This window comes from Ranitomeya imitator, chromosome 10 (genome assembly GCF_032444005.1).
Source record: "Ranitomeya imitator isolate aRanImi1 chromosome 10, aRanImi1.pri, whole genome shotgun sequence".
In the NCBI taxonomy this organism is placed as follows: Eukaryota; Metazoa; Chordata; class Amphibia; order Anura; family Dendrobatidae; genus Ranitomeya; species Ranitomeya imitator.
In genome coordinates, this window is record NC_091291.1 from 136,931,240 (window position 1) to 137,003,328 (window position 72,089).

General features: G+C 43.6%; 1 protein-coding gene across 1 annotated transcript; it reads right to left on the reverse strand.

Annotated features, from left to right (window-relative positions):
* Positions 1 to 5,906: 5,906 nt before the first annotated feature.
* MASP2 (MBL associated serine protease 2) lies at positions 5,907 to 59,873 on the reverse strand. Its single transcript, XM_069741024.1, has 11 exons — positions 59,824 to 59,873; positions 58,043 to 58,268; positions 49,550 to 49,727; positions 48,798 to 48,929; positions 45,930 to 46,123; positions 34,132 to 34,279; positions 24,877 to 24,995; positions 15,815 to 15,893; positions 15,381 to 15,515; positions 11,216 to 11,293; positions 5,907 to 6,791 (listed from the first exon to the last, which is right to left on the reverse strand). Exons 1-11 carry the CDS (start codon positions 59,826 to 59,828, stop codon positions 6,019 to 6,021), a joined length of 2,067 nt encoding a protein of 688 aa, XP_069597125.1. The 5' UTR covers positions 59,829 to 59,873; the 3' UTR covers positions 5,907 to 6,018.
* Between the last annotated feature and the right edge of the window lie 12,216 nt (positions 59,874 to 72,089).

The following is a 72,089-nucleotide window of genomic DNA, read 5'->3' on the forward strand; positions in this document are numbered from 1 at the left end:
ATCGCACTGCATGTGAAAGGGAAGGGCTCAGTGTCTCCTCAGAGGTCAGATCTGCATTTGACAGCCTGGATTTTGAGAGTGCACTAATACAAAGTCTTCTCCCCAGCCTCAGTCGCTACCCTGCTGCAGAGTAGGAAGCCAGGAACGACTAGAATATACGGCAAGATATGGGCTAAATTCTTAGCTTGTTTAGGGGGACAAGGTCCTGATTAAGGCTATATTGAAATTTCTTCAGAAGGGTATGGAGATGAGCCTAGCCTTTAGCACCCTTAAGGTGCAGGTGTCTGCTTTGGCAGTCCTATATAATCACAACCTCATGGATGATAGATGGATAGTTAGGTTCATTTAAGCATTCATTTAAGCATGCCATGGGTCGAGACTAATGCCAGGCCCAAAGATGTCTCCTTTGGACTTAAATCCGGTTCTTGAGGCATCGACATGATCTCCCTCTGAGCACTTGAATTAATTGCCGGCTAAAGTACTAACACTAAAAACTGATATTAGTGGCCCTAACATCAGCTCACAGGGTCAGTGATTTACAGGCTCTGTCATTCACCCATTCGTGCAGTTGTCAGATGATGGGGTTATTCTGAGGCCATATCCAGCATATCTTCTGAACGTAGCCTCAAAGTTTCATAGAAGCCAGGAGATAGTACTGCCCCTTCTTTTAGGGACCCGGAAAATGTGGAGGAATGCAGGCTTCACACATTAGATGTTAGGAGAGCCCTGGTACAATACTCTGACATAGACGTGTCAAGACGGTGGAGGAAAAGTGAGTCCTTATTCGTATCGTTTCAGGGAATTAGGAAAGGTCTTAAAGGGACTCTGTCACCTGAATTTGGCGGGACTGGTTTTGGGTCATATGGGCGGAGTTTTCAGGTGTTTGATTCACCCTTTCCTTACCCGCTGGCTGCATGCCGGCTGCAATACTGGATTGAAGTTAATTCCTGTCCTCCAGAGTACACGCCTGCGCAAAGCAATCTTGCCTTGTGCAGGCGTGTACTATGGAGGACAGAGAATGAACTTCAAATCAATATTGCAGCCAGCGGGTAAGGAAAGGGTGAATCAAACACCTGAAAACTCCGCCCATATGACCCAAAACCAGTCCCGCCAAATTCAGGTGACAGGTTCCCTTTAAGGTTATGAGGGGTACTATAGCTAGATGGGTTAGGGATGCCATTAGCCTGGCGTACAACCATTCCACCAGGGCCATGGCGACATCCTGGGCTGAGAAGGCGGAGATGTCGATCGACAGAATATGTAAGGCGGCAGCATGGTCTTCTCCTTCAACCTTCTATAAACACTACCATCTTAAGCTGTCTTCCTCTGATGATCCTTTGGAAGAAAGGTGATACAAGCGGTGATACCCTCCCTACAGTGCTTTTGTTCTATATAAATCTCAGGTGGTGCTGTCATGGGAGAAGGGAAAAGTTTTAGTTGCCATTAATGGGATTTTACAGAGCACACAACGGCACACTTACTATGTTCCCTCCCTCTTTTATAACTAATAGTGTGCACTTTTAAGGGTGTTTTTAAGAAAATAATTTGTTTGACGGTTCTGTTACTCTGAAACCCAAACTGATGCGGAGGAGAGGTACCGCCCTTTTATTCAGTAGGTTTCCTGTCCTTGATGGGCGGATACCCTCTCTCAGGTGGTGCTGTCATGGGCTCTGTAAAATCCTGTTACCAGTAAGTAACTTAAGATTTTTTTTTTCCCATTTTCGGCCCACTATATGAGGCCTTATTTTTTGTGGGACCAGCTAGCGGTTTTATTTGTACCATTTTTGGGCACATGACATTTTTGATCATTTTCTATTCTGATTTTTGGGAGTCAGAATGAACAAAAACCAGCAATTGCTTCTTTTTTTTTTTGTTTTAATGCCGTATCGCGTGTGGTAAAATTGATAAGACTGCTTTATTCTTCGGGTCAGTACGATTACAGCGATACCACATTTATATTTTTTATGTTTAGGCGCTTTTACACAAAGTTATAAATGATAATTTTTGCAACTCTTTATTCTGAGAGCTATAACATTATTCTTTTACTTACGGATCTGCATGGCAGCATTTTTTTGCGAGAGAAGATGAACTTTTCAGACATACTATTTTTTATATTTGGTCATTATTGCATTTTAGTCCTCCTGTTCGGCGGTATGCTGATAAAGCGTAGTTTTTCGATCACCCGTGACAGCACCATGAGAGAGTACTACCAAAAATATAGCGTGCACCTCCAGCCATCAACAATTAAACACTATGTAGAAAAGTAGGTTGCAAAACCTTGTATGGAAAACAACCATAAATCAAGGAGAAAACAGACCAAACAAACGATGGTATGCACACCTGATACAATGTAAATGTGAAATGTACAAATAATTTTTATTAGGACCTGAGACATACACAGTGTATATTAAAAACACTTAAAAACATATACAACACATGACAAATACTGTATATCACACCTCTTAGCTCATCAGCCATTTGATATGATTTTGGCTCAAACTCCAATACTTAATGAGTTCCAACCAGGTTAATTAAAGGGTTAAATAGCCCATGATAACACAGTAAACTGAAATGGTCGGAGGACCACATGTGCAAAAGGATGTAGATTGCAGATGACATAATATGAAAAGCGCAGCCTGAAAGACCAAATGTAAAAGACAATATGGATATATAAGCATGTGTAGTGACCCGCAAAAAAAAATGTGCAGGCTTTAAGAAATGTCCCTAGGCATGGCTACCTGACCGGCTCTGGAGCATTCATGAGATGACCTAAAGGACAAATATGTCCACATGGGACCGGGGTGTGAGGGGAACCCCACTCGTATCGCTACTAGAAGCAGCTTCTTCGGGGAAATATCTTCATATAAGAGGAAGAGAAAACATCAAAGCAGACTTTTTAAGCTGCAATCAACTCTGGCAAGGAGAGTGGGAGTTAAATCAAGCCATCTTCAGCCAAATAGTACAGATGTGGGGCCGACCGGACATGGACGTCTTTGCCACCAGTTTGAACAGGAAGGTGAAGATTTTGTTCTCTGAGCCCCAGAGTAGGTCACCAGGGGTAGATGCCTTCTTAGTTCCATGGAAGTTCAGCCTGCATATGCTATTCCTCCAATATCCCTGATCTGATGCCGCTGGTGGTAAGAATGATCAGAGAAGACAAAGCAAGACTTACCTTAATTGCCCCAGAAGGCCATGGTTTTCAGGGTTAAGGACTACGTCGATCACCGGCCCATGGGTCCTCCAGGAGGTTCCGAATTTCCTCTCAGGGACCAATCTATCCACGAGTAACCAATCTCCTTTTGATGGCTTGGAATTTGAGAGGGTGCTGTTAATAGAAAAGGGTTTCTTTCCCAATCTTGTCACTACTCTGCTTTTAAAGTAGAAAAGTTTCCATGGCTAGAATTTATACCAAAATTTGGAGAACGTTTCTGACTACCTCGGGATTAAGAATTGAGGATGGGGCTCCAGTAGGTCTGGTTCTGGAGTTTTTACAAAAGGGCCTTGAGCTAGGCCTATCCAGCAGCACCCTCAAGGTCCACGTTTCAGCTCTGGGGGCCCTGTATAACTGTGATCTGGCATGGAATTATTGGGTATCTAGATCCAGGCTCCTCCTTAAAGGGTAGTGCCATGGGATGTAAACCTAGTTTTAACAGCCAAGATGGTCTCCTTTTGAGGCCATTGATTTATGATCAGTAAAATTTATTTCTCTAAAGATGGCCCTTCTGGTGACTTCAACATCTGCCCGAAGGGTCATTGACATTCGGACCCTTTCCAGAGTCCCACCATTCACTCAGTTTCTGGACGACAGAGTCATTTTGAAGTCGGATCCATCCTACCTACCAAAGGTGGCATTCCGGTTTCATAGGTTACAAGAAATAATTATTAATTCCTTTTGCGCTAGCCCAAACAATCGGAGGGAAGAGCAGCTTCCTACGCTGGACATTACAAAATGTCTACTACCTGACTGTTACTGATCTCTGGAAAAGATAATTCTTTGTTCATGTCCTTTTAGGGATCCAGATAAGGGTTTAATGCTTCAAAACACACAATAGCTAGGTGGAGTAGGAAACTATTTCTTTTGCTTATTCTGCAAGTGGCAAAGTAGTTCCAGTAGGTCTGAGGGCTCACTCTACACGGGCTGTGGCAATCTCCTAGGTGGAGAGATCGGACGTCTCGATTGAGCAGATCTGTAAGGCAACAACCTGGTCATCTCCCATTTTCTATAAGCATTATAGACTGGATATGGGTTCTTCTTCTGACCTCACCTTTTGGAAGAAGGGTGCTCCAGGCTGTAATCCCTTCCTGAACTCTTACTTTCTCTGTAATTCTCTTGTGGTGCTGTCATGGGTGATCAATAGTTTTAGTTACTTACCGGTAACCGGATTTTCCGGAACCCAGGACAGTGCCCTTATATTACCTCCTGTCACGTGTGGGTGAGCACTTTCATTAGTGTATAAAGTCACATTTAGGATTGTGATTGGTGATACGGGTAAAATTTGTATTTATTTGCAATAACCATTGGAGGTCCTCTCAAGCTCTGTAATCCAATTGATGAATGGGAGAGGCGCCGCCCTTTTATGCCAGAAGTTGTCCTGTCCTGTCCTTGAAGGATGGATCCCCTCATGGTGCTGTCATGGGTTCTGAAAAATCCCATTACTGGTGAGTAACTAAGACTTTTGTGCCTCGTGTTTTTATATATATATATATATATATATATATAATATAATACTCTTCCCTGGAGGGGTTACCTAGTGACCGTTTTCTACATCTGGTCGTTATGAATGCGGTGATACCAACTGTGTACATATATTTATTACATACATATATTTATTGGATACATTTTTTTTTCTAACCCCTTTACCACCTTAGACGTATAGTTATGTCTAAGGTTGGCTCCCCCTGTTTGCTGCGGGCTCCGGCGCTGAGTACGTAACTTTTCTAGCACATGTCAGCTGATTTCATTGCAATAACATATTAAATGCCGCTCTCAATCTCTGACAGTGGCATTTAACACTCTCGCGCCGGAAGCGCTTCACTAATGCCGCCCATTGTCGCCCACATCACATGACTGCGGATTACTGATGGGTTGGCATAACATCCCAGGATCTGCAGTAGACCCCTGGTTGTCTTCTACACCAAAATGGTAAAAATAAAAGCATCAGCTTGGCACACAAAAAACAGCTTTCACCCAGCCCCAGATCAGAAAAAAATAGAGATGCTATGGGCTTCGGAAAATGGCAACTTTTTTTTTTTTTTTTTAATAGAAACTTTGTTTTTTTTTTTCCCAACACTTAAAGGAAACCTGTCACCTGAATTTGGCGGGACTGGTTTTGGGTCATATGGGCGGAGTTTTCAGGTGTTTGATTCACCCTTTGCTTACCCGCTGGCTGCATGCTGGCCAAAATATTGGATTGAAGTTCATTCTCTGTCCTCCGTAGCACACGCCTGCGCAAGGCAAGATTGCTTTGTGCAGGCATGTACTACGGAGGACAGAGAATGAACTTCAATCCAATATTGCAGCCAGCGGGTAAGCAAAGGGTGAATCAAACACTCGAAAACTCCGCCCATATGACCCAAAACCAGTCCTGCCAAATTCAGGTGACAGGTTCCCTTTAAATAAAAAAAGAACCTATACATGTTTTGTATCTGCAAACTCGTAATGACCCGGAGAATCATAATATCAGGTCTGTTTTTAGCATTCAGAGAACATATTTAAAAAAGGGCAATTCCACAATTGCCGTTTTAATATTACTAAATGCACAAAACCAAATGTTGCCTTGTTTAAAAACAAAACTATATGGACCTTTGCATGATGAAAATGTGGCCACCGAGTCATTTGGCTTTGGTAGTCACTTGTGCTGCTAGGGAGCAATTGCTACTGCCAAGTAAAAGACAATGGAGTGGTGGGAAAAGGGTCTTATATTATTTTATTACATTCTCTCCCCACAACACTGCAAGTTTCGGAAACCTTACATTTATGGAGCTTGTCTATCAATCTTTTATAGTTTCTCTTGGTTATCAGTCGGCATTTGTCATGATTGTCTCTTGTATCCAGTCGAGATAGTTTCTTACATTCGTATACACCCCAAATAGTGTTTGAGAACCGCACTCATTGCTCCCCCAGGATACTATCCCCCCTATAAACCATTTATTGGAGACTATATCTTTAAAAACGAGTGCACCGCCACTGTCCCCTTGACAAGAATCCTTTATCTCCCCGTCTTCTTTACCGGCACAGAACATGTTGTCAGTGATTACCCCATTTTTTTTCAAGTAGGCGTCTTTACATTTAGCTTGATCAACTATGTCCACATCAACATAACGCAGCAGTCTGGATGCCCGTGAAGACTCTGTTTTACCCCATCCGGCCACGTCTCCGGTCTTGTGACCTTCCCCTGAGTGGCTGACCCGGAATCGTTCATCTTTGCTTGGAAGACAGATTGCAAAGATATTTTCACTCAGTGGGACCTTGTCTTGCACTTTAATCAGCGCAATATCATTGTTGAAAGAGTCATCGTCCTTGTAGTGTGGGTGTATAAAAACAGAGTTAGGGGTGGCAATATAGGCATTAGGGTCCGTCCTGTTGATTATTCCCATTTTTACGATAATTTCGTGCGGCTTTTTGTCATAGACGACATGAGCGGCGGTTATAATCCATTTGTCGTTAATTAGCGCTCCTCCTCCTTTACTGTCCTCATTCTTTATGAAGACTTGCCATGGAAAATCGCCCAGCTTGGCTACCTTACCTCCCATTATTCTTCCTCTTAGCTCTGTTTTTTTCTTACCGCAATCTGAGGGGAGATAGAAATGGAGCATGAGTGTACAAGGAGTCAAGATGTAACACAACCTGCGTCTCTGCACACTTTATACTACAAGCTTAAAGGGTTACACCCAACTGATTAAAGAAACTTGCTCAAATAGTGCAAGTAAGTATTATCCACCTCCTTCCATGACCCAACCATTAGGGCGGCAATATATAGGATAGGTGATAACTTGCTGATTGCCGAGGATTTAGTCTCTGAGACCGCCAGTGATCTTGAGAACTGGTATCTATAATGCCCTGTTGAAATCAAGCTGTGGCCATACTTGCTGTACTAGACTATATACAGTTGTGGGCAAAAGTATTGACACCCTGCAATTCTGTCAGATAATACTCAGTTTCTTTCTGAAAATGATTGCAATCACAAATTATTTGGTATCATTATCTTCATTTAATTTGTCTTAAATATAAAAGATAAAAGAGAATGAAGCAAAAAGCAAAACATTAATCATTTCACACAAAACTCCAAAAATGGGCCAGACAAAAGTATTGGCGCCCTCAGACTAATACTTGGTTGCACAACCTTTAGCCAAAATAACTGTGATCAACCGCTTCCGGTAACCATCAATGAGTTTCTTACAATGCTCTGCTGGAATTTTAGACCATTCTTCTTTGGCAAACTGCTCCAGGTCCCTGATATTTGAAGGTGCCTTCTCCAAACTGCCATTGTTAGATCTCTCCACACGTGTTCTATGGGATTCAGGTCTGGACTCATTGCTGGCCACCTTAGAAGTCTCCAGTGCTTTCTCTCAAACCATTTTCTAGTGCTTTTTGAAGTGTGTTTTGGGTCATTGTCCTGCTGGAAGACCCATGACCTCTGAGGGAGACCCAGCTTTCTCACACTGGGCCCTGCATTATGCTGCAAAATTTGTTGGTAGTCTTCAGACTTCATAATGCCATGCACATGGTCAAGCAGTCCAGTGCCAGAGTCAGCAAAGCAACCCCAAAACATCAGGGAACCTCCGCCATGTTTGACTGTAGGGACCGTGTTCTTTTCTTTGAATGCCTCTTTTTTTCTCCTGTAAACTCTATGTTGATGCCTTTGCCCAAAAAGCTCTACTTTTGTCTCATCTGACCAGAGAACATTCTTCCAAAACGTTTTAGGCTTTTTCAGGTAAGTTTTGGCAAACTCCAGCCTGGCTTTTTTATGTGTCGGGGTAAGAAGTGGGGTCTTCCTGGGTCTCCTACCATACAGTCCCTTTTCATTCAGACGCCGACGGATAGTACGGGTTGACACTGTTGTACCCTCGGACTGCAGGGCAGCTTGAACTTGTTTGGATGTTAGTCGAGGTTCTTTGTTCGGATGGTGGATAATCTTGCGTTGAAATTTGTTGTAAATTTTTCTTTTCCGTCCACATCTAGGGAGGTTAGCCACAGTGCCATGGGCTTTAAACTTCTTGATGACACTGCGCACGGTAGACACAGGAACATTCTGGTCTTTGGAGATGGACTTGTAGCCTTGAGATTGCTCATGCTTCCTCACAATTTGGTTTCTTAAGTCCTCAGACAGTTCTTTGGTCTTCTTTCTTTTCTCCATGCTCAATGTGGTACACACAAGGACACAGGACAGAGGTTGAGTCAACTTTATTCCATGTCAACTGGCTGCAAGTGTGATTTAGTTATTGCCAACACCTGTTAGGTGCCACAGGTAAGTTACAGGTGCTGTTAATTACACAAATTAGAGAAGCATCACATGATTTTTCGAACAGTGCCCATACTTTTGTCCACCCCCTTTTTTATGTTTGTATTCAATTTGGCTTTAGGACAATTCTTTTTGTGTTTTTTTCATTGAAGACAAATTAAATGAAGATGATAATACCAAATAATTTGTGTTTGCAATCATTTCCAGGAAGAAACTGAGTATTATCTGACAGAATTGCAGGGGTGTCAATACTTTTGGCCACAACTGTATGGGTGCCACCTGTAGGACGTAGTAATCCTAAAAGTCACTATTGACCCTTTTTTAAAGGGTCTTTTGACAAGACCTGTCGTAAGAACCCAAACCAGAAATTACAATTGCAGATGTGTTTTGGGGGGTTTACTCCTCATCTGTACAAAGCAGTTTAATCAAGGTGTAGCCATGCTTGCTTTGCCAGACTATTAACTGGGTGCCATATGTTTGAGGTAGCAATCCTGAAGGTCACTTTTGACCCTTTGTAAAGGTACCTTCACACAACGATATCGTTAATGATATCGTTGCAACGTCACGCTTTTTGTGACGTAGCAACGATCCCGCTAACGATCTCTTTATGTGTGACAGCGACCAACGATCAGGCCCCTGCTGGGAGATCGTTGGTCGTTGGGGAATGATCAGGACCATTTTTTGGTCGCTGATCACCCGCTGTCATCGCTGGATCGGCGTGTGTGACGCCGATCCAGCGATGTGTTCACTTGTAACCAGGGTAAATATCTGGTTACTAAGTGTAGGGCCGCGCTTAGTAACCCGATATTTACCCTGGTTACCACAGTAAAAGTTAAAAAAAACAAAACAAAAACAGTACATACTCACATTCCGATGTCTGTCACGTCCCCCGCCGTCAGCTTCCCTGCACTGACTGTCAGCGCCGGCCGTAAAGCAGAGCACAGCGGTGACGTCACCGCTGTGCTCTGCTTTACGGCCGGCGCTGACACAGTCAGTGCGGGAAGCTGACGGTGGGGGACGTGACAGACATCGGAATGTGAGTATGTACTGTTTTTGTTTTGTTTTTTTTAACTTTTACAGTGGTAACCAGGGTAAATATCGGGTTACTAAGCGCGGCCCTACACTTAGTAACCCGATGTTTACCCTGGTAACCCAGGGACTTCGGCATCGTTGAAGACCGTTTCAACGATGCCGAAGTCGTTCCCCTGATCGTTGGTCCCTGGAGAGAGCTGTCTGTGTGACAGCTCTCCAGCGACCACACAATGACTTACCAACGATCACGGCCAGGTTGTATCGCTGGTCGTGATCGTTGGCAAGTCGTTTAGTGTAACGGTACCTTAAGATGTCTTTAGACCAGACCTGTGACAAGAAGCCAAACCAGAAACTATTTGCAGATGTGATTTTGTTCCTCCACAGTTTCAAGCAGGAGAACTGTTGGTTGGGTCAAAGACCTTTCACATGATGTCTGCAGGGTAGTACCGGAATTCACATAGACAATGAATGGGTTTACTTAAAACAGTAAACCAAGTAAAAGGGGGGAAAAACTCTGCACATTCTAAAGCAATGCATTGAAAAGCCACCAAAACATCATATGTAGCCCAAAATTGTATTGTTTGAACGTGCCGATCTCAACGCGCAAAAGAAACAAACCTTTTTTACAACTCTATTAGCTAATAAAATAACAATAGTTTTATATCCATTGGAAGAAGGGAAGGAAAACAAAACACCCAAGGACAAAAAATGTCCCTGAAGGGGTAACTGGAATGTGTCATCGGGAAACTATCTATTGTTACATCAGGTTTTTTTTTTTTTGTTAAATGCATTTTTAAAAGTTGTTGATTATTTTATATTTTTCATACGACTAAATTAAGAGGATAAAACTGTGAAAACCACAATTTTTATTTTTGAGTCATTGTACAGGAGGAGGAGGTGAGCTGGTACATCACCTATTGTGAATGGTGGATCCTGTGTTATCTACTGTATATAGAGGTGTTATCAGTCATTGTACAGGAGGAGGAGGTGAGCTGTGACATCACATTGTGAATGGTGGATCCTGTGTTATCTACTGTATATAGAGGTGTTATCAGTCATTGTACAGGAGGAGGTGAGCTGTGATATCACCTATTGTGAATGGTGGATCATGTGTTATCTACTGTATGGTGTTATCAGTCATTATACAGGAGGAGGAGGAGGTGAGCTGTGACATCACCTATTGTAAACAATGGATCTGGTGTCATCTACTGTATATAGAAGTGTTATCAGTCATCGTACAGGAGGAGGAGGTGAGCTGTGACATCACCTGTTGTGAATGGTGGATCCTGTGTTATCTACTGCATATAGAGGTGTTATCAGTCATTGTACAGGAGGAGGTGAGCTGTGACATCAGCTATTGTGAATGGTGGATCCTGTGTTATCTACTGTATATAGAGGTGTTATTAGTCATTGTACAGGAGGAGGAGGTGAGCTGTGACATCACCTATTGTGAATGGTGGATCCTGTGTTATCTACTGTATGGTGTTATCAGTCATTGTACAGGAGGAGGAGGTGAGCTGTGACATCACCTATTGTGAATGGTGGATGGGGCGTTAATGGCTGTTTTTTTTTTTTCCTTTTTGGGGACCGTATACTGGCTATACTTTCCCTGGTATATACACTATTGATCATTCTCCCAACTTTTAGGTACTTAAAAAAATTACATTTCTGAATATCCGAAGGGTAATCATATATTTAGTTGCTGGTTTCCCTTCACATACCAGGCGCACAGGTTGGGAGCTTTTTATTCCCAGTAATGATTTCTTCCCATTGTCCTCCTTCTCCACACCGATATCGTGCTGTAAAAAAGCAGAAAAATATATATTTTTTTTAATTTCTTTTTATGCCTAGCAACCAAAAAGTGAGCACATGAAGTGATGGGAATAGTTACAGGAAGTTCTAACTGCAATACAACAGACTGCGTCTCCTTGCCACACACACTTATTTTCGTCTCTTCCTCTGCAGTTTTGTTTCTAAAACAAGTCAGAATTTCTGTATTGTAGATGTCTGGTTAAAGAAGTGTGTGCATTCAAATTTAAAGTGTTCCTGTAGTTTCAGGTGATTTTTCAGGCTCAGCAGTCATGTGTGTATTTGATAAGTACTTCTTTTGGCCAATTTATGATGTGTCCTGCTTTTATAACCAGATTTCCCCTATGTGTGCTCAATATCCATTTTACAGTGTCTGAGCTAGTGAGCGCCCATTAGATACTACGAAGTCTTTCCATACACAGCATACACAGACATGAGTTATTCCTGCTCTCCTGTCTCTATGTAGCGCATGTTCAGGAGCAGCAGCAGCATGGAGGACATTGTACAGCAGTACTGAGCGGTGTATCTGTGAATCTAGCTCCAGGTTCAGATAAGTGTTGGAGAATAGCAATTCTAAGAAGCAACAGCACCAGATAGTGATGTAAAGCATTACTGAGCATTGTGGATGTGAACCAGCATTGAGGTGATAGAAAACACTAGAAAGATGCCACATGGTCTGTTTGTCCCTGCAACCCCCCTCCCCCCATTTTCCTTTCCAGAGACTTCAGTAGGCAGCAGTGTCTGATTCCTCACTGAGCTGAGAGTCCATCCTGTTTAGGTCCGCAGAGATTAGAGCTGTGTTGACCTGGATGATGAGTTCAATGGGAGGTTAATGAGTGGCTTATAAGTGGAGGAAGAAGTATATTTCAACACCTGCCTCTGCTCCCTTCCCCTATGTCTGCTGGTCTTTGCTGTGCTCCTTCTGTTTTCAAGAGTTGCCCATGGAACCCCAGTGAATTTATCGCCCTAGGCCTTTTAAGGCAGACTCTGACACCCCTGGGTATCTGAATATTAAGTTTGCTTTGTATTGTGTTAGGGTACCGTCACACTAAGCGACGCTGCAGCGATACCGACAACGATCCGGATCGCTGCAGCGTCGCTGTTTGGTCGCTGGAGAGCTGTCAGATAGACCGCTCTCCAGCGACCAACGATGCCGGTAACCAGGGTAAACATCGGGTTACTAAGCGCAGGGCCGCGCTTAGTAACCCGATGTTTACCCTGGTTACCATCGTTAAAGTAAAAAAGAACCACTACATACTTACCTACCGCTGTCTGTCCTCGGCGCTCTGCTTCTCTGCTCTGGCTGTGAGCACAGCGGCCGGAAAGCAGAGCGGTGACGTCACCGCTCTGCTTTCCGGCTGCCCGGCGCTCACAGCCAGAGCAGAGAAGCAGAGCGCCGAGGACAGACAGCGGTAGGTAAGTATGTAGTGGTTCTTTTTTACTTTAACGATGGTAACCAGGGTAAACATCGGGTTACTAAGTGCGGCCCTGCGCTTAGTAACCCGATGTTTACCCTGGTTACCAGCGAAGACATCGCTGAATCGGTGTCACACACGCCGATTCAGCGATGTCAGCGGGAGTCCAGCGACGAAATAAAGTTCTGGTCTTTCTTCCCCGACCAGCGATATCACAGCAGGGGCCTGATCACTGCTGCCTGTCACACTGGACGATATCGCTAGCGAGGACGCTGCAACGTCACGGATCGCTAGCGATATCGTCTAGTGTGACGGTACCTTAGGGGTTTGTTTCAACAATCTGCATTTACTTCCTGGCTCAGACCAGCAGTTAATTCTTCATCTGCTAGAAGCACAACAAACTTATTTCACATATATACAGTTGGGCTCAAAAGTTTACATACCCCAGCAGAATTTGGTGAGGATGTTACCTTTAGTAGCCATTCAAACCCGTTTGTGCCAACTTCTGTGCATGTTATCAGGCCAAAATCATCAGGGTATGTGAACTTTTGATCATGGTCATTTGGTTGTTTTGGGCTGTAATTATGAATTAAAAGGAGAAAACACTGTAGTTTGACAATAAATTGCTTCACCCAACCACTAACCATGAGTGGAGGAAAGGTTTTGGCGTTATCTATATACATAATTGTCTAAGGGTCACTTCCGTCTGTCTGTCCTTCTGTCACTGTTATTCGTTCGCTGATTGGTCTCGGCAGCTGCCTGTCATGGCTGCCGCAACCAATCAGCGACGGCCACAGTCCGATTAGTCCCTCCCCTACTCCCCTGCACTCACTGCTCGGCGCCCGCTCCGTAATCCCCTCCGCTCACCGTTCACACAGGGTTAATGGCAGCGGTAACAGCCCGCGGTGTAACGCACTCCGTTACCGCTGCTATTAACCCTGTGTGTCCCCAACTATTTACTATTGATGCTGCCTATGCAGCATCAATAGTAAAAATATGTCATGTTAAAAATAATAATAATAAAAAAAACCTGCTATACTCACCCTCCGCCGCCTTTCTCGCTCCTCGCCACGCTCCCGGGACCGCTCCATTGCAAGCGGCAGCTTCCGCTCCCGTCCCAGGGCTGGTGTGCGACAAGGACCTGCCGTGACGTCACGGTCATGTGACCGCGACGTCATCATAGGTCCTGCTCACACCAGCCCTGGGACCGTTGGAAGCTGGCGCTTGCAATGGAGCGATCCCGGGAGCCTGGCGAGGAGCGAGAAAGGCGGCGGAGGGTGAGTATAGCAGGACTTCCAACGGGCCTTCGGAAGGTGAGTATATGTTTATTTTTTTTAAAGTCTCTATACTACGTGGCTCTGTGCTGGGCAATATACTACGTGACTGGGCAATATACTACGTGGCTCTGCTCTATACTACGTGGCTGGGCAATATACTACGTGGCTGGGCAATATACTACGTGGCTCTGCTATATACTACGTGGCTCTGCTCTATACTACGTGGCTCTGTGCTGGGCAATATACTACGTGGCTCTGTGCTGGGCAATATACTACGTGGCTCTGCTATATACTACGTGGCTCTGCTCTATACTACGTGGCTGGGCAATATACTACGTGACTGGGCAATATACTACGTGGCTCTGCTATATACTACGTGGCTCTGCTCTATACTACGTGGCTCTGTGCTGGGCAATATACTACGTGGCTCTGCTATATACTACGTGGCTCTGCTATATACTACGTGGCTGGGCAATATACTACGTGGCTGGGCAATATACTACGTGGCTCTGCTATATACTATGTGGCTGGGCAATATACCGTACTACGTGGGCTGTGCTATATACTATGTGGCTGGGCAATACGTGACTGGGCAATATACTACGTGGCTCTGTGCTGTATACTACGTCGCTGTGCAATATACTACGTGGACATGCATATTCTAGAATACCCGATGCGTTAGAATCGGGCCACCATCTAGTCATTCATATTCTCTGAGAAAAGAGAGAAAAAGTTCTGCCAGGGTATGTAAACTTTTGAGCACAACTGTATTATGCACATCACAAACGCTGTATGAGTGCAGTGCCTCTACAATCAAGCTGGACGGTTCATCACTGCTGCCAGCGACTAGCCATTTGGTTGCTGATTAACCCTTCGCCTACTGTCATGCAAGGAGTTTGTATGTTCTCCCCGTGTTTGCTTGGGTTTCCTCCGGGTTCTCCGGTTTCCTCCCACATTCCAAAGACCTAGTGATGGGGCTCACGATCTAGAGTCCCTAATGGGGATAGTGTCAATAATGTCTGTAAAGCGCTGTGGAATTAATGGCGCTTTATAAGTGAGTAAAATAAATAAAATGTTTGGACTTGTTCACATTGTAAATGCTTCCACTAATCCTGAACTGTGTATTTATCTTATATTCCCGTGTGTGTGGCTTCTGACTCGGGGTCTTCAGGCATTCCCTGTTTCACCTGTCTGCCTGCTGTTCTGGTCCTCACTGTTTCACGCCATGGTCTTTGATTTGTTTTGTCTACCCTGACCTGCAGCTTAGAGAATCCATGTCTCCAGGTGAGCCCATAGCAAGTACCTAGATTCATATAGTCTTCTGCGTCTTCTCCCTAGTGGTGTCTTTATGTAGTACATGTACATACACGTAGTTATTTCCTTACCTTGATCCTCTTTCATTTTGTAAAACGGTTCTGCACATGTGTATAGAATTTGCTGATTGTACGTAGTCACTTCATTCCCGTTTTCAAATGTGAAATTCCCATTTTCGAGAGGATCAGGTGGGCCGCAGTTTACAACTGGTCACAGGAGGGGGGGGGGGGGGGACACATTACCAGAATACATTAGTTAATCCACTCATATATTACAGAAAAAACTAAAACTTCTCCCTTGACCTTAAGCGAAGACCTTTTACTAGCGATTTTAAGGCCATTCTAGCTTTTCGGTTCTCTTAAACTGGAGATAAAATGGTATAGCCCTGAAACTGAGAAAGATGGACCGCCACCGGTCGGCGTCTTCAAAGGGTTACCCTAATGGGCCGATTCTATGGCTTCTCTCTGGCTACAGTGTTTTTACTGTGTAAGGAAACAGAACCTACTTTCGCACTTTGGCAGTGGTTTATCCCAGGTCCCGTCGCTCCGGCACACTGCGGTAAAGGAAGATAAAATATTTCCATTCTACAAAATAAACAGAAATCGCGTAACTAAACACATTCTTGACGTTCTTTGATATAAACCAAAGTGATAAGAAGAAAAACCTGTGAAAGCTGTCTCGTTTATCCCAGAGGACCGTTATTCTTTAACCTTAAGTGAATATCTGCCCTTGAGTATTTTATTTGTATAAAGGTTTACTTGTTTTTTAAGGTTTATTTTGATATTTCAGCGCCATTATAATTACAAGCAGATCGTTGAGCGTCCGGTCCTGAGACCCTAGCCGATCGCTCACACCCCACCACCTCCATAGCCTATAATTTTTTATTGAAGCCGTACCCTAGTCAGTGTGTGTGTTCAGCCAGAGGCTGCCAACCTCTCAGGGAGGGGGCTTAAATAAGGCTGGAGTGGGACACTGGGGACTCTTAACCCCAATGATCTGCTTGTAATTGTAAGGCTAGGTTCAGATTGCGTTAGTGCAATCCGTTTAGCGCCTAGCGCTAGCGGATTGCGCTAACGCAATGTGTTTTAAAGGGGTCGCGTTAAACATCCCCGCTTGCGCAGATCTCTGATCTGCGAGAGCGGGGAACGGACCGCGGGCGCGCCTCGGACGCTGAAAGCAGCGTCCGCTGCGCGCCACAAAACACCGGCACATCGCTAGCGCATGCTGAAAATGGCACGCGCTAGTGATGCGCGTCCCCATTTCTGTTAATGGGCGCGCTAACGGACGCGTTGCATGGCGTTAATTTCACCGTGCAACGCTGTCCGTTAGCGCGGTCCCATTAACGCAATGGGAACCTAGCCTAAGGCCACTTGAAAAGTTTTAGTAACTTTTTAATATATTCTTTTTTTTTAAAATTTATTTGAGGTTAACAAGTACCTAATTACCGCACATGCTGAGAAATTGTTAATAGCATTGTGCACTGTATACAAATCACCTCCAATTGGCCGTTCATCCTGAACAATCATGTTGAATCTGTTGTCCCGTTGCTGGCCCTGCTTCTTTCTGTTGAGTCTCATGCTTTTTGGAAAAGTGGCCAATCCATCAAAAAGTTAGCGGGAAAATAGTGACCTAAGCTACTTTCACATTTCCGTCGGTAGTCGCCCGTCACAAAGCGTCGGCGCGACGTACCGATGGAAGTGTGTGCTTTCACATTTCCGTCTGCAGTCCCGGGCAGAAAAGAGACAGAGAGTGAGATTTCCTGACGGAAAAACAGGATGCAACTCACAGAAAAACGTTCCCTTGAACGTTTTTTTTCCAGACGACGGGCCGCCAAAATCTGACGCAACCAGTGCACGACAGACGCAACGTGCGGCCATACGTCATGATCCGTCGGCAATACAAGTCTATGGGAAAAAACGCATCCTGCGGGCAAATTTGCAGGATGCGTTTTTTTCCCAAAACGACGGATACAAAACAACGTAAGTGTGAAAGTAGCCTTAATGCTTGAAAACTGGTGTAAATCCTTCTGTTCAAGGGTAGATGTTGCTCCACATCTGCTGCTGCACCACAAGTTGTGTTCTTGCACAATTTTTTTTCTCCTTGATTTGGAAAACGGCAAAATTGTGTTTTATGTGGATATATCAGTTCTAAGATCAGCCACAAAGCACCAGTAATCTGTGGCCACTATGGGGAAATACTGCAGCAACAGTGAATGACCGTCAGTAATAAGATCTGGGATATTCTGCCTCTCAGCGTGGGACTTGGGTATTGAGCTTTTATTATAATGTGACTCGTCAGTGATCTCTCTGGGCTTCTTATCTCCGTATAATGCTGACTTTCCCGAGATGTGACTTTACTGTCAGCAACTTCATAAGACTTAAAATATATTGTACTGAATTAAATTAGTACGTCAGGGAAGCTGTAGATCTTGAAGTGTACCCATTGTTAGGCTATGTGCACACGTTCAGGAATATCTGCAGAAATTTCCTGAACAAAACCGGACTTTTTCTGCCGGAAATCAGCATGCATTTTTTTAGCGTTTTTTTCCGCAGAAAATGGCCAAAAAACGCGAAAAATCCTGAATGTGTGCACATAGCCTTATAGTTCACTTGTGAGATATCAGCATTGCATATGTGTGCATGAAATATAATGTATCTAGGGGTAACTGGTAGGACGAAGGCACTAGGGTGTGTGACCCTGAGATGCATTCTTAGAAACTGGAAGGAAAGCAGCAGGATATACATAGGATTGGCTTACAGGACAAAGCGCTGAATTCTACCATACTGGATTTCAGAACAGTATTATAGTAGTTATATTTTTGTATATAGGAGGCAGTATTATTGTAGTTATATTTTTGTACATAGGTAGCAGTATTATAGTAGTTATATTCTTGTATATAGGAGCAGTATTATAGTAGTTATATTCTTATATTCTTGTACATAGGGGGCAGTATTATAGTAGTTATATTCTTGTATATAGGGGCAGTATTATAGTAGTTATATTCTTGTACATAGGGGGCAGTATTATAGTAGTTATATTCTTGTATATAGGGGGCAGTATAATAGTAGTTATATTCTTGTATATAGGAGGCAGTATTATAGTAGTTATATTCTTGTACATGGGGGCTGTATTATAGTAGTTATATTTTTGTACATAGGTAGCAGTATTATAGTACGGTAGTTACATTCTTGTATATATGAGCAGTATTATAGTAGTTATATTCTTGTACATAGGGGGCAGTATTATAGTAGTTATATTCTTGTACATGGGGGCTGTATTATAGTAGTTATATTCTTGTACATGGGGGGAAGTATTATAGTAGTTATATTCTTGTACATAGGGGCAGTATTATAGTAGTTATATTCTTGTACATAGGGGGCAGTATTATAGTAATATTCTTGTATATAGGGGCAGTATTATAGTAGTTATATTCTTGTATATAGGGGGCAGTATTATAGTATTCTTGTACATAGACGCAATATTATAGTAATTATATTGTACATAGGGGCAGTATTATAGTAGTTATATTCTTGTACATAGGGGCAGTATTATAGTAGTAGTATTCTTGTACATGGGGGGCAGTATTATAGTAGTTATATTCTTGTATATAGGGGGCAGTATTATAGTAGTTATATTCCTTTACATAGGGGCAGTATTATAGTAGTTATATTCCTTTACATAGGAGCAGTATTATAGTAGTTATATTCTTGTACATAGGAGCAGTATTATAGTAGTTATATTCATCTACATAGGGGGCAGTATTATAGTAGTTATATTCTTGTACATAGGGGCAGTATTATAGTAGTAATATTCTTGTACATAGGAGCAGTATTATAGTAGTTATATTCTTGTACATATGGGGCAATATTATAGTAGTTATATTCTTGTATATAGGGGCAGTATTATAGTAGTTATATTCTTGTACATATGGGGCAATATTATAGTAGTTATATTCTTGTACATAGGAGCAGTATTATAGTAGTTATATTCTTGTACATATGGGGCAATATTATAGTAGTTATATTCTTGTACATAGGAGCAGTATTATAGTAGTTATATTCTTGTACGTAGGGGCAGTATTATAGTAGTTATTCTTGTACATAGGGGGCAGTATTATAGTAGTTATATTCTTGTACATATGGGGCAATATTATAGTAGTTATATTCTTGTACATAGGGGGCAGTATTATAGTAGTTATATTCTTGTACATATGGGGCAATATTATAGTAGTTATATTCTTGTACATAGGAGCAGTATTATAGTAGTTATATTCTTGTACATAGGGGCAGTATTATAGTAGTTATATTCTTGTACATAGGAGCAGTATTATAGTAGTTACATTCTTGTACATAGGAGCAGTATTATAGTAGTTATATTCTTGTACATAGGAGCAGTATTATAGTAGTTATATTCTTGTACATAGGGGGCAGTATTATAGTAGTTATATTCTTGTACATAGGAGCAGTATTATAGTAGTTATATTCTTGTACATAGGGACAGTATTATAGTAGTTATATTCTTGTACATAGGAGCAGTATTATAGTAGTTACATTCTTGTACATAGGAGCAGTATTATAGTAGTTATATTCTTGTACATAGGAGCAGTCTTATTCTTGTACATAGGAGCAGTCTTATCTACTATATAATTGTCTAAGGGTCACTTCCGTCTTTCTGTCTGTCCTTCTGTCTGTCACGGATATTCATTGGTCGCGGCCTCTGTCTGTCATGGAATCCAAGTCGCTGATTGGTCGTGGCAAAACGCTCACGACCATTGCCACGACCAATCAGCGACGGCTACAGTCCGGCGGCAATATGTCCGCTCTTTCCTCCCCTGCAGTCAGTGCCCACTCCATACTCCCCTCCAGTCAGCCCTAACACAGGGTTAATGCCAGCGTTACCGGAGCGTGGTGTAACGCACTCCAGTTACGCAGCTATTAACCCTGCGTCACCAACTTTTTACTATTGATGCTGTGTATGCAGCATCAATAGTTAAAAGATCTAATGTTACAAATAATAATAATTAAAAAAAAAAAAACCCTTTATTCTCACCCTCCGTCGCGCTGTCCTTGGCAGTGCAAGCGGCAGGTTCCGGTGCTAAGGATGCTATGCGAGAAGGACCTGCCATGACATCATGGTCATGTAACCGCGATGCCATTGCAAGTCCTGCGCTCATACCAACCCTGGGACCGGAAGCTGCCGCGTGCACCGCACACAGGCGACAGGACTACAAAGGGCCCTCGGATGGTGAGTATATGTTTCTTTTTTATTTTTTAACCTGTTACATACGTGACTGGCCAATATACTACGTGACTGGGCAGTATACTATGTGTCTGTACTGTATTCTACGTGGCTCTGCTGTATACTATGTCGCTGTGCAATATATTACGTGGCTGGGTACTATACTACATGGCTGGGCAATATACTACGTGGCTGGGCAATATACTACGTGGCTGGGCAATATACTACGTGGCTGGGCAATATACTACGTGGCTGGGCAATATACTACGTGACTGGGCAATATACTACGTGGCTGTGCAATATATTACGTGGCTGGGTACTATACTACGTGGCTGGGCAATATACTACGTGGCTGGGCAATATACTACGTGGCTGGGCAATATACTACGTGGCTGGGCAATATACTACGTGACTGGGCAATATACTACGTGGCTGGGCAATATACTACGTGGACATGCATATTCTAGAATACCCGATGCGTTAGAATCGGGCCACCATCTAGTAGTAGATATATTCTTGTACATAGGGGCAGTATTATAGTAGTTATATTCTTGTACATAGGAGCAGTATTATAGTAGTTATATTCTTGTACATAGGGGCAGTATTATAGTAGTTATATTCTTGTACATAGGAACAGTATTATAGTAGTTATATTCTTGTACATAGGGGCAGTATTATAGTAGTTATATTCTTGTACATAGGGGGAGTATTATAGTAGTTATATTCTTGTACATAGGGGGAGTATTATAGTAGTTACATTCTTGTACATAGGAGCAGTCTTATTCTTGTACATAGGAGCAGTCTTATCTACTATATAATTGTCTAAGGGTCACTTCCGTCTTTCTGTCTGTCCGTCTGTCACGGATATTCATTGGTCGCGGCCTCTGTCTGTCATGGAATCCAAGTCGCTGATTGGTCGTGGCAAAACGCCCACAACCATTGCCACGACCAATCAGCGACGGCTACAGTCCGGCGGCAATATGTCCGCTCTTTCCTCCCCGCAGTCAGTGCCCACTCCATACTCCCCTCCAGTCAGCCCTCACACAGGGTTAATGCCAGCGTTACCGGAGCGCGGTGTAACGCACTCCAGTTACGCAGCTATTAACCCTGCGTGACCAACTTTTTACTATTGATACTGCGTATACAGCATCAATAGTTAAAAGATCTAATGTTAGAAATGATAATAATTAAAAAAAAAACTTTATTCTCACCCTCCGACGTCGCGTCGTCCTTGGCAGTGCAAGCGGCAGGTTCCGGTGCTAAGGATGCTATGCGAGAAGGACCTGCCATGACGTCACGGTCATGTGACTGCGACGTCATCGCAAGTCCTGCGCTCACCAACCCTGGGACCGGAAGCTGCCGCGTGCACCGCACACATGCGACAGGACTACAAGGGGCCCTTGGAAGGTGAGTATATGTTTCTTTTTTATTTTTTAACCTGTTACATACGTGGCTGGGCAATATACTACGTAGCTTGGCAATATACTACGTGACTGGCCAATATACTACGTGTCTGTGCAGTATACTACGTGGCTCTGTGCTGTATACTACGTCACTGTGCAATATACTACGTGGCTGGGCAATATACTACGTGGGCTGTGCAATATACTAAGTGGACATGCATATTCTAGAGTACCCGATGCGTTAGAATCTGGCCACCATCTAGTAGTAGTTATATTCTTGTACATAGGAGCAGTATTATAGTAGTTATATTCTTGTACATAGGGGCAGTATTATAGTAGTTATATTCTTGTACATAGGGGCAGTATTATAGTAGTTATATTCTTATTCATAGGGGCAGTATTATAGCAGTTATATTCTTGTACATTGGAGCAGTATTATAGTAGTTATATTCTTGTACATAGGGGCAGTATTATAGTAGTTACATTCTTGTACATAGGGGCAGTATTATAGTAGTTATGTTTTTGTACATAGGTAGCAGTATTATAGTACGGTAGTTATATTCTTGTATATAGGAGCAGTATTATAGTAGTTATATTCTTGTACATATGGGGCAATATTATAGTAGTTATATTCTTGTACATAGGAGCAGTATTATAGTAGTTATATTCTTGTACATAAGGGCAGTATTATAGAAGTTATATTCTTGTACGTAGGGGCAGTATTATAGTAGTTATATTCTTGTACATAGGGGCAGTATTATAGTAGTTATATTCTTGTACATAGGGGCAGTATTATAGTAGTTATGTTTTTGTACATAGGGGCAGTATTATAGTAGTTATATTCTTGTACATAGGGGCAGTATTATAGTAGTTATGTTTTTGTATATAGGGGCAGTATTATAGTACGGTAGTTATATTCTTGTATATAGGAGCAGTATTATAGTAGTTATATTCTTGTACATATGGGGCAATATTATAGTAGTTATATTCTTGTACATAGGAGCAGTATTATAGAAGTTATAATCTTGTACGTAGGGGCAGTATTATAGTAGTTATATTCTTGTACATAGGGGCAGTATTATAGTAGTTATATTCTTGTACATATGGGCAGTATTATAGCAGTTATATTCTTGTACATATCAATCTTATATGTGCTACCAACACAAAGTATTTAGTGAAATGTAAGGAAATTATGTATTTTTCTACATATTCTAAATATAAATCTAAAAATTCTGAGGTGCATTTGTGTTCAGCCCCCTGTAGTTTGATACCCCTAAATAAAATCCTGAGTGACCATTTGCCTCCAGGAGTCACACAGTTAGTAAAGTGAGTCCACCTGAGTGCAATTCTCCGTATAACTACAGCTGTTCTATGAAGGCCTCAGAGATTTGAGAACATTACGGATCAAACCACATCATAAAAGCCAAGTAACATGCCAGACAGGTCAGGGATAAAGTTGTGAAGAAGAGTGAAGCAGGATTAGGTTATGAAAATAGCCCAAGCTTTGAACATCTCATGGAGCACTGCTCTGTTCAATCCATCATCCAAAAGTATGAGTATCGCACAACTGAAAACGTAGCCAGACATGGCCATCCACCTAAACTGACATACCAATCAAGGAAAGCACTACTGAGATTCAAGAGGCCCATGGTCACCCTGGAGGAGCTGCAGGAATCCACAGCTCAGGTGGGAGAATCTGTCCACAGGACAACTAGTAGACTATGGTCACACGATCAGTATTTAGTTAATATTTTACATCAGTATTTTTAACCCCAAATCAGGAGTGAGTGAAAAATTCAGAAGTGGTGACGTGTTTCTATTATACATTTTCTCTGATTGGCTTACAAATCCTGATGTAAAATATACTGACCAAATACTGATAGTGTGACCATACATAGCCTTAGTTGTATACTCCACAAATCTGGCCTCTATGGAAGAGTGGTATTAATAAAGCCATAAGAAGTCATTTTTGCAAAAAGCCATGTAGGAGACACAGCGAGCATGTGGAGGAAGGGTTTTGGTCAGATAAGACGAAAGGAGAACTTTCTTGGCTAAATGTAAAACTCTGAGAGGCGGAAAGCTAACACTGCGCATCACCCTGAAAACACCATCCCCACCGTCAAACATGGGGGCAGCATCATGCTGTGGGGAGGCTTTTCTTCAGCATGTGCAGGGAAGCTGGTTAGAGTTCATGGCAAGATGGATGGAGCTAAATACAGGGCAATCCTAGAGGAAAACCTGATAGAGGCTGCAAAAGACCTGAGACCTGGGCATAGGTTCACCTTCCAGCAGGACGTGACCCTTACATATCCTACCAGAGCCACAATAGAGGGTTTCGATCAAAGCATATTACTGTGTGTATGTCACAGTCCAGACCCAAATCCCAGAGAATGTTTGGCAAGACGTGAAAATTGCTAATCTCCCTGAGCGAGAGCGCAAAGAAGAAGGGGCAAAATGTCACCTAGATGTGCAAAGTCGGTGAAGACCCCAAAAGACTGCAGCAGTTATTGCAGCAAAAAGGTGGTTTTAGAAAGTACTGACTCGGGGATGAATACAAATGCACGTCTCAATTTTCAAATTTATATTTTTTTAATATTTAGTAAACCCTGTATTATTTCCTTTATGCTTCACAAATACTTGTTACTTTGCATTGGTATCGCATAGAATCCAAACATTTAAGCTTGTTAGTGTAACGTGAAAAAATGTGGAAATGTTCGCGGAGTATGAATATTTTTCAAGGCACTGTATATTGTTGTAAGGGTTTTACCAGTGTGATTAAATCAAGTAGCAGCCTAGAAAGGTTTTATAATCATGTGTAAGAGGCAAATCTTCATCCATTTTTGCTAAGTCGTTATTAGAACTTGTCCTTACTGAGTCTTTGCCAACATTTTCCCAGATACTAAGTCAATGAATGTATATTTGTTACCTGATCCAATACATATCCTTTCTCACAGGAAAGTGAAAGTTGATCCTTCACTACATAGGTCGTCTTTTCAGGTGTAAAATGCCCTCTTGGTGGCAGCACAGGATCAGGACATGGAAGGGCTGTGGATAAAGAAAAAATAGCAAAAACTTTTTTTTTTTTAAGAATTGGCATTGAATCTGTCCAGCTACAGTGTGACAGCCATATCCACCCAGGGGCCCAGCGGTTTGGGATAAATAGGTACCTGATAACAGCATGGCTTTTTTTAATCACTCACCATCTCCTAGGCTGGAGCTGTAATCTGAATATCTTAATGCAAATGCAATTACTGGCTGAGCATAAACCTTTTTTTGTATTTTATTCCTGACCTTGGATTAGGACAAGCAGGGAACTGAGCCAGATGCTTATCATCAATCGCTGCAATTAAAGCAGTAACAGTTCAGAATGGCCAGGAGATTACAGCTTGTGAGTCACACTACCAATACCGTCACACTATAACATTTCGATCGCTACGACGGTACGATTCGTGACGTTCCAGCGATATCGTTACGATATCGCTGTGTCTGACACGCAGCAGCGATCAGGGATCCTGCTGAGAATCGTACGTCGTAGCAGATCGTTTAGAACTTTCTTTCATCGCTGGATCTCCCGCTGTCATCGCTAGATCGGTGTGTGTGACACCGATCTAGCGATGCGATCCAGCGATGCGTTCGCTTGTAACCAGGGTAAACATCGGGTAACTAAGCGCAGGACCGCGCTTAGTTACCCGATGTTTACCCTGGTTACAAGCGTTAAACTAAAAAAAAACAAACAGCACATACTTACATTCTGGTGTCCGTCAGGTCCCTTGCCGTCTGCTTCCCGCACTGTGACTGCCGGCCGTAAAGTGAAAGCAGAGCACAGCGGCTGTGCTTTCACTTTCACTTTACGGCCGGCAGTCACTGAGTGCGGGAAGCAGACTGCAAGGGACCTGACGGACACCAGAATGTAAGTATGTGCTGTTTTTTTTTTTTTAGTTTAACGCTTGTAATCAGGGTAAACATCGGGTAACTAAGCGCGGTCCTGCGCTTAGTTACCTGATGTTTACCCTGGTTACCCAGGGACCTCGGCATCGTTGGTCGCTGGAGAGCTGTCTGTGTGACAGCTCCCCAGCGACCACACTACGATTTACCTACGATCACGGCCAGGTCATATCGCTGGTCGTGATCGTAGGTAAATCGTATAGTGTGACGGTACCCTTACACACCAAGTCTGTGAAACCTCAACATCGCTGGACAGGTTATAGTAACACGCATGAAAATACCCACAGAAATACTGTGAACGGTCTCTATAGGATTCTTCTAGCACAAAGCCTTCTAGCTTTATGACCCCTGCTGCTTGGTAAGTTTGGTGGCTGACCATGGCACTGACTTAATGGGAGCTATAATAGCAGATTTGGAAATTCGGGTCATGCATATGCGTAGAATTAAGTGCAACCTCTCCTGGTGTAGGTTCATTCCCTCATCCAGAAACCGCTTTCCCCCTTTTGCATAGAAATGTAATTGTGACCATTGAGCCAGATTCTGCTGCAGTGTGGCGCCTTTGCTCATGGTACGCAATCTTTATTTTAAGGCGTTGTTCACTAGTCCAGGACGGGAGAGCTAGTGACGACACCACTGGAACGGCGCCAGCAGCAGGGTTGACAATAAGGCCGGAGTCACACTACAGCGAGATACTTACCGAGTCTTGCAGGTTAAAAACAAGCTCCGGCACTCCAGAGCGGAGCGTGTGGCTCCATGTATTGCTATGCAGCCGCATGCTCCGCTCTAGAGTGCCGGCGCCAGAGCTTGGTTTTAACCTGCGAGACTCGGCCGTATCTCGCTGTGTGTGATCCCGGCCTAAGTGTCATTATTTTACTGAGGGCAAACATACGGATTGGGGCGGTATCTCCCGAGTAGTGGACAACCCCTTTTAAGGTTTACACTAACCGTGGTTTTGCGTAATAGAATTCTATGAGGCCGCAATAATTTCACGGTGCATCGTATGGCTGTGAAAAAAGATCGAGACTGCTAGATCTTTTTCACGGTTTACGGTCACGGCCCCCATTGAAAATCAAACTTCCTTTGTTTTTGCGGTGCACCGTGACATCCGGTTTTGCAGAACGCCGTTTTTTGTTTCCAAAACTATTTCCATAGTACTGGAAACCAGAAAAACGGCCATCCGCTATTTTTTTCTTTTGCGGTCTGTTATTGAGGCAAACCATGAAAATTGCGGCGATATGGCCCGCAATAACAGGCCGCAAAAAACACGGTATGTGTAAAAGTAGACGTAGTCATGTAAGTTAATTTTTAATCCTTCTGTCACTCTGTGACTGCAGACTGAATAATCCCCCCAGGGAACGCACTGTGTACAGCAGGCATTCTCCGGTTTCTGACCTGGGCTGGAGGGTATGTATGAGTTATATATACTCCAGGCCAGTGGGCACGTACCTGCTCGCCACACACTTGTCAATATAATAGCGATATTGAATATCAATAGCGAGGCCGTGTGCCCTGTCTAGTGACGTGGCCAACCCGTGGGCGTGATCAACTAGAGGGAGTCTCCTCGCTCCATACATGTGTAGCGCACACTGGCCGGGAGTATGTATAACTCATACATGCCCTCCAGTCCCGGATCTGAAACCGACAAATCCCCACGGTGCACTGTGGGAATTCATAAGTCTGCAGTCACACTGACTGCCTGCAGACTTATTTGCTTGAAGACACAAAAAGAGCACAGCGAGGTCAAAAATACTCTGTTGTAAAGAAGTCACAGTAAATGAGCAAGTGCTAGTCAAAAAATGAAAAAAATACAGGGTATTTAGTTAATACGTTTTTTTTTGCAAAAAAATGTATATTAAGCTGCTCCACCAATCACTTAATATACATTTTTTGCAAAAAAACGTATTCACTAAATGCCCTGTATTTTTTTCATTTTTTGACTAGCACTTGCTCATTTAGGCCGGCGTCACACTTGCGAGTTTTACGGACGTATGAGCGCATAAAATACGTCCGTAAAACTCGCCTAACAAACGTCCCAATTATTCTCTATGCCCCTGCTCCTATCTGCCGTATTTTACTGATCAGTATTATACGGCTTTCTACGGCCGTAGAAAATCGCAGCATGCTGCGTTTGTCACCGTATTGCGCAAAAAAAAAACGCCAATGAAAGTCTATGGAAGCCCCAAAAATACGGATTACACACGGACCAGCAGTGTGACTTGCGAGAAATACGCAGCGCTGTTAGAGAGAAAAGCCGGCAATTCAGTGCGGTGTACAGTAAAATCACACTGACCACTTACAGTAGAATAGGTGGAATAAATGTGTACACATAGAATAGAGATATATATATATTATAATGTGTCAGTGAGACACATATATGTATACAGTGGGGCAAAAAAGTATTTAGTCAGTCAGCAATAGTGCAAGTTCCACCACTTAAAAAGATGAGAGGCGTCTGTAATTTACATCATAGGTAGACCTCAACTATGGGAGACAAACTGAGAAAAAAAAATCCAGAAAATCACATTGTCTGTTTTTTTATCATTTTTTTTGCATATTATGGTGGAAAATAAGTATTTGGTCAGAAACAAACAATCAAGATTTCTGGCTCTCACAGACCTGTAACTACTTCTTTAAGAATCTCCTCTTTCCTCCACTCATTACCTGTAGTAATGGCACCTGTTTAAACTTGTTATCAGTATAAAAAGACACCTGTGCACACCCTCAAACGGTCTGACTCCAAACTCCACTATGGTGAAGACCAAAGAGCTGTCAAAAGACACCAGAAACAAAATTGTAGCCCTGCACCAGGCTGGGAAGACTGAATCTGCAATAGCCAACCAGCTTGGAGTGAAGAAATCAACAGTGGGAGCAATAATTAGAAAATGGAAGACATACAAGACCACTGATAATCTCCCTCGATCTGGGGCTCCACGCAAAATCCCACCCCGTGGGGTCAGAATGATCACAAGAACGGTGAGCAAAAATCCCAGAACCACGCGGGGGGACCTAGTGAATGAACTGCAGAGAGCTGGGACCAATGTAACAAGGCCTACCATAAGTAACACACTACGCCACCATGGACTCAGATCCTGCAGTGCCAGACGTGTCCCACTGCTTAAGCCAGTACATGTCCAGGCCCGTCTGAAGTTTGCTAGAGAGCATTTGGATGATCCAGAGGAGTTTTGGGAGAATGTCCTATGGTCTGATGAAACCAAACTGGAACTGTTTGGTAGAAACACAACTTGTTGTGTTTGGAGGAAAAAGAATACTGAGTTGCATCCATCAAACACCATACCTACTGTAAAGCATGGTGGTGGAAACATCATGCTTTGGGGCTGTTTCTCTGCAAAGGGGCCAGGACGACTGATCCGGGTACATGAAAGAATGAATGGGGCCATGTATCGTGAGATTTTGAGTGCAAACCTCCTTCCATCAGCAAGGGCATTGAAGATGAAACATGGCTGGGTCTTTTAACATGACAATGATCCAAAGCACACCACCAGGGCAACGAAGGAGTGGCTTCGTAAGAAGCATTTCAAGGTCCTGGAGTGGCCTAGCCAGTCTCCAGATCTCAACCCTATAGAAAACCTTTGGAGGGAGTTGAAAGTCCGTGTTGCCAAGCGAAAAGCCAAAAACATCACTGCTCTAGAGGAGATCTGCATGGAGGAATGGGCCAACATACCAACAACAGTGTGTGGCAACCTTGTGAAGACTTACAGAAAACGTTTGACCTCTGTCATTGTCAACAAAGGATATATTACAAAGTATTGAGATTAAATTTTGTTTCTGACCAAATACTTATTTTCCACCATAATAGGCAAATAAAATGTTAAAAAAACAGATAATGTGATTTTCTGGATTTTTTTTCTCAGTTTGTCTCCTATAGTTGAGGTCTACCTATGATGTAAATTACAGGCGCCTCTCATCTTTTTAAGTGGTGGAACTTGCACTATTGCTGACTGACTAAATACTTTTTTGCCCCACTGTATATATTATTACTTCATACAGCGCTAGATAGCTTTAAAGCCGGTAATTCAATTACCGGCTTTTGCCATCTCCTTCCTAAACCCGACATGATTTGAGACATGGTTTACATACAGTAAACCATCTCATATCACCATTTTTTGCCTATTCCACACTACTAATGTTAGTAGTGTGTATATGCAAAATTTGGGCGTTCTAGCTATTAAATTAAAGGGTTAAATGGCGGAAAAAATTGGCGTGGGCTCCTGCGCAATTTTCTCCGCCAGAGTAGTAAAGCCAGTGACTGAGGGCAGATATTAATAGCCTGGAGAGGGTCCACGGTTATTGGCCCCCCCCTGCCTAAAAACATCTGCCCCCAGCCACCCCAGAAAAGGCACATCTGGAAGATGCGCCTATTCTGGCACTTGGCCACTCTCTTCCCATTCCCGTGTAGCGGTGTGATATGGGGTAATGAAGGGTTAATGCCACCTTGCTATTGTAAGGTGACATTAAGCCAAATTAATAATGGAGAGGCGTCAACTATGACACCTATCCATTATTAATCCAATACTAGTAAAGGGTTAAAAAACACACACATTATTAAAAATTATTTTAATGAAATAAAAACAAAGGTTGTTGTTATAATTTATTCTACGCTCAATCCTTCTGAAGACCCTCGCTCTTTAACAAAGTAAAAATAATAAACCAACAATATACATACCTTCCGAAGATCTGTAACGTCCCACGATGTAAATCCTTCTGAAGGGGTTAAAACATTTTGCAGCCAGGAGCTCTGCTAATGCAGCGCTGCTCCTGGCTGCAAAACCCCGGGGAATGAAGGTAAAGTAGGTCAATGACCTATATTTACCTTCATTTGCGGTGAGGCGCCCTCTGCTGGTTGTCCTCATATGAACTCGAGCCTGGGAGCTTTCTAGGAAAGTTCCCACGCTCCAGGAACAGCCAGCAGAGGGCGCCTCACCGCAAATGAAGGTAAATATAGGTCATTGACCTACTTTACCTTCATTCCCCGGGGTTTTGCAGCAAGGAGCAGCGCTGCATTAGCAGAGCTCCTGGCTGCAAAATGTTTTAACCCCTTCAGATGGATTTACATCGTGGGACCTTACAGATCTTCGGAAGGTATGTATATTGTTGGTTTATTATTTTTACTTTGTTACAGAGCGAGGGTCTTCAGAAGGATTGAGCGTAGAATAAATTATTACAACAACCTTTGTTTTTATTTCATTAAAATAATTTTTAATAATGTGTGTTTTTTAACCCTTTACTAGTATTGGATTAATAATGGATAGGTGTCATAATTGACACCTCTCCATTATTAATTTGGCTTAATGTCACCTTATAATAGCAAGGTGGCATTAACCCTTCATTACCCCATATCCCACTGCTACACGGGAATGGGAAGAGAGTGGCCAAGTGCCAGAATAGGCGCATCTTCCAGATGTGCCTCTTCTGGGGTGGCTGGGGGCAGATGTTTTTAGCCAGGGGGGGGGGGGGGGGGGGGGCAATAACCATGGACCCTCTCCAGGCTATTAATATCTGCCCTCAGTCACTGGCTTTACTACTCTGGCGGAGAAAATTGCGGGGGAGCCCACTCCAATTTTTTCCGCCATTTAACCCTTTAATTTAATAGCTAGAACGGCCAAATTTTGCATATACACATTACTAACATTAGTAGTGTGGAATATGCAAAAAAAAAAAAAAATGGTGATATGAGATGGTTTACTGTATGTAAACCAGGTCTCATATCATGTCGGGTTTAGGAAGGAGATAGGAAAAGTCGGTAATTGAATTACCGGCTTTAAAGCTACCTAGCGCTGTATGAAGTAATAATATATATACATATAGGTGTCTACTGACATATATATATATATATATATATATATATATATATATATATATATATATATATATATATATATATATATATATGACACACACACACACACACACACACACACACACAGTATATATTTAATGTATGTGTTTTTTTTTTTTTTACACATGGATCCCTTGTATAGCCGTATGTCGGTTTTGCAAGCCTGCGAGAAAAACACGCAGTACGGATGCCATACGGATTACATACGGAGGATGCCATGCGCAAAAAACGCTGAAACACCCTGCCTACGGAGGAGCTACGGACCACTATTTTGGGGACGTTTCAGCGTATTACGGCCGTAATATACGGACCGTATTGTCTTACGCTGAGTATGACTCCAGCCTTACTGTGACTTCTTTACAACAGAGTATTTTTTGACCTCGCTGTGCTTTTTGTGTCTTCAAGTTTCTTGGTGGTGTGTGAACAGGTTTTTACATACTTGTTCACTGTGCAAGTAGCCCATGTGTTTTTGGACTTCTTTGCTTGGTACGGACAACCCCCTTAAGCCCCCATGCACAATAGACCAATATATAGTTACTATATAGATACTATATCGATGGGATCGGCCAACAGTCTAATCTGTATGGGGGTCCCCAATTTCAGACTGTCCATCCTTTTGCCTGCTGATTTATAAGCTGATGACACAGACATCCGTTAGGAGCACAGGTGCGATCCTGTATATGGCAGAATCGGGCTAGGTAGATGCTGACCAAACCATCGAATGTCAGACCACTATCTGAAGTGTATAGGGGCTTTAGTTGATAACCATCAGTTAGTTGATGTCATAATAAATAGAGATCCTGTAGTGTGAATGCTAAAAGACTAAAGATCCATAAATGAGCGCCGATCAACTGTATGCAAGTGAATCTGCTAGTTTATGTCCCTGTTCAAACTGGCGGACAACACTGTACTGTTACTACAGTCAGTCTGTTCCCTTAGAACATGTTTGTTGGCAGCCTAACCACTGTGCTATGTGGTGCCTCTATTAAATCAGCCGACGAACAAGCACTTTGCTGATCTGGAGTCATGTTTACATGGGCCGATATCGATAATCGTGCTTTCTTGTAACCTCAGCCTTCATGTGTGTGGGGGAGTCAAGAGGAATAGTTGTCAGCAGCTATCTGTATTGTATGGGCATAAGACTGAGGAGCTCTCTCATTAATTCCTCCACTTCACTTTTTACCCTGCAATTCTTGCAGGAGCAATGATTGCTAGATTTAAACTCGTTGGAGGTGGTGCCAAAGCCCTGCCCATAGATATATGTCAACACCTTATATCTACAGCTACCAGTATGACGTTTTAAAGGGAATCTGTCACCCCTTAAGACGTATATGACCTATTAGTATGGGCATACAGGTGATAGCAGTGTTAGACTAGTCCTACCTGTATGCCTCATATTAATGGTCTCATTGCTGAGAAATCGTATTTTATTTCCTTATGCTAATTTGTTCCAGGCTCTGGAACGTGCGGTGCCTTGAAGAAATCCCTGCCTCCTGTCTTCATTACAATACTACCCCCTCCTATGCACGTCAGTTATGACCCTGGAATCCCACGCCTGCGCCCTGCACTCCCTCAGAAACACCTCATCCTCCCTGCTATTGGCGCTGCATTCTGGGATCTGCGCAGGCGAGTCTGTGACCTCCAATGTGCACCCAGATAATATGCTCTCCCCCCTTCCTCCCTGCTAGGAACCATGTGTAAATAGTGAAGACTATGCAGGGAGGAAATGGGAAGATCACCTTATCAGCACGCACACTGGAGGTCACTGGAGTGGAAGTCACCTGCGCTGAAGATCCCTGAATGCAAGGACCATAGAAGGGAGGAGGAGGTATGTATTTCTGAGGAAGCGCAGGATTCTTGGGCCATAACTGACGTGCATTGGAGGAGATAAGTATTACAATGAGGAGACGATGCACAGATTTCTTACAGACACTGCACGCCCTGGAGCCTGGAAGAAATTATTAGCATAAAGAAAGAATATAACATTTCTTAGCAACAAGACTGTTAATATGAGGCATATGCTGCAGATAGGACTAGTTTAACATTTCTATCACCTATATGCCCATATTAAAAATCCATATATATCCTGAGGAGTGACCACCGATTCCCTTTAAAAAGGAGTCTGAAAATCTGCTAGGTGACAATTACATTTTCATACATTTGCATCGTGGTTTTTTGTGTCGTTCTGCGGAAAAGTAGAAGAAAGTCAATATAAAGACTCCCCTCCAGAGGCCTTATAGAAAGCACATTGGCTTTTGAGAGCCAAAGAACATCCATCATGGATCGTGTATGGGGTCTATACTTTGGTCTGATAGTGCCAATGGTGTAAGATTTCCCCCTGCCATGTATTTTTCTCATAACTGCAAGTTTTACTCCGACCTTTGGTTGTATATTCCAGTTTCCATCCCGTGTGATGTCCTGATCCATCTGTCGTGAATGCAATGTCCACAGTTTTATTCCTCGTATCAATTTCTGGAGGCAAAGTCTCACCACAGAGAGGAGCAAGGTCTTTCCCCCCAGCTGTAATCTGAAATGGAAAAATTCAATGATCACTTTTGTCTTGACCACACATGTCAAACTTTGGCCCGCAGTCCAAATCTGGCCAAAGGATGATTATTAGTGATGAGCGAGTATGCTCGTTACTCGAGATATCCGAGCATGCGTGGGTGATGTCCGAGTATTTTAGGCGTGCTCAGAGATTTAGTTTGTGTCGCCGCAGCTGCATGATTTGCGGCTGCTAGACAGCCTGAACACATGTGGGGATTCACTAATAAACAGGCAATCCCCACATGTATTCAGGCTGTCTAGCAGCCTCAAATCATGCAGCTGCGGCGACACAAACGAAATCTCTGAGCACTCACAAATACTCAATTACCTGAGCATTCTTGGAAATCTCAAGTAATGAGCATACTCGCTCATCACTAATGATTATATTTTGCCTGTGATGCCAGGCGGGGCCATTTTTCTGTATGGAGAACTATGTGGAGCCATTATACTGTATGGAAGGTAATGCAGGGTCCATTATTCTGTATGTAGGACTATATGGGACCATTATACTCTGTGGAAGTCAATTCAGGGACTCATACTGTAATGGGGTCACCATACTTTTTCAGGTGGTGTGAGGGGTGGTACAGTAAGGTCATCATACCGTGCACGTGGGGGGGGGGGGGTCTTACTGTGTTTGGGGAAACTTTTGTTGGCATCATACTTTATTAATCTGCATTATTCAAAGTTTATCACTTGCGATTACATATTTTAATTAGGCCATTGGGCCATATACTTTTACTGCTCTCATATAAGCTATATTTTATTCAGTCGCCATGACAGCACAACGAGAGAGGGGATCCGCCCTTCAGGGACAGGAAACCTACAGACACAAAAAGGGCGGTACCTCTCTCCCACGTCAGTTTGGTTTCCTGTCCCTGACAGCGGAACCTCTTTCAGACAGGCCCTGAGAAGAGGGTCGAAGTTAAGAAGACTCCCCACTCCTGGCGGCACGGTACAGGTAGCGGGGGTCCCCTACCTCGGCCCGTCCAGGAGGCAGGAAGCACCACACGGCAGGGGCACTGCGCGGTGTAGGTGGCAGCAGGAGGAAGCAGCCTCTGACATAGGCTAGCTTCTCGGGCGTCCGCAGCGCAGAGGTACCTATGAAGAGGTGCTTGGCTACTTGGGGTCCCGGGAGTCACGCTGTTCCGGGCAGGGACGCGGCATTGGTCCGGAGGGGGTCTGCTGGCGTCCTGGTCCGCGTGTCGGCTTGGCGCCGCCGCGTCCTGAAGGGGGCGTGTCCGGATGACGCGGCGAGCGGCGCGGCCGGATGACGCGGCTGGGCATGCGCAGTAGCGTCATCTCCGGCTAATGGCGGCGCCCAGCTGCGGGAACGGTCGGGGCTTCGGGGAGGGGTAGCGCAGCGGCGGACGATTAATGACCACCTGGGATTCCCTGCTGGCCCCCATCTGGGGGCGGTACCTTGGGGGTATTTAAGGCGGCAAGCTGGGATGATCAGAGTTCCTCACCCATTCCATAATGGAGTCGCCAGAAGGAACTATCAGCCAGCAGCAGGAGCCGCAGCAGCAGTCAGATAAGCCTCGTAGAAGCTCCCAGCGTCGGTCTAGTGGCAGTAGCCGCGCTGGTGGAGCTAAGGAGGCACGGATCTCTATACCAAAGTCCTCAAGCCGTAAGGATTTGCCGGCTACGAAGGACCCCCCATCTACGGTACCACTCATTACTGGACGGGGTAAGTGAGCTTCGTGAAAGTCCACTTAGTGATGATTGTGTTCCCCTTGTCTTTTTTCCTCTATCAGGGGAGGAAAAGTTTGTCCAAAGCCAAACATAGGCAGTGTGCCGAATGTGCAGAGCCGCTTCCAGATGGGCATTCGAAAAAATTATGTAAAATATGTATTCAACGTCTACTGGAGGAGGAGGCGCCTGATCTGACCTCTACAATAAGAGAGATTGTGAGACAGAAAATTAAAGGTGCCGAGAGATCCAAGTCTCGGGGAGCAGAAGCTAAAAGATCATCCCCTTTATCTGAGGTAGATTCGGACTCGGGTGAGCTGAGCTCAGGGTCTCTTCCGTCTACTTCCTCCTCTGAGGATCAGGAGTCTACTCGAGCCTGTTTGTCCCTAGATAGGGTTAACCATCTGGTCAAAGCAGTTAACAGCACAATGGGGATAGAAGATACCCAGTCGGAATGTTCCATTCAGGATGTTATGTTCAGGGGTATTGAGCGAAAATCCCGAAGAGCCTTTCCAGTGATTGACAAAATCAAGTCGTTAATCTCAAAAGAATGGAAGAAACCAGAAAGGAAGGGGTCGCTTCCGCCAGCCTTTAAAAGAAGGTATCCCTTTGAGGAAGCTGCTTCGTCCTCATGGGATAAAGTCCCGAAGCTGGATGCAGCAGTCGCTAAGGCATGCAAAAAAAGTCTCTCCCCTTCGACGACTTGGGGAATTTGAAAGACCCGTTAGATAGGAAAGCCGACATCTTCCTTAAAGGAGCTTGGGAGACTTCAGCGGGGTCCTTGAGGCCAGCTATAGCAGCCACTTGTACCGCTCGATTCTTGATGGTATGGTTGGGTCACCTCGAAGATCAGCTCAGAGATAAAGTCCCTAGGTCGGAAATATTGTCCTCCATGCCCATAATCCAGGATGCCGCAGCCTTCCTTTCAGATGCTTCAGCAGATTCGGTCAGGTTGGCCGCCAGGTCCTCGGCATTATCCAATGCAGCCAGGAGAGCGCTGTGGATAAAATGCTGGCCAGGGGACTTACAAGCTAGAACAAAATTATGTAGCATTCCTTGTGAAGGAGCTCACTTGTTCGAACCGGTCCTAGACGAGCTATTGGAAAAAGCAGGGGATAATAAAAAACGCTTTCCCTTCCTAGGAAGACCCTTCTACAGACGGGACTATAATAGAGGATGGTCCAACCGCAGAAGACCATATAGAGACTCCAACAGAGAATCTACTAGATATGACAACAGCAGAAGGAGGGGTAGAGGATTTATGTTTAATCCTTCACGAGAGGTTAAGAAACCACAATGACTAGCGGACCAGGTGGGGGGTAGGCTTTCGGCCTTCTACCCAGCCTGGGTGCGGATTACAAACAAACCAATGGATTCTAGGCATTGTAGAGAAAGGCCTAACCTTTGACTTCCACCATACTCCTCGGGACAAATTTATGTTAACACCTGTTCGTTCCTCCTCTACAGAGCAGTTGGCGCTGGAGTCTGAGGTCCGGGAGCTCCAACAGAAGAATGTTCTAGTCAAAGTCCCTGCAGGCGAGGAAGGTAGGGGGTTTTATTCCCCTCTGTTCCTGGTCAAAAAACCTGATGGTTCATATCGCACCATTATTAATTTAAAAGGCCTGAATAATTTTCTGTTGATACCCTCCTTCAAAATGGAGTCGGTCAAGACAGCAATAAAATTACTCTTTCACCACTGTTTTATGGTTGTCTTAGATCTCAAAGACGCCTATTACCATGTACCAATTCATATTGATCATCAGAAATTTCTTAGGGTGGCGGTTTCACTAGCCGGCACAGTAGAACACTTTCAATATCAGGCACTTCCATTCGGAGTCGCAGTTGCACCCAGGGTGTTCACAAAAATCATGGTGGAGGTTATGGCGCACTTGCATGAACAGGATATATTAATAGTCCCTTACCTGGATGATTTGCTAATTGTGGGTCATTCTGAGTCGCATTGCACAGACCAACTACAGAAAGTCATGGATGCGTTACACAAATTGGGCTGGATGGTCAATATAAAAAAATCGCGCCTTCAGCCCCGAAAAGTACAAGAATTCCTGGGATATGTTATAGACTCTAGTCAGCAGGAATGTCGCCTGCCGGACACAAAAGTTGCTAAGATTAAGCAGTTGGTCACCAGGGCAATAAATAATCCCTTAGTATCGGTCAGGAGTGCGATGTCAATCTTGGGTTCTCTTACGTCCTGCATCCCGGCAGTTCTCTGGGCACAGTTCCACACGAGGGCTTTACAGTGGGACGTGTTACACAATTCCCGTCGTCTAAGAGCTCACCTCGACAGTAAATTCACACTTTCTGCGGAGACTGTACATTCGCTTGGTTGGTGGACTCACACTTCGAATCTACACAGGGGGGTCCCTTGGATAAATCACATATCTAGAGTGTTGACTACGGACGCTAGCCCCAAGGGGTGGGGGGCTCACTTAGGGGAGGATTGGGTTCAGGGACTATGGTCTCAGTCTGAACAGGACTCTTCCTCCAACTTGAAAGAACTGTTGGCAGTAAAACATGCCTTAAATAGATTCCTTGTACCCCTACAGGGTCGACACGTCAGGCTTTTGTCAGACAATCGGGTAACTGTGGCCTACATTAATCGTCAAGGTGGCACGCGATCCAGTACATTGATGGAGGTCGCAAATCATATCTTTCAGGTCGCCGAAGTACATCTTCTCTCCCTGACGGCGCTTCATATAAAAGGAAGTATCAACACCAAAGCCGACTATCTAAGCCGCAACATGCTCAGACAGGGAGAGTGGTCGTTAAATCCAGCCATTTTCAGTCAGATCATTCAGTTATGGGGTTGTCCGGAGATAGACCTTTTTGCCAACAGAGAGAACAAAAAATTACACCAATTCTGCTCCCTAAATCCAAAAGACAACCCATACGCTGTGGAAGCTCTGCTGATATCTTGGCACTTCAGGCTCGCGTATGCTTTTCCCCCTCTAAATCTGATTCCCCTAGTTCTGAGGAAGATTCGGGAGGACAAGGCCCGGGTAATCTTGATAGCTCCATTTTGGCCCAAGAGGGCTTGGTTTCCTTGGCTGAGGAAGATGTCTGTCTGCCAACCATGGATTCTTCCAGAGCTACCAGATCTGCTCTCCCAGGGACCAATCCTCCATCCTCAAGTAGCCAACTTACACCTAGCGGCATGGAACTTGAGAGGTCCTTACTGAGGGGGAAAGGGTTCTCTCAGAATCTGGTAAATACTCTCCTTAAAAGTAGGAAACCCTCTACAACGGGCATTTATGTGAGGGTATGGAGAAAATTTTTATCATTTTCAGGGGCTCAAATTGACCAAGAACCATGTATTAACCAGATTCTTGAATTTTTACAAAAAGGCCTGGAAATGGGCTTGGCCACAAGTACTCTTAGAGTTCAGGTGTCAGCGCTAGGAGCGTTATATAATCTTAATTTAGCCAGTAATCACTGGATTTCTAGATTCTTTAAAGCAGTCACCAGGTCTAGACCAATTATTAAACAAAGGTTAGTCCCATGGGACCTAAATTTAGTACTCTCAGCCCTAACGCTAGCCCCATTCGAGCCCATTGATACTATTCCTGTGAACATCCTGTCAATCAAAACAGCCCTGTTGGTTGCTCTCACATCTGCTAGAAGGGTAAAGGTACCGTCACACTTAGCGACGCTGCAGCGATACCGACAACGATCCGGATCGCTGCAGCGTCGCTGTTTGGTCGCTGGAGAGCTGTCACACAGACAGCTCTCCAGCGACCAACGATCCCGAGGTCCCCGGTAACCAGGGTAAACATCGGGTAACTAAGCGCAGGGCCGCGCTTAGTAACCCGATGTTTACCCTGGTTACCAGCGTAAAAAAACAAACAGTACATACTTACATTCAGCTGTTTGTCCCTTGCCGTCTGCTTCCTGCACTGACTGCTGGCCGTAAAGTGAAAGTGAAAGCACAGCACAGCGGTGAGTCACACAGCGGTGACTCACCGCTGTGGCTGTGCTCTGCTTTCACTTTACGGCCAGCAGTCAGTGCAGGAACCAGACGGCAAGGGACAGACAGCTGAATGTAAGTATGTACTGTTTGTTTTTTTACGCTGGTAACCAGGGTAAACATCGGGTTACTAAGCGCGGCCCTGCGCTTAGTTACCCGATGTTTACCCTGGTTACCAGTGAAGACATCGCTGAATCGGTGTCACACACGCCGATTCAGCGATGTCTACGGGGAGTCCAGCGATGAAATAAAGTTCTGGACTTTCTTCCCCGACCAGCGATCTCCCAGCAGGGGCCTGATCGCTGCTGCCTGTCACACTGGACGATATCGCTAGCGAGGACGCTGCAACGTCACGGATCGCTAGCGATATCGTCTAGTGTGACAGTACCTTTAGTGATCTGCAGGCACTCTCCAGACATCCACCATACATGCAGGTTAGGGAGGATAGGGTCATATTGAAACCCGATCCCCTATATCTGCCTAAAGTTGCGTCTAAATTTCACAGGATTCAGGAGGTAGTCCTACCCTCCTTTTGCTCCAACCCTGCTAACGATAAAGAGCGTAAATTCCATTGCTTAGATGTGAGGAGATGCCTCCTTAGATATATTGCAGTTTCAGATTCCTGGAAAAAAAGATAACTCTTTATTTGTAGCCTATCAAGGGGTAAGGAAGGGTCTTAGAGTATCTAAAAACACTCTAGCCAGATGGATTAGGGAGGCGACCTCTCTCGCTTATACCACAGGTGGCAACGAAGTTCCAGATGGTATAAAGGCACACTCCACGCGGGCCATGGCATCTTCCTGGGCGGAGAGGTCAGAAGTGTCAATCGAAGACATATGTAAGGCGGCCACATGGTCTTCCCCTTCTACCTTTCTTAGACACTACAGATTAGATCTGGGTAGTTCCTCAGACCTTACGTTTGGGAGAAGAGTGCTAGAAGCTATTATCCCCCCCTAAATCTTTCGTCTCTGAAAGTCTCTCGTTGTGCTGTCATGGCGACTGAATAAATACGTACGCTACTCACCTGGTAGCAGTGTTTTTTCAGGAGCCATGACGGCACCCTTAAATTCCCTACCCTATAATTTTGGATGTTTCAACACCCTGTTGGTTTTTGCGTTATATTCCATGTTCACTGGCATAATAAAATGTGTTTATATACATGCTGCATCTGTGTTACTAACCAAGGTGGTCCTCTCATGCTCTGGAAACAACTGACGTGGGAGAGAGGTACCGCCCTTTTTGTGTCTGTAGGTTTCCTGTCCCTGAAGGGCGGATCCCCTCTCTCGTTGTGCTGTCATGGCTCCTGAAAAAACACTGCTACCAGGTGAGTAGCGTACGTATATTCCAATAGGCGAAGATCAATTAAAATGTACTTTGTTTGTGGGACAGCCTCTTTAAGCTTGTTTCCATATGAAAAGGTTTATCGTTATATTTGATGATCAGGAAAATGTTCCTTAATTGTAGACATTTTTTAATATCAAGGTTGGCCCTTGACTTCGTCCAAGTTTTTTAATTTTGTCCCCCTGTGTATATGAGTCTGACATCCCTGTTCTTGACAAACTTTGAATAAATCATAACTATAAGCAAAAATAAGTAGCTTTGTACCATCTTATTCCATAATATGAGATTTCTCCTGGCGTCTGAACTCCTACTCCTTCGAAAAACATGAAGCTCTCACTCATGTGTATAATTATATCTGACTGTCTTCATTTTCCCTGTACATATGTAGCAGAGATATGGTTGGGTGACAATGCCCTCTAAACGTTTCCATCTTGGTTGTCCTATATTAATTAGCTATAAATCCGATGGCCAACATTACTTCTCCTGAAAAGGCAGCCATCTTTGTTTTTTTCGATCCATAAAAAATTGGCATCCGATACGGCTACCATGACTTTGTGAACAGGAAATCTGCAATGTTTTTTAATGTATGGGAATCTATATGGGAGCAGCTGTCATTAATATTGTCTGCCATCCAAAATAGATGTGAAAAAGAATTTTTATAGGAAAAAGACAAGTGAGTGACTTGTATTTAGAACACATTTTTTTTTTTAGTTGAATAATGCTCTTCTGATGTGATCAATGTCAAGCTGTAGAGCCATCTTGTCACAACAATGAAGCTTGTAGACTCATGCTCGTGAAGGGGTTACAGGTCGGATTGTGGCTTCTAAATAACCGGAGGAGAAACAAGGAATTCTGGCGGCTTCTGGACAGATTCTGTCAGCTCTAAAATGAAGATTAAACAGAGCGCAATACTGGAAAATTACAAGAGTCCCCGAGGACACCGTATCAAATAGCAAAAGTGTCGTATTTATCGAATGGATTTTTCTGCGCTTACGAAGCTGAGGCCATTTCATCAGCGTCCATAGATCATGTTTCAAGCATTTAAAGACACGCGGCCAAGATAAATCTTCAACTTCACTGGCTTTCTCATTTTCGTTGAAGATCAACAGAAACAGAAGCTATGAAAACATATTTGTGCTGTACGCTGGACCGCGCAGCTCCTGTCCTGATAATATCGCAAGAAACCGAATGCACATTCCTATGGCACTTCCCGATAGACCAGGCACCGAAACTATACAGCTTCCGATCAAGTAGTGGCCAAGTACTAGCACAACGTGCAATCCATGTGTGAGGTTATGGCGTGGAATTCATATAGCATGGCAGAGGGCCGCCAGACTCCTTTTATATCTGTACCCTCCTGTATCTGGCAGAGGCTTATCTCATGCTGGAAGAATGGAGTGGTGTGTTGACCAAATTTAACCACTTCATGACTCTGATTTTAATTACCAGTGCATAAGTTTTTTTTTTATACTTTTGCATTTTATTTTTCTTTCAGACTACCAATCTTTGTTTCCATCACGTGTCACGCTGTCACGGTTTTCCACAGGTTCAATTCATTGCTTTCCTGAAATACTCTGTTCTTATTGCAACTCTATTTCTTCTACTTTTAATTCAATTTCTGATAAAATTGTTTCTTAAAGACTTTTCTGAATTAAGTTGATAACTTCGCATTTGAGTTCTCAGCTGATTTTGCTGTGGGATTTTCTTTTTCACGTGCATCGGCAACATGTATCGGCAGCCATCTTTTTATTAGTAGCTCACCTATATTTCTTATAGCAAGAGATGCACATATTTATAATAGCATATGCACATACATTTTCTTTAAACAGGACCTGTCACTGGCTACAATACCTTGTAAAAATCCCTGAACGTCCCTGATGCTGGTGATCTTTACAGTTTAGCGCTGTGTTGCTCCATTACCGAAATTTTTTTTTTTCTTCTCCTGGAGCATAGTATGTGAAATCTCTGCTTCTTCAGAGTTTTTTTGGGGCAGGTGGCCGGCGTGCTCTTTCACCTTCTGCCAGCAATCATCTTGGCAATGTCTGAGAACTGCTAGATCAGCTGTTGAGCTGTGATTGTCAGCATCTGGGAGGGATAAAGGTGCACACCCCCAGAAAAGACTGAAGAAACTGTCAAGCAGTCTGTAAGCAGAGATTTCACATATTTCGCACTAAAAGCAACAAATGTGAATATCCGCAGTGGAACGACGCAGCGCAAAAGTGAAAAGAGCTGCAGGATCGGGGCAGTTCAGGGATTTTTACAAGATAATGAACTATTTTTGAGCAAGCGACCTGTCCTATTTACGGGACTCTACAGATTACTTCCCCCCTGCAAAATGAACACATTCATCCCCTTCATTATGATTATTTGCATTGACCTAAAGATTGTTAGCCACCCATTGCATTACAAAAAGATTTGTATATTCTAGTCAACAGCGAATTCTGATATCAACTGAAATATTGAAAAGCAATAAGCAGTCGAACTTCTACAGGCACAAAAAATTGTCATTTTTCAGTCTTACTCATCAGCTACATATATACTGTTTAATTCCAGTCCCATTTCAACTGTTCACTTACAGATCTACTATAATATTCATCCAGACTAAAGGCCAGAGAAAAAAGCCGGAGTGCACATGGACTGGAGAACCTTCAAATATGGAATAGATATTCCTAGATTAGATTGAATTAATATTCTACCAAGTGGAATTTGTGGGAAATTATGTGTAGTCACGAAGGCAATGTTTTTATCTTTAGAAGCAAGAAGAAGAATTGCGGTTCATCCATCCAAAGGAGTAAAAGAAATCCTGCTAAAGATTCTTTTAAAGATCCACTTTAACTTTCAAGTTATAAGGTGCATCGGAAATTATTTCCATTTTGTGAACAAGGAGATTATGCTTCTTCTAGACTCATCATGCTGATGATAGCCACTACTATGCTAAAAGGAAAAGAGACAGCTCTTTTGATGATGGTGGGCGGCTTTGGTTACGGTTTCTACATATTTCAGTTACTGGAGGCTACTCAAAAGGGGTGTGGAGGAAGCGGCCCCCAGAACATGCAGATGCTGGGACAATGTTCTAATGAGTAGGAATAGTGGCATACAAATGCTTGGTTCCATTCCACCAAGTACAATTTGTGTCATTGTGGGTACAGGCCCGTTACTCCTGGTGTAAACCACTGCTAGTCTATAATAGTAGAGCTGCCACGATGGAGAAAGGCTGCTGGAGTAGGAAAATGACAGGGCTGCCCATGGAGAACAGTCTGGAGGCCAGCAGAGCTATTGAGAGGGACCTGCATGTTAGTCCAGCTTCAGAGGAAAGGAAGAAGTGAAGGAGCCTGTATGTATGGAGTGGCCTATTACACCTGGAACCCCAGAGAGACGTAATTCCATCTTCGTGCCTCATTTCTGCCTTGATGACCTGTATATTAAACATTGTAGAATCTGTGTGTAGTGAAATATGTATAGGTTTATATGTGTAATCAGCAGATTAACATCTGCCCTGAAACTGCAGGTGTCACAAAGGTCACAACATATATATCTTGATAAGGCAGTCTACTGTCTCCAATCTCGCCATGGAGTCTGGCTGGGAACCAGGAAGAAGGGGAAACATTTCACACCTTCTAGCTCTTTTGAAGAGAGATGTCAATTACAGCCAGCCTGACACGATCTATCTGGGAAACTTTACACCAAGAATTTCAGAGAAAATAATCTATTCACTGGTGGAGTGGCCATGGGCCAATGAAAAAACAAGCAATTATAATATTAACCTGAGAGGCTGTTCTAGAAATCTGACCTCCAGGGTGACTATAAATCAGGCCTGTATACATAGAATCGTGTTCACATATTGAGGGCAGCCAAGCTGATGTGATCCAGTCCATCCATTCTCCCCTCACGGAGCAGAAAGCAGACTACAAAGTTAGCTATTCCTGTAAGTTTTCTCCTGTTTATTTTATAACTGTTTTGCATATTTGTATGTCTTATTATTACCATATTTTTATACCTTTTTCTTTATTGTAAGCAATATACATTTTTGTTTTAAAGCATAAAACTTTAACAAGTTGAACCTTGTACTGGGAAGGACAATTCCACAAATCTTAACATTTGGGTCAGATGGACATGAAACACCTCGAGCATTGCTGCACAAACGAGTGGTCTGGTACTTACAAATCTGGCCCTAATGAATCTTGCATTCTCTGGCATTTGCTGACTGTTTCCATAGACTTCAGATCGCATTGGCTGATAAAAATAATTTCAGTGGAAATCTGTGATGGTCCCATAACTCATCGGGTTTGCATATTGTTCAAGGCAAAGCACAGACTCTACTTTCACTGCAGAAGTAGCAGATTTCAGTGGGTCATTGAACTGTCAGTAACCGCATAAAAAATCCCTTTAAATTTATCAAGAATCCATGCTGATGTCGTCAGTATTTGATTGTTTAGTGATTTTTATCAGAATTGCTGAGACTGTGTTTAGTGAAGCTGACTTTTTCTGTAGAAATGATCTGCTTTTAGCGCTTTTTTTTTTTTTTTAACAATCTAAATTATAAGAAAACTGATTTAGAATGCCAAAAATTGCTACAATTTGGGGTGAATTTTGTTCTTTGACATAAACTGCTTCCTACCTGTAAACGGTCATAAGGACATAGAACATCTGGATGCGACTCTACATCAAAGTGCAGGAACCTCAGGAGGATAGAGAATCCCTCTTCAGCCTGGATCCGATATCTGCAGTTGGTCAGTTTAGGGTAAATCTCAGGAAATTCTGGGCTTACAATCTCTCCTGAACTTGTGGTATAGATCGCGTCGTCACACTTAACTAAAACAGAGACATCCCTTTTAAATGTTGAGATTTTACATTGAGACTCAAGTTTTTAGTGCTAAAATCTAGGTTAAAGACATGAGCACACAACGTAACATACCTCTCCCCGCACGCAGGCAAATTCTTTCTTGAAAAGTCTTTTTACACAAACACCCAGTTAAATGAAATTGTTGTTTTTTTAATAAGAATTTGAAAGTCACCAACATAGTCAACTGTACTGGTGCAAGATTATTTTGTAAGAAATATTATCGATTAGATTCACAATTTGGTGTTCTGATCATGACCAAAAAATATTTTTTTCCTGCCTTGTTGACTGTGGCTACTTTATCTGTTGGGACCTCTAAAGATCCCAAGATCGAGGCTTTGGAAGCCCGAAAATGCAGCTTTTCAGCCTCGTCCTGAACGGAGTGTAGTTGTGCGTGCGCAACGTATGTTCCATTAAACGTCTATGAAACCTACCAGAAATGGCTGAGCGCTGTAATCTGTAGTGAACTTTGTTTTGTAACCAATTCCAACCCAGCTGCAGATTTGCTATAGTCCAGCACACGGCATTCCTACTGTTATGACAGCTTGGCATTTCAAACAAGTACCGTACTTTGGAGAAATCTAATGCCTTTACTGAAATTTCCCATGGACGAGGAAAATCATTGCAAATACATAATGACAAAAGCCAGAAAGGGATCGTGATTGCCAAGCTATTTAAGAGTGCAGGTGTTAAAAGGTTGTTTTCCTGGATTTCTAATTATGTAATAAAAAGTGGACATTTAGGGGCTGATTCATCATTGCTTTTCAGCAAGAAAATTGTCATAAAATCTTTGAAAAGGCACAAAAGGAAATTAACTCCTGAGAACCACTGGCTTTCAGCAACGCAGGCAAGCCTGGTGCAATTACTGTTACTGCTCACAGCTAGAAAGCAGCGGCTGTAATCACGTATAACCATTGATTGACAGCCGACTCTGCAGTGCATCAGTGCTTTTATCATATGTATGAATAGTTTGAGAATTCTGAAGGAGAGGTGTATACTATTAAGCAAAATAAATACACAAACTATAATCTGATTATTTATTTTATAGAGGTAATAATAAAAGATGTGATCTCATGATTGTGAGACATGCTTTCCGCAGATTGGAATGGTTGTCTATTGAAGGTTTGCAAAGTTTGGCGTCAGTTCTGACACTTTCTTACTTGTTTGAAGGAATTTTACTGCTCTATAAGACAAAAAAAATGACAAAGTTCAGGGGTGTGAGCCGTACCCCTAACTGTCCCTTACAAAAAACAAAGCAAAAAAAAAAAGCACTCTTAATTGCGCTATGTTGGCTCGTGTATTCTTTAATGTATAACAAATTAAGTATTAGAAATTATTCGAATGTATTTACTAATTTATAGGAAGTCAAGTATTAAGGGGATTCTTTCTGAAGATTATATTCCCTAATAAAAATACCTGTTCTTCACCTTCTGTCTGGGTAAGATGTCTCCTTTGACACTTTTGGACCTGTTGAAAAGCACTTATACCTTCTGTATAAAAGCCTTTTTATAGGGGCCAATTTCAGCCCATAAAGCAATGCAGATCAATTATATTCAGAGTGACATCTGATCATTTTATATAGGCTAGTAAAATGCAAACTATAGTTACCGAGCAATCATTAATACAATCATTCTGTTTCCAAATGGCATTGATATTGTTGGCAACAGAGCCTATGTTTACACGGGACACAGGATGTTGAGCTGTGAACAAGTATTTTTATGTCTCTATCAACGTTCCAGTCAGCTGATGGACTAGCATTTTGCTCTTCATGTTTACATGGACTGATAATTGTGAACACGTGTTTGCATGAATGCTTTTTCAATTATCGGTCCATGTAAATGGACCTTAAAGTGGGTGGGCAAAGTTCATAGGTGGCTTGGAGCAGTACAAAATAAGCGTAAGGTCATGTTCAGTATTTGGTCAGTATTTTAAATCAGTTTTTCTAAGCCAAAACCAGGAGTGGGTGAAAAATGCAGAAGCGGTGCCCTTGTTTCTATTATACTTTTCTTCTGATTGTTCCACTTCTGATTTTTTGGCTTATAAATACTGAGTTAAGATACTAAACATGTGAATGTGGCCTAAAATGAACACACTAGGTTTTACCTACTGTCAGCCTCCTACATCAGGTGCGCGCTGCTCCATGGTTTGAGCTTGCACAGGAAGAGGAGACTACTCATTCTTCCAGCAGTGACTACACCGGTCAGATGACTTCAGCAGCACATCATCAGATGTCTTATTATAATGCGCTACCGTTAATCACAGGACGCAACATTCTGGTGCTTCCTGTCTCTGCGCAGTCCATGGAGCAGCCTACGCTGGATCGAGGCAGGTACCAGTAGTTGAGTATTATTAAGTTTTTGGGTTTTTTACATATCCCCTGGGCAAACGTTTATTTTGCTCTGACAACCCCTTTAAGGATAAATATAAATAATTGCTCTCTACCATTAGGGCCTAAAGGAGTTACTGAGAAACTGGAGGTCACATTGGCACATCTTATAAGTTGTCCTCCTGCTCATTGCACTAAACATCATTCTGAAGATTCAGGGTGGGATTCTCAGATGGTAGTATCCAACCTCTAACACGTTACTGATTTCAAAATAGTTCTACAAAGAGATCTTAAGACCTTTATCCTCACATATAACTTACCAAGACAGGTTTTCTTATCTGTGTGCAGTTTGAAGCCAGCTCGACAACTGCAATAATGTCCACCAATGTGATTGTGGCAGAAGTGGTCACATATCTCTACGTCTTCATCTTGTTTTTCACACTCGTCGATATCTATAGAAAATCAGACATATTTTTGTTTATTACTAGTTTTTGATCCATACACTGAGCAGAAATATCCGTGTGCCAGGACATTGTTTGCGGCATTGCTAAACATTGGAGAGGGTTGCGGGAATGATGAGGCAACCAACAAACTCATTTCTGAAAGATTTTTTTTTTGTGGGGGGTGATAGTTTAGATAGGTTCACCCCCTTGATTTTTTTTTCAGTAGTGAGGTACATAGGTTCCTATGCTACCATTTCTCTCTAGTATCGGTACTGACTGTATTTTGTTGATTTGCCTTTGGGAGTACAGTTGACTTCAGCAGAATTAAGAAAAGGCGCTGCAAGTTACAGGTTCTACAGGATTAGAAAAATTTTGGTAAGAAAACATTTTTTTCCAAAATGTATGGTAGTGCATTAGGATCCCATTCACTCCAGCACCTCTGAGCTTGCCATGTTTGGTGCCATTTTTGCAACACACAAGTCATGTTTTCTAATTCTGCACAACAGCTTCTATGTATTTTATCTAGGCTCTGCAGTTGGGAGATAAATGGCGCTTTTAGATGCCTAATATTTGTTATTGCCCCTTGGACATCGTTATCTATGACACCAAATTAGGTGTTGGTTCCTTACCTTCAGCTGCGTAGAAAGCCTCAAAGCCCGTGAACTCTTTCTCGTTGGAGAAGTCACTTATGAAGGTCACAGTCATCTGATTATTCAGGGAGTAATAGGGCAAATTTTCCGGGGCTTTCTCAGTGTCTGTAGACTCTGTGCCACAGAAATGAGCCACCACTTTGTCCTGCGACGTAAGCTGAGGATTGAAGGCACTGCCTGTTAGTATCATGCAAGCAAATCAGTGTTTAATAAGTCATTTCCTCTTGTAAGAATAAGTGCAATGCAAATGTGCTCTATTGATGGGCACACTGGAAAACAAAGGAGCTGGACACAAACTGTGGTCAAAACCAATGCCAGGCCTGATGGAGCGGAGAATGTCACAGGGCTTCTCTCTTTGGTGTCCATATTACACAGTCTCAGTGCAGTAGGTATAGCTAAGTTCCCTAACAAACAGGCAATCCCCACATGTATTCAGGTTGTCTAGCAGCCACAAATCATGCAGCTGCGGGGACTCAAGCATGATCTACCAGCACATCCAAGTTACTCTGAGATCACCCGAGCATGCTTGGAAAACTCGAGTAACGAGCACACTCGCTCATCACTAGTAATGATCAGATCAGAAGCAGCTGAAATAGAGCTTCATGTTTTGACCAGAATAGAGTTGTTAACCTCTTCAGCACCAGAAGAAACTAAATCCATTTAATATGGGAGACAAATCACACCATTTGTAAAGAAGACCTGAGATTCATTACCCAACGTGACACCCTCTTGACAGTGCCTTTCATTTATGAATCAGTTCTTGCTTTGACATCAAAACTATTAAAAAAATTAAAAAAAGCACACCTGAATGTCGAATCACACTAATGTAGCCCGGGGCGTTAGCCATAGGCAAGGTAAGTGTCTTTTATACCCTGTACCCTGTGTGTGGACTTGTGCTGTGGGGGCGCTACACCCTTGCAGGCTGAACGTTAGTGATGACTTTGATTGGCATGGACCAGATGATGTGGACTTCAATGAGCGAGACCACCAATTGAAAATAAACTCTTTACTTAATGACAACTTTGTGGGAATTGTATCCAGTAGGTAGGGGGTACACATCTTTATGAACGTTTCCTTCACAATACACAGCATTTCTCATGTTAGTCTCCATACTTGCTCGTTCTCTATCTTCCCTGTTTCACTCTACATCACCACAGCCAGGCTCAGTACTACAGTCCAGTTAGTGGGAGTCCTATTCTTACCACGCAGTTCCACATCTTCTTTCCCCTCTAGGGAACTATGTTGCTAGTATGGCTGGTACTTATTTCCTCTGTAGCTGATGCTTTGGAATTCCCGCCCATGGCACTCTTTATCTCATGTACTCTGACCCGTCTTGGCCCTTTAGCTCTCTTGAGTTATGAACTCTGATCCGTAATGCTAGGTGTCCTCTCTAAGGACTCATCTCTGATGCAGCATTCTTTTTTTTTTTGTCACTTTATTTTTACCCCCTTCCCGACCTGTGACACAGCGTATGCCTCATGAAAGTCGGTGCCAATCCGACCTGTGACGCATATGCTGTGTCACAGAATGATCGCGTTCCTGCAAGTCGGGTGAAATGGTTAACTCTAATTTCACCTGACCTGCAGGGACAGGGGGAGTGGTATTTGAGCCCGGGGGGTGGCTTCGCGCCCACTGTGGCTACGATCGCTCTGATTGGCTGTTGAAAGTGACGTTTCACTTTCAATCAGAGCAATCATAATATTTCACCAATCAAAATTGGTGAAATATTACAATCCAGCCATGGCTGATGCTACAATATCATTGGCCATGGCTGGAGACCACGATCTGCCGCCGATCCACCGCTCCCGTCCATAATAAAACATAATAAAATGAAGAAAATATATTTACTTTTATTTTGCCACTAGGGTTAGGTTTAGAACTAGGGTTATGGTTACAAGTAGGGTTAGAATTAGGCTATGTGCACACTGTGCGGATTTGGCTGCGGATCCGCAGCGGATTGGCCACTGCGGATTCGTAGCAGTTTTCCATCAAATTTACCGTACAATGTAAACCTATGGAAAACCAAATCCACTGTGCCCATGGTGCGGCAAATACCGCATGGAAACGCTGCGTTGTATTTTCTGCAGCATGTCAATTCTTTGTGCAGATTCCGCAGCGTTTTACCCGTTCCTCAGTAGGAATCCGCATGTGAAATCCGCACAAAAAACACTGGAAATCCACGGGAAATCCGCAGGTAAAACGCAGTGCATTTTAGCTGCGGATTTTTCAAAAACTGTGGAAAAATCCTCACACGAATCTGCAACGTGGGCACATAACCTTCGGGTTGGAATTAGGGTTAGAGTTGGAAATAGGGTTAAGATTAGGGTTAGGGGTGTGTTAGGATTAGGCTTGTGGTTAGGGTTAGGGGTGTGTTGGGGTTAGGGTTGGGATTAGGGCTAGGGGTGTGTTGGGGTTGGGGGGTGTGGTGGGGTTAGGGCTGTGATTAAGGTTATGGTTAGAGTTGGGATTAGGGTAGGGGTGTGTTGGGGTTAGTGTTGGAGTTAGAATTGAGGGGTTTCCACTGTTTAGGCACATCAGGGGTCTCCAAACGCAACATGGCGCCACCATTGATTCCAGCCAATCTTACGTTCAAAAAAATCAAATGGTGCTCCCTCCTTTCCGAGCCTCGACGTGCGCCCACAGTGGTTTACCCAAACATAAAGGGCATAAGCGTACTCAGGAAAAATTGCACAACAACTTTGGGGGTCTAATTTCTCTTGTTAACCTTGGGAAAATAACAAAATGGGGGCTAAAATCTTATTTTTGTGGAAAAATGATTTTTTTATTTTCACAGCTCTGCGTTATAAACTTCTGTGAAGCACTTGGGGGTTCAAAGTGCTCACCACACATTCAGATAAGTTCCTTGGGGGGGTCTAGTTTCCAAAATGGGGTCACTTGTAGGGGGTTTCTACTGTTTAGGCACATCAGGGGCTCTGCAAACGTAACATGACGCCCGCAGACCATTCCATCAAAGTCTGCATTTCAAAACGTCACTACTTCCCTTCCGAGCCCTGACGTGTTCCCAAACAGTGGTTTACCCAAACATATGGGGCATAAGCGTACTCAGGAAAAATTGCACAACAACTTTGGGGGTCTAATTTCTCCTGTTAACCTTGGGAAAATAACAAAATGGGGGCTAAAAACTTATTTTTGTGGAAAAATGATTTTTCTATTTTCACAGCTCTGCGTTATAAACTTCTGTGAAGCACTTGGGGGTTCAAAGTGCTCATCGCACATCTAGATTAGTTCCTTGGGAGGTCTAGTTTCCAAAATGGGGTCACTTGTGGGGGAGTTCCAATGTTTAGGCACACAGGGGCTCTCCAAACGCGACATGGTGTCCACTAATGATTGGAGCTAATTTTTCATTCAAAAGTCAAATGCCACTCCTTCCCTTCCGAGCCTTGCCGTGTGCCCAAGCAGTGGTTTACCTCCACATGTGAGGTATCCGTGTACTCAGGAGAAATTGCCCAACAAATTTTAGGATCCATTTTATCCTGTTGCCCATGTGAAAATGAAAACATTCAGGCTAAAAGAAATTGTGAAAAATTTTTTTACGGATCACTTTGTGAAGCATCTGGGGGTTCAAAGTGCTCACTATGCATCTAGATAAGTTCCTTGCGGGGTCTAGTTTCCAAAATGGGGTCACTTGTGGGGGAGCTCCAATATTTAGGCACACAGGGGCTCTCCAAACGCGACATGGTGTCCGCTAAAGATTGGAGACAATTTTTCATTCAAAAAGTCAAATGGCGCTCCTTCCCTTCCGAGCCCTGTCGTGCGTCCAAACAGTGGTTACCCCCCACATATGGGGTATTGGCATACTCAGGACAAATTGTACAGTAACCAGTTTCTCGTTTTACCCTTGGGAAAATAAAAAAAAATTGTTGCTAAAAGATCATTTTTGGGACTAAAAAGTGAAATGTTCATTTTTTCCTTCCATGTTGCTTCTGCTGCGAAGCACCTGACCTGAAGGGTTAATAAACTTCTTGAATGTGGTTTTGAGCACCTTGAGGGGTGCAGTTTTTAGAATGCTGTTAATTTTGGGTATTTTCAGCCATATAGACCCCTCAAACTGACTTCAAATGTGAGGTGGTCCCTAAAAAAATGGTTTTGTAAATTTTGTTGTAAAAAAGAGAAATCGCTGGTCAAATTTTAACCCTTATAACTTCCTAGCAAAAAAAAAATTGGTTTCCAAAATTATGCTGATGTAAAGTATACATGTGGGAAATGTTATTTATTACCGTATATACTCGAGTATAAGCCGACCCGAGTATAAGCCGACCCCCCTAATTTTGCCACAAAAAAACTGGGAAAACTTATTGACTAGAGTATAAGCCTAGGGTGGAAATGCAGCATTTACCGGTGAATTTCAAAAATAAAAATAGATCATTCTTGCCCCATAGCTGTGCCATATAGTGCTCTGCACCGTTCATTATTGCCCCATAGCTGTGCCATATAGTGCTCTGCACCGTTCATATTTCCCCATAGCTGTGCCATATAGTGCTCTGCACCGTTCATATTTCCCCATAGCTGTGCCATATAGTGCTCTGCACCGTTCATATTTCCCCATAGCTGTGCCATATAGTGCTCCGCACCGTTCATAATTGCCCCATAGCTGTGCCATATAGTGCTCTGCACCGTTCATTATTGCCCCATAGCTGTGCCATATAGTGCTCTGCACCGTTCATTATTGCCCCATAGCTGTGCCATATAGTGCTCTGCACCATTCATATTTCCCCATAGCTGTGCCATATAGTGCTCTGCACCGTTCGTATTGCCCCATAGCTGTGCCATATAGTGCTCTGCACCGTTCATATTTCCCCATAGCTATGCCATATAGTGCTCTGCACCGTTCATATTGCCCCATAGCTCTGCCATATAGTGCTCTGCACCGTTCATTATTGCCCCATAGCTGTGCCATATAGTGCCCTGCACCGTTCATATTGCCCCATAGCTCTGCCATATAGTGCTCTGCACCGTTTATATTGCCCCATAGCTCTGCCATATAGTGCTCTGCACCGTTCATTATTGCCCCATAGCAGTGCCATATAGTGCTCTGCACCGTTCATTATTGCCCCATAGCTGTGCCATATAGTGCTCTGCACCGTTCATTATTACCCCATAGCTGTGCCATATAGTGCTCTGCACCGTTCATATATCCCCATAGCTGTGCCATATAGTGCTCTGCACCGTTCATATTTCCCCATAGCTGTGCCCCATATAGTGCTCTGCCCCGTTCATATTTCCCCATAGCTGTGCCCCATATAGTGCTCTGCACTGTTCATATTTCGCCATAGATGCTCCACATATATCTGTGCCATTACTGCTGCTGCTGCAATAAAAAAAAAAAAAAAGCCATACTCACCTCTCTTGCTTGCAGCTCCCAGCGTCCGGTCCCGGCGTCTCTCCGCTCTGACTGATCAGGCCGCGCACACTATATGCGTCATCGCGCCCTCTGACCTGCACAGTCAGTGCAGATAGACGCCGGGAAGATGGAGCGGCGCCCGGCGGCTGGAACGTGGACAGGTAAATATGCGATACTTATCTGGTCCCGGCGTCCGGCTTCTTCTCCCGGACAGCTGTCTTCGGTGCCGCAGCTTCTTCCTTTATCAGCGGTCACCGGCACCGCTGATTAGAGAAATGAATATGTGGCTCCACCCCTGTGGGAGGTGGAGCCGCTTATTCATTTCTCTAATGAGCGGTCCCACGTGACCGCTGAACAGTGGAAGAGCTGCAGCACCGAAGACCGTGGGACAGGCGGGGAGCGCCAGGATCGCTGGAAGCAGGTAAGTATGCCTCAGCGCCCTCACCCGCTGACCCTGCCACCCACCTTGACTCGAGTATAAGCCGAGAGGGGCACTTTGAGCCCAAAAATTTGGGCTGAAAATCTCGGCTTTTACTCGAGTATATACGGTAACTATTTTGTGTCACATAACAGTCTGGTTTAACAGAATAAAAATTCTAAATTTGAAAATTGCAAAATTTTCAAAATTTTTGCCAAATTTCCTAGTTTTTCACAAATAAACACAAAAATTGTTGACCTAAATTTACTACTAACATGAAGCCCAATATGTCACGAAAAAACAATCTGAGAATCGCTAGGATCCGTTGAAGCGTTCCTGAGTTATTACCTCATAAAGGGACACTGGTCAGAATTGCAAAAAATGGCTAGGTCATTAAGGTCAAAAGAGGCTGGGTCATGAAGGGGTTAATAGAATCTCGCCAGACCAGACCTTAGGTCTTCTTTTTACGCACTGTGTGCCCAATATGAGTATCCCTTCACATTAAGGCTATGTGCACACCTTGCGTCGGGTCCCTGCGGGTTCTCCCGCAGCGGATTTGATAAATCTGCAGGGCAAAACAACTGCGGTTCTCCCTGCAGATTTATCGCGGTTTGTTCCACGTTTTCCGCTGCGGGTTTCCGCCTATACTATTGATGCTGCATATGCAGCAATATGCAGCATCAATAGTAATGTTAAAAATAATAAAAATTGGTTATACTCACCCTCTGATGTCCGGATCTCCTGGGCGCTGCACCCGGCGGTCCGGTTCCAAAGATGCTGTGGGAGAAGGACCCTTCGTGACGTCACGGTCATGTGACCGCGACGTCACCGCAGGTCCTGGTCGCACAGCAACTCTGACCGGACGGCCGCGTGCAGCGCCCAGGAGCTCCGGACATCAGAGGGTGAGTATAACCAGATTTTTTAAACCCCAAATATGGTTCCCAGGGCCTGGAGGAGAGTCTCCTCTCCTCCACCCCGGGTACCACCCGCACATTATCCGCTTACTTCCCGCAACGTGGGCACAGCCCCATGCGGGAAGTAAGCGGTTCAATGTATTCCTATGGGTGCAGAATCGCAGCGATTCTGCACAAAGAAGTGACATGCTGCGGGTTGTAAACCGCTGCGTTCCCGCGCGGTTTTTCCCGCAGCATGTGCACAGCGGTTTGCGGTTTCCATAGGGTTTATATGTTACTGTAAACGCTATGGAAACTGCTGCGGACCCGCAGCATCAAAATCGCGGCGGTTCCGCGGTAAAAACCGCTAAGTGTGAATATAGCCTAAAACTTCCTACTCTGGGCTAGTCTCCACCATTAAGTCTAACTCCCCCTACTGTTGGGCAGAACACACAACCAATGCTATTAAATGCACATCACCGTTCATATTACACAATATATTAACACACATGTTCTTCACAGGGGAACGTGTGCAGTATGTCCATTTCCTACAATACCTTAGTGGCCTATTTAGTCTAGTCAATAATAGAGGAATGAGTGATCGGAAGTACACTTATTACCAATTATCGATCACTGTAAACATGCTGGCAATCATCTGACAAGCAAAATGCTCGTTCTCTGTGTGTTCTCTTATCAAATCTCACATTTTTTTAAAGGTTTGTTCTTGATCTTGATGCATTATTACGCCGTTTGGCTTCAAAATGTTTAATAATAATAATCTATTTTTAATTAGTGGGAAAAATTCATCAAATGTTCATCATCGTAGAATCATATATGGTTTGTAATTCTGGCTGAACAAGTCAGCGAGCGATTGCCAATCGGCTGGTTTTTAGCCGATCCGTGGTCGTTTAACAAAACAATTTCACTGAAATTATATATATGGTGAGAATAGCAGGTTTTTTTATTTTTTTTATTTTTAACATTAGATCTTTGTACTATTGATGCCGGATAGGCAGCATCAATAGTAAAAACTTGGTCACACAGGGTTAATAGCGGCGGTAACGGAGTGAGTTACCCGCAGCATAACGTGGTCCGTTACCACTGACATTAACCCTGTGTGAGCGGTGACTGGAGGGGAGTATGGAGCGGGCACTGACTGCGGGGAGTGTGGAGCGGGTGCCGGGGACACTGACTGCAGGGGAGTAGGGAGGGACTTATCGGACTGTGGCCGTCGCTGATTGGTCGCGGCAGCCATGACAGGCAGCTGGCGAGACCAATCAGCGACTTGCATTTCCATGACAGACAGAGGCCGCAACCAATGAATATCCGAGCCAGACAGAAAGACAAAAGGACAGACGGAAGTGACCCTTAGACAATTATATAGTAGATGCAACAGATGGCCTCATGTTTCGTCTATTTTTCGACGGATTCGTCGGTCAGCTACTCGGATCCGCTGAAAAAACGGATCCATCACATCAGGTTTTCACAATCTGCTACGGATCAGTTTTCTCAACATTCGACGGATTGTGACTGATGGCAAAAAACTGATGTGTGAAAGCAGCCTTACTGTTTTTTCGTTTACTTCCAGTGACTAACAATGTATTGTGACGCACAGGTGCATAGCGGATACATTGTATTGGAACTGTATAAACAATTCACATGTGCGCACATCACTTGACCGGACAGAGTGATAATCGTTCAAGGAGATTTTTCAATTCATTGTATGGAATCCTTCGCTAGTCTGTAGACAGATTGTCACTGCTATTATTCTTCTCCCCCGCATTTCCCAAGCTTCGTACCTTGACATAATCATATTCACATAAATAGGACAATTCCACATTGAAGTGCGTGAAATAAATCTTGATCCGGTGTCCTTCAGGAACTCTTATATCCCACGTGATATTCTGATCGTTGGGGTATGGTTTCACGAACCCAGGAGAGGAGATCCTTCCAAACAGACCGGTTAATTCGATGCAGTATCCATAACAGTGGAATACGGTGGCGAGTACTAGAAAATGCCACAATCTGCAAACCGAGAAACTACCATGATATAATGATAGGTGATTGACCATTGGAAGGACGTGTTATATATACGGACAAGCAAATAGATCAATTTTAGTGTTTAAAACCCATACAGTAACCTACTACCTTTTAAGAAATTGGGACACTGAGTACAGATACAATTTTCCAGCCTGTAAATTACAATAGAATTGATTGCTATGAATTTGCATGAAGAGGAAACCCACAATATCAAATGAAAAATACCCGGGGAGTGAGTTCTCAAAGGCAAAGGAACAACAAGTTGTTTTTCTTCATTTGTATCACTTACAAGTGCTTCTCACAAAATTAGAATATCATCAAAAAGTTAATTTATTTCAGTTCTTCAATGCAAAAAGTGAAACTCGTATACTATATAGTCATTACAAACAGAGTGATCTATTTCAAGTGTTTATTTCTGTTAATGTTGATGATTAGCAATAATAATTTGGCACTCAACTCATGAAAATCCGATGAAGGAAACTTTTGCAGTCCAAAAAATTAGGGTACAACGTTAGACGTTCCTCAGGATACCGACTGCTTAAGGTACCGTATATTTGAATGGGTCACAATGTAGATGGAGGACCAGCAAGGAAAAATATCCCTACAGTGGCATCATATGTCCATAAGAATAAAGGAATGGATCCAATGTCTGCTAAGCAAGTGACTTTTTTTTATGCACTGTGCTGCGGGTGATTAGGATATCACGTAGAAGTCTGGAATAAAACGGGACTGTGGTGGATAGTGGTAGTATGCAGGCACCCAAGGCGGTATCCGCCTGCAAGATGAGACACCAGACCGAACAATGCAGACGAGCTGAAGGCTGCAATCAAAGCAACCTGGGCTTCCATAACACCTCAGCAGTACCACAGACTGATCGCCTCCATGCCTCGCCACATTGATGCAAAAGGAGCCGAGACCAAGTACTGAGAGCATTTACTGATCACACATTTCAGAAGGCCAACATTTTGGATTTTAAAATAATTTTTCAAGCTGGTGTTATAAAGTATTCTAATTTACTAAGATAATGACTTTTGGGTTTTCATTGGCCGTAAGCCATAATCATCAACATTAACAGAAATAAACACTTGAAATAGATCACTCTGTGTAATGACTCTATATAATGTGTTTCACTTTTTGTATTTGAAGATCTGAAATAAATAAACTTTTTGATGATATTCTAATTTTGTGAGAAGCACCTGTATTAATTTTGGATATTTAAGTTGTGAACTTTCATAAGAGTTTAGAAATATTTGCAAAGTATATATTCTGTCAATCTAAGGCCCTGATTTGTTTTAAGAAACAAAAACATGTAAAAAAAAAAAAGGGAAAAAAAGGATAGTGATATTTCCATTTTACTGGAGTAAATTCGTTATCACTAATTATTGGCCATTTATGGATTTCCTGGAGTCAAAATGTGAAAAATAAGAGGGGCAACATTGTCTTCTGACTCTAGAGCCCTGACTATAACAATGCAAACCAATACCATGCTACATTGGGAGAATATATGCGCTTTAAGTACAGAATGATGGTGTTCACTTGCCTCATGTTGACTGTTCCCCGTTAGTCTCCTCTCTGCTTCTAGTCTTGTTTGTTCCCGTTATACCTTTGCTCCGTGTCACAGACCTGAGAGGCTAGTGACCTCGCTGATTTGTTTTGTTTAGGATGGGCTCTTCCAAAGTTTACCTTTTTTAGTTTTGCGATGTTATTTCTGAGAACTGTATGCAATTTTGAAAAGGAAAAATAAACATCTACTGGTAAAACTTCAGCCACATTCCCATAGAATGGCAGCAGATATGGGGAAAGTACTAGCAATTTTTCGCACGAGGACCCTATATTACATTATTTAGAAATAACTTATCTCTATATATTATCTGAAAAATAATCAGATGTAAACACAATCCACAGATACAGTGGGTAAGGAAAGTTTTCATACCCCTTAAAAAAAAATTTCGTTGTTTCATTGCAGGCATTTGGTAAATTCAAAAAAGTTCATTTTTTTCTCATTAATGGTACACTCTGCACCCCATCTTGACTGAAAAAAACAGAAATGTAGTAATTTTTGAAAATTTATTAAAAAAGAAAAACTGAAATATCACATGGTCATAAGTATTCAGACCCCTTGCTCAGTATTGAGTAGAAGCCCCCTTTTCAGCTAGTACAGTCATGGCCAGAATTTTTGAGAATGACACCAAAATTATATTTTCACATGATCTGCTGCCCTCTGGTTTTTATTAGTGTTTGTCTGATGTTTATATCACATACAGAAATATAATTGCAATCATATTATGAGTACCAATACGTTATATTGACAGTTAGAATGAGTTAATGCAGCAAGTCAATATTTGCAGTGTTGACCCTTCTTCAAGACCTCTGCAATTCTCCCTGGCATGCTCTCAATCAACTTCTGGACCAAATCCTGACTGATAGCAGTCCATTCTTGCATAATCAATGCTTGCATTTTGCCAGAATTTGTTGGTTTTTGTTTGTCCACCCGTCTCTTGATGATTGACCACAAGTTCTCAATGGGATTAAGATCTGGGGAGGTTCCAGGCCATGGACCCAAAATCTCTGTTTTGTTCCATGAGCCATTTAGTTATCACCTTTGCTTTATGGCAAGGTGCTCCATCATGCTGTAAAAGGCATTGTTGGGCGCCAAACTGCTCTTGGACGGTTGGGAGAAGTTGCTCTTGGAGGACATTATGGTACCATTCTTTATTCATGGCTGTGTTTTTAGGCAAGATTGTGAGTGAGCCGATTCCCTTGGCTGAGAAGCAACCCCACACATGAATGGTTTCAGGATGCTTTACAGTTGGCCTGAGACAAGACTGGTGGTAGCGCTCACCTCTTCTTCTCCGAATAAGCTGTTTTCCAGATGTCCCAAACAATCAAAAAGGGGATTCATCAGAGAAAATGACTTTGCCCCAGTCCTCAGCAGTCCACTCCCTGTACCTTTTGCAGAATATCAGTTGGTCTCTGTTTTTTTCTGGAGAGAAGTGGCTTCTTTGCTGCCCTCCTTGAAACCAGGCCTTGCTCAAAGAGTCTCCGCCTCACAGTGCGTGCAGAAGCCCTCACACCAGCCTGTTACCATTCCTGAGCAAGCTCGGCACTGCTGGTAGTGCGATCCCGCAGCTGAAACAGTTTTAAGATACGGTCCTGGCGCTTGCTGGTCTTTCTTGGGCGCCCTGGAGCCTTTTTGACAACAATGGAAGCTCTCTCCTTGAAGTTCTTGATGCGATAGATTGTTGACTGAGGTGCAATCTTTGTAGCTGCGATACTCTTCCGTGTTAGGCCATTTTTGTGCAGTGCAATGATGGCTGCACGTGTGTCCTTAGAGATAACCATGGTTAACTGAAGAGAAACAATGATACCAAGCACCAGCCTCCTTTTAAAGTGTCCAGTGATGTCATTCTTACTTAATCATGACTGATTGATCGCCAGCCCTGTCCTCATCAACACCCACACCTGTGTTAATGGATCAATCACTAAAACGATGTTAGCTGCTCCTTTTAAGGCAGGACTGCAATGATGTTGAAATGTGTTTTGGGGGTTAAAGTTCATTTTCTGGGCAAATATTGACTTTGCAAGTACAGTAATTGCTGTTAAGCTGATCACTCTGACATTCAGGAGTATATGCAAATTGCCATTAGAAAAAATGAAGCAGTAGACTTTGGAAAAATTAATATTTGTCTCATTCTCAAAACTTTTGGCCATGACTATACAGCCATGAGTCTTCTTGGGAATGATGCAACAAGTTTTTCACACCTGGATTTGGGGATCCTCGGCCATTCTTCCTTGCAGATCCTCTCCAGTTCCGTCAGTTTGGATGGTGAACGTTGGTGGACGCCATTTTCAGGTCTCTCCAGAGATGCTCAATTGGGTTTAGGTCAGGGCTCTGGCTGGGCCAGTCAACAATGGTCACAGAGTTGTTCTGAAGCCACTCCTTTGTTATTTTAGCTGTGTTCTTGGGGTCATTGTCGTGTTGGATGGTGAACCTTTGGCCAAGTCTGAGGTCCAGAGCACTCTGGAAGAGGTTTTCATCCAGAATATCTCTGAAGTTGGCCGCATTCATGTTTCCTTCAATAACAAGTCGTCCTGTCCCTGCAGCTGAAAAACACCCCCATAGCATGGTGCTGCCACCATCATGTTTCACTGTTGGAATTGTATTGGGCAGGTGATGAGCAGTGTCTGGTTATCTCCACACATACTTCTTAGAATTATCACCAAAAAGGTCTATCTTCATCTCATCAGAGCAGAGAATCTTATTTCTCATAGTCTGGGAGTTCGTCATGCATTTTTTTTACCAAACTCTCAGGGCTTTCATATGTCTTGCACTAAGGAACGGCTTCCGTCGGGCCACTCTGCCATAAAGGCCCGACTTGTGGAGGGCTGCAGTGATGGTTGACTTTGTAGAACTTTCTCGCATCTTCCTACTGCATCTCTGGAGCTCAGCCACAGTGATCTTGCGGTTCTGCTTTACCTTTCTCACCAAGGTTCTTCTCCCAAGATTGCTCAGGTTGGCCGGATGGCCAGGTCTAGGAAGACTTCTGGTGGTCCCAAACTTCTTCCATTTAAGGATTATGGAGGCCACTGTGCTCTTAGGAACCTTGAGTACTGCAGTGTTGTAACCTTGTTCGGATCTGTGCCTTGCCACAATTCGGTCTCTGAGCTCCTTGGCCAGTTCCTTTGACCTCATGATTCTCATTTGCTCTGACATGCACTGTGAGCTGTGAGGTCTTATATAGACAGGTGTGTGTCTTTCCAAATCAAGTCCTATCAGTTTAATTAAACACAGCTGGACTCCAGTGAAGGAGTAGAACCATCTCAAGGAGGATTATAAGGTAATGGACAGCTTGTGACTTAAATATGAGCCATCACCCTAACAGTCTAAAGTCTGAAATCTTGGTCAGTTATCTGAACACACAAATCTCCAAGGGTGCCCAAACTTTTACATATGCCCATTTTCCTTTTTTGTAGTTTTTACCGTGTAAAAGATTAAAACTTTTTTAGCCTAAATTAGAAAGAAACATGTCATCTTTAACTGTAGGCCTTTTAGAGATCATTTAATATCCAACTTGTTTAGCTGTTCACAATAACAGTAATTGTAACCAGGGGTGCCCAAACTTTTACATGTCGCTGTAGATGCTGGATAATATCTCCTCTAAAATGATGTAAAGAATAAGAAGCAAGTCTTCCCCCTTAGATGTGGAATTGATTCAGTTCCTCCTTCTAAAAGCTAGATCAGAAAAAGGGTCTTCTAAAATCTGTTTGAATAAAACTAGAAATTACAACTGTCCCAAATGTCTTGTGACAGTGAAGTGCGAGTCATCACTGCACAGAACATGTATACTCCAGAGTCCAATGGTGGCGGATGTGAGGGGCGTGGGAGACTCCATTTTGGATTTATTAATTCAGGGTCCATAGATTATCCAGAGATCCCCCTTCACAGCAGAGTTGTGACCGTGACCCCACCGTTTGGGATAAGTACACAAATCCCAAAAGAATAGAACTTCGCCAAATGGCCTGAGAATTAGAGGCCACGTGTTAATGTAGGCTCCTTTAACCTTATACCAAGAAACAGCATCCATGGTGTTAAGAGTTGAGTTCCCGCCGCTGCACAGGGGCAATCTCGAACCATCTCCGCTGCGGTCTCCCATTCACCTTCAGCCGCAGTGGAGCCTGCTCAGTGGAGACGTCGGTCCCAGTATCTGGCTCAAGCTGATATTGTGCGCTTGGTTACTGCTGCCTTTCCAGGCTCTGCTTTTGTAGCCAGTTCTGATCAGCAGCGAGCAGGCGTTTTAGGGACTAAGTCCTGCTTGTCCCATACTAAGCATGCCCACAGGATAACATCCCATTGGAGGTCAGGTCCTGTAGCAGCTCCAATTGGACCACTAGGAAGGTCCTTGAGTGCTAAAGCTATAAAAGATTTGCATGGCCGCACGGCCATGCTCTAGTATAAACCTATTATCGTGCGTGTGTGTGGATGTGTGCTTGTTCTGGTGATTGCTCCTTAATTATTCCCATTCTTAATTATTCCCATTCCTTGTGTTGAATGTTCGGGAATGTTGGAGCTACCTAGCGCCTGACAGTGCTGTCCTACACCAGAGCATGATCTTTACTGCGCCAAACTAGCAGTGTCCTCCTTCACGGCACTGCACGCACTCTGTGCTCACTCTGTGCTGTAATCTTTACTTATCCTGACAACTGGTCAGTGTAGGGTGGGATCTCCCGCTTGATCTCTGCATCTGACTCAGGGCGTCCTCAGGCGCCACCGAGTGTCAGCGGGATCAATCACCAGCTTAGTGGGGGTGAGTCTCAGGGATCCCAATAGCGTTCGTCTGCTGCATCCTGTGTTCGCTAACAAGGAACAGCATTTCATTTGTTTCACTGCGACTCTGTGAAGCAACAGACTTCGCTTTAGTTCTTACCGGGTGTCTGAACCCAAGTTTACTGAGGCGTAGTACTGCCATATAGTGCAGCCATTACTTAGCAGCAGGTTCCATCTCTGCACGGTGGACCCCAGGCTGCGAACGCTCTTTTACCATCTTTAATCTATTCAGTGCGTTCCGCCAGTCGTAACACATGGGTTCTTCTAAGTTGCTGACTAGCACTCTGAAAATTAAAATGGCGGAGGCTCACAAAGCACCCATTCCTCAGTTCTAAATGTAATTGAGTAATGGCAGATAACAGGAACAGTGGAGGTCAAGATAAAGTGGAAGACCAATCCAAATTTCAGTGAGGGCTTCTCGTAGGATTGCTAGAGAGGCAAATGAGAACTTCTGTTTGACTGCAAAAGACCTTCAGAAAGATTTAGCAGACTCTGGAGTTGTGGCACATTGTTCTACTGTTCAGAGACACCTGCACAAATATGGCCTTCATGGAAGAGTCATCAGAAGAAAATCTCTCCTGTGTCCTCACCATAAAATTCAGCATCAGAAGTATGCAAAAGAACATCTAAACAAGCCGGATGCATTTTGGAAACAAGTCTTGTGGACCAATGAGGGTAAAATAGAACTCTGTGGCCACAATGATCAAAGGTATGTGTGGAGAAAAAAGGACACATAATTTCAGGAAAAGAACATCTCGCCAACCATTAAGCAATGGGGGTGGATCAATCATACTTTGGGGTTGTCTTGCAGCCAATTGCGCAGGAACACTTCACGAGTAGAGGGAAGAATGGATTCAATGAAATTTCAACAAATTCTTGATGCAAACAGAACACCATCTGTAAAAAAAAAATCTGAAGTTTAAGGCTATGTGCACATCTTGCAGAATGTAAGCAGAATTTTCCTCATCAAAACCAGACTCCCTTGCCAGGAAATTCGCTCGCGTTTTTCTAGTGTTTTATCGCGTTTTTCAAGCGTTTTTTCCATGCTTACCAATACAATTATACAGCGGCAAAATCGCCGCGATTCCGCAAAATTAATGAACATGCTGCATTTTTTTCCGTGATGCGTTTCCACTGAGAAAAAAAAACGCAGCATAGGCACAACAATGCGGAATTCCATTAAAAATAACGTGATGCGTTTTGTAAGCGTTTCCGCAGCAAAAAAACGCTTATAAAATGCGACGTGGGCACATAGCTTAAAAGAGGATGACTTCTACAAATTAATAATGATCCTAAACACACCTCAAAATCCACAATTTGACTACCTCAAAAGGGTGCTTAAACTTCTTCATTGGCCTATTTTCCTTTTTGAAAATTTTCAAATGTAAAAGATAGCTGTAGATATATACCAAAAGATGACACATTTCCTTTGTATTTTAACATTCGGCCTTTTAGAGATCATTTCATCTTCAACTTGCTTAAGGCTGTGTGCCCATGTTGCGTTTTTTTATGCGTTTCCGCCGCATTCTTTGTCTTAGCGGAAACGCTTAAAAACGCATTCCCATGCAATCCTATTGGATTCCGCAGTTGCTGTGCCGGTGCTGCGAATTTTCCTGCTGCAGAATCGCATAGCGGTAAAATCCGCAGCATGTTCATTATTTCTGCAGAATCGCGGTGATTCCGCCGCCATAGGATTACATTGAAACGCTCAATTTACGCATGTGGCTATGCCCACCATGCGTAAAGTGAGCGCTTCATGTGCAGATGGTACCCAGGGTTTGGAGAAGAGGAGGCTCATCCAGGCCCTAGGTACAATATTTCTGTAAAAAAAAAACAATTAAAATAAAAAATAGGGATATACCGTATATACTCGAGTATAAGCCGAGATTTTCAGCCCAAATTTTTGGGCTGAAAGTGCCCCTCTCGGCTTATACTCGAGTCAAGGTGGGTGGCAGGGTCGGCGGGTGAGGGGGTGAGGGCGCTGAGGTATACTTACCTAGTCCCAGCGATCCTCGCGCTGTCCCTGCCGTCCCACGGGCTTCTGTGCTGCAGTGTCTTCCCCTCTTCAGCAGTCACGTGGGACCGCTCATTAAAAAAATGAATAGGCGGCTCCACCTCCCATAGGGGCGGAGCCGCCTATTCATTCCTCTAATCAGCGGTGCCGGTGACCGCTGATAGAGAAAGAAGCTGCGGCACCGTAGACCAGGCAGAGGGACAGCGCGAGGATCGCCAGGACTAGGTAAGTATAGCATATTCACCTGTCCGCGTTCCAGCCGCCGGGCGTCGCTCCATCTTCCCGGCCGGCGCCTCCATCTTCCCGGCGTCTGCGCTCTGACTGTTCAGGTCAGAGGGCGCGATGACGCATATAGTGTGCGTATATGGGCACAGCTATGGGGCACAATGAACGGTGTAGAGCACCGTATATGGGCACAGCTATGGGGCACAATGAACGGTGCAGAGCACCGTATATGGGCACAGCTATGGGGCACAATGAACGGTGCAGAGCACCGTATATGGGCACAGCTCTGGGGCACAATGAACGGTGCAGAGCACTGTATATGGGGCACAATGAACGGTGCAGAGCACTATATGGCACAGCTATGGGACAAAATGAACGGTGCAGAGCACAGTATGGGGCACAGATATGGGGCAAAATGAACGGTGCAGAGCACTATATGGCACAGCTATGGGGAAATAATGATCTATTTTTATTTTTGAAATTCACCGGTAAATGCTGCATTTCCACCCTAGGCTTATACTCGAGTCAATAAGTTTTCCCAGTTTTTTTGTGGCAAAATTAGGGGGGTCGGCTTATACTCGAGTATATACGGTACTTACCTTCTGATGGTCCCCGGAGTCTTCACGCCTCTCAGCGGTGCAGGCGGTGGCTTCCGTTCCCAGGGATGCATTGCGCGAATCACCTAGCATGATGTCACGGTCACACGACCGTGACGTCACAAAAGTCCTTTGCGCAAAGCATCCCTGGGAATGGAACGAACTGAGCTAAGGAGATCGGGGGCGGTCGGAAGGTGAGAATAACCATATTTTTTTTATTTTTTTTTTATTTTTAACCTTCTATCTTTTACTATTCATGCTGCATAGTGCTTGACAAGTGTGACCAACCTGTCAATCACTTTTCCAAGCGATGCTTCAAATCGCTTGTAAAGGCGCAAGCATTCTGCAAGCTAAAAACGCTTGCAAAATGAAAGGGAGTTGTGGAAATGGTGCGGACATTTCCGCAGCATTTCTGCAATGTGGGCACATAGCCTAAGTGTTCACAATAATAGTAATTTTGGCCAGGGGTGCTCAAATTTTACATAACACTGTAAAAGGCAGGATCTGATTTTTTTTTTTTTTTTTAACATTTTGGTGAGTACTTTAGTTCCCCTTATGGCTGGTCTATAGAATATTATGGAAGAATGAATTTACTTATAGTCTCAGAAAATTCAGCTCAGCTCGTGAATGGCCAGAAGTTTTATTACTACAAATATTTTTTTTTTCACCTAAATTGAGAGAAGTTTTGTATTTTGGTCTCCTATTTACTTAGAACTTTTCGAAACATGACCTGTTACTTCAGTAGACTACCACAAAGAAGTGGAAACGGGGGAAACTTTCCTAACAAGAGGAGTTTTGAGGCAGTTTGGGGACTTTTCCAGTCAACGCAAAGACTGAGACTGAACATCAAGATACTTGGCATTCACATATTGGAGGTGTGAGTTCACTATAGAATCAGACGAGTCAGCTAAATTGATTTTACAATAAGTTGTTTAGAGTTCCTAATCTAGTCACCAGATCCAAGTGTTCAGATGTGGTAATACAGGATCTAATATGACTTCTTTTCTCAGGATCCTAGTATAAAGGTACCTTCACACATAACGATTTCGTTAACGATATCGTTGCTTTTTGTGACGTAGCAACGATATCGTTAACGAAATCGTTATGCGTGACAGCGACCAACGATCAGGCCCCTGCTGGGAGATCGAGATCGTTGGTCGCTGGGAATGATCAGGACCTTTTTTTTGGTCGCTGATCACCCGCTGTCATCGCTGAATCGGGTGTGTGACACCGATCCAGCGATGTGTTCACTGGTAACCAGGGTAAATATCGTGTTACTAAGCGCAGGGCCGCGCTTAGTAACCCGATGTTTACGCTGGTTACCATTGTAAAAGTAAAAAAAAAAAACAACAACAGTACATACTCACATTCCTGTCGCGTCCCCCGGCGTCAGCTTCCCGCACTGACTGTGTCAGCGCCGGCCGGCCGTACAGCAGAGCACAGCGGTGACGTCACCGCTCTGCTTTACGGCCGGCGCTTACACAGTGCAGGGAAGCTGACGCTGGGGGACGTGACAGGAATGTGAGTATGTAGTGTTTTTTTTTTGTTTTTACTTTTACAATGGTAACCAGGGTAAACATCGGGTTACTAAGCGCGGCCCTGCACTTAGTAACCCGATGTTTACCCTGGTTACCCGGGGACTTCGGCATCGTTGGTCGCTGGAGAGCTGTCTGTGTGACAGCTCTCCAGCGACCACACAACGACTTACCAACGATCACGGCCAGGTCGTATCGCTGGTCGTGATCGTTGGTAAATTGTTTAGTGTAACGGTACCTTAAGTCTTCACTTATAGTTGGGTAGAAGTTTGACTGATATCCATCTTCTCCAAGCCTCCGTTACTTTTGTCATGTTGTTTGAACAAGAGGAGGAAGATAAAACTCTTCCAAACACCCCTAGAGCCATATAGTATTTTGAAGTACTAAAGACAAAGCTCCTCATTGAGGATCTATAACTTTTGTGATCCACTTCTCACTTTTACCGTCTTTCACATACATAGTAGTACGGACTTCTGCACCTGTACTGGATTTTGGCGTTGTATTTCCTTTCATTCTTTCCGGTTATAAAGGTGATTGTTCCTCCATCTTTTTCAGGTTTCGTTCCACAGTAGATACCTGGTGGTGGATAACAGAGCGCACATTAAATTTCTATTTACCTAATGCGCATTGTTATTACCAGAATCACTGTCTTATCAGCAGAGATAGTAACACATTAATATTTGATTTCCCTTTGGCTTATTTCCCACCGGTGTTGCGGGGTCTTCTGCTGTCATCTACTGCAGTCAAAGACAGTACCAGTTTTGTGAATTGCTCTCAGCTGAGAAGACAAATCTAATAGCATTACACTGGGAATTTTGACTTAAGGAGGTTGTCCATGGCTCTTTAGAATATTAGATCGCTGGGGGGGTCTGACACCCAGTATCTACTCCAATCGACAGGTCCCCGGATTTAACAGGGAAATGATTTGGAACCGCTCAGCTCTGTACATTGTGTAGTGGTCTCTCTATGGTCTTGCAGCTTGGCATCTATTTAGAGATGAGCAAAAAGATGTGTCCCTGGTCCAGTAGCCACATTGGTAGTCCGTGGTTGCTGGACCAGTTCCCTATGAACCTCCTCTTACCTGCCGGCATCCTCAGCATTTCTTCTGATAAGTAGGCCCAGCATGACGTCATTTTTGTGATGGGATGTCAGCATGATGTTGCACCTGGCATACAAATCTCAAAAGGCGCCGGGATGCCAGCAGGTAGGAGGAGGTTCGAAAGGCTCTAGTCCGGCGGCCATAGATTATCCCTTCACTTGGGTTCTGCAAATCATTTTGCTTAACTCCTACTCATGTTTACTTTAATGGAAGCTGAGCTGCAGTACCCAAGAATGGACACAACCGTGTGCACTGCTTACCTCCAGCTGCTGCAGTGTCTCTTATCCATTGATCAGTGGACTTAGTGTGTCTCATTCCTGACTATCTGATATTGATGACCTATCCAAAATATGGGCCATTAATATTAATGTCCTGGACAAGCCCCTTCAATCGCATGGATCCAGTGTCGGCCTGGGGAGCCAAGGGCCCACCAGTAACCAACTCTTTGGCCCCAACTTTTCAGCTGCATGCAAATGTGACATCATGCTCAATCACAAATTTATATAACAATGACTTACATGGGTAAGAGGCTGCCATTGTCTGTACATAGTGATTCATGTATATTGTGCTGGGTACTGCTCATATAAGAGGGTGGTGGCCCACTCTTCCACTGGTGGCCACCGGAGGATTCTCCTGTTCTCCTATGGGCCAGTCTAAACCTGCTTGGATCTAAGAAGTCTTTACAATTCCCCAGTTGTACCCTATCTTTACCTGGCTAAAGGTACCTTCACACTAAGCGACGCTGCAGCGATACCGACAACGATGTCGATCGCTGCAGCGTCGCTGTTTGGTCGCTGGAGAGCTGTCACACAGACAGCTCTCCAGCGACCAACGATGCCGAGGTCCCCGGTAACCAGGGTAAACATCGGGTTACTAAGCGCAGGGCCGTGCTTAGTAACCCGATGTTTACCCTGGTTACCATTGTAAAAGTAAAAAAAACAAACACTACATACTTACCTACCGTTGTCTGTCTCCGGCGCTCTGCTTCCCGCACTGACTGTGAGCACAGCGGCCGGAAAGCAGAGCGGTGACGTCACCGCTCTGCTTTCCGGCTGACCGGCACTGACACAGGATGCAGGAGGAGTGCAGAGAAGCAGAGCGCCGGGGACAGACAGCTGAAGGTAAGTATGTAGTGTTTGTTTTTTTTACTTTTACGCTGGTAACCAGGGTAAACATCGGGTTACTAAGTGCGGCCCTGCGCTTAGTAACCCGATGTTTACCTTAGTTACCAGTGAAGACATCGCTGAATTGGTGTCACACACGCCGATTCAGCGATGTCTGCGAAAGATCCAGTGAGGAAAGAAAGTTCTGGCCTTCTAGCTCCGACCAACGACATCACAGCAGGATCCTGATCGCTGCTGCGTGTCAAACACAACGATATCGCTATCCAGGACGCTGCAACGTCACGGATCGTTATCGTTGTGAAGTTGTTTAGTGTGAAGGTACCTTAACAGTGGTTTTCTGAACATCTTATCTGTTTGCCCCGGACAAGTCTCAGAATATACCACTGATATGACTTTGTGATTCACGGCAGATAGACGAAGGCTGGGCTTTCAGGGTTTAATCTGCCACTTGCCTCTCTTAAGAGGATCACACGATGTGGCTGAAACTGCAGCGGTCTGCAGATTGGCGCAGTTTTCAAGCTCCTGAAGCTAATTAATAATGGTACCAGCCCGTAGGCAATTTAAAAATCTCACCTATCTACATGGTGGCACCTTTTTAACCTTTAGAGGGGCTGTCAAGTCTCAATTTAGTCTAAAGAACTCACACCAGTCAACTCTCAGACTATAACAACTAATATGACTTCACGACGCACAGGAGATGGTGAAAGGCTGGGACTGCAGATTTTAATCTGTCTCTTGCCTCTCTTAAAGGACACTTGCCAGGCTTTAATATGTGCACATGATTTAATTGTGGCAGCTATTTACAGCTACAAAGGCAGAGGACATAGAGACATTTTATCCCCAAAGATTGAAGATAAGAAAGTGACATAAATGCAAACATAAAAAGTG

What these genes read in the sequence shown, in the direction of transcription:
- MASP2 (XM_069741024.1), bottom strand. An exon ending in GGCTTTCTACGCAGCTGAAG is followed by an intron (nt 48,930 to 49,549) that starts GTAAGGAACCAA and finishes GATTTTCTATAG; the next exon opens with ATATCGACGAGTGTGAAAAA. An exon ending in ACTGGAATATACAACCAAAG is followed by an intron (nt 24,996 to 34,131) that starts GTCGGAGTAAAA and finishes CTTTATCCACAG; the next exon opens with CCCTTCCATGTCCTGATCCT.